Below are 51,505 nucleotides of genomic sequence, written 5' to 3'. Positions count from 1 at the left end.
TTTGGTTTGTTTTTGCTATGATATTTTAAGCAAAAGTTAATTCTTGCTCCTTACCAGCCACATGGGCCTTTATAGCTTCATGTAAACGAAAACATATTCCAGGAGGGGAAGTTATGCCAACACCTGCAGAAGACACGATTCAGGCAGGCGAGCACTCCTGGGCTGTCCATGTAACCTTTATTTGGTCCATGTCACAGGGCCACTGCACTGGTGTCCTGGATGACCAAAATAGCTCACTTGCTATTTTTTCTGGGCAGGAATCTGATTAACACCATGGTGACAGCCTCAGTTTCCTCCCACGGAGGCCTGGGAGCTCACATCACCCCACACACTAGCAAGGGGTTCAGGTGCTTGACCCCATCAGGGTCTCTCCAGTTTACCAATGTTATTCCCTGATGAGAAAGAAGTCCTGAGCTTACAAGACCTCAGGAACTTCAGTAGGAGCTGTGCAGGTCAGAGTCTCACCTCACCACTGCTCCCTGCTGCCCTGGGGCCCCAGAGGCCATGCTGGGAGAGCAGTGTCCTTAGTACTCATCGGAGGAGATCCGGATTAGGGGAGTGAAGGGTACGTGCTTGTTTTCCTGCTGCCTCTCCCACACGGATGCAGGATGTTGGTCTCAGTTGTCAGCAAGCAGCACCCCATGGATGCCTCTGTTTTGCAGACATACAGGACATGTCCCCCACCCATGGGAGAGGCATTGCTGGACTGTATGTGCCGAGATCCATCATCTTCTCCCAGTCAGCATGAGGGAAGAGGCCAGTGCTGGAGCTGCTAACATGACACGGCTGCAGACGGACAGGTGACATTTTGGTACTTGGATCTCTTGCTCCCATGGCTGCCAGAAACTCAATTGCCTCAGTCCAAGTGTCTCATTTAAGAGTTCAATGTTAACAACTGCTCACTGCATCCTACACTCACCACAGCTCTTCTACTGATGGTGTTACAAGATTCCAGTGTTGGCTTCCATGGTATTCAGCACCCTTCACCCCACAGGACTGCAGGGAAACTGCAAACCACTCTGGAATGTCACCAGCAGGGAGAAACACACCCTGAACACTGAATTTCTTTGATTTAGGAACAAACAATAAAAAAAAAATTATTCAATCCACAGTGAAAAAAATACTGTATCATGACAACTTCATAACAAGAAGATACATTTGTGTTGCAGTCTCTCAAAGTTGCATCAGTTGCCTGAGGTTTTTCTGTTTATTTTTCCCTGATGAAATGGGCTAACATAACACTCTCCATATCATTACTACTTATTGCTGGGATATTTGCATAGCACTGACAGCCATAAATTATGCCAGAAGAAATAAGAAAACAGTATTGTTGATGTATCCCAGGATATGAACAAAATAAGGTTTTTAGCCAGACCTACATTATTAAACCCACTAGGTCTAGCTGGAAAAAATCAATAAGCTTTCAACTACATCAGTCCTTCCCCAGGTCCAAAATAGAAGCAGCAGCCTTGAAAAAATAAAAAGCTACTGAGAACAACTGATCTAAAATTTTGTTAGATTTGTATCAGTAAGACCACCCAAGAGAAAACAGATGGTATCTGTGATACTGAAGGAGATGCTAAAGGGAAATGAGAAGGCAGATAATTATAGTTTGTGGAGTAAGTAGGACAGTCAGTGAAAGAAAAGGTTAAAAATTGTCACAGAATCTCTCTCTTTTATTGATGACCTAGAGAAGGTGAATTTATCACGAGGCTTGCTGCCCATCCCTACATCAACTCTATTCCTTTCAGTCCCTATGATCCAGGCCCTTGGGATGACAGCAATGCAAAGACATCTTCTGAAAGAGCCTGGAGATGACACTCTTACTTCCACAACCAGAAATTTTTCTGGTGTCAAGATCTTCTGCATTTTGCTTTAAGGCATCAGTGAATCCAGAAAACTGAACCTGTAAAGCTGTTCCAGAAGAACTCATTAATGCTGATTTCTAATCAAAGGGTATCTTGTCCTGTACCCAGCTGAGAAAGTCCTGAATTCTCTCTCCCATCACAAACCACACATAATTCAATAAATCCAACATGGAAATGTCTTCTGTTCCCAGACAGATTGTGGTTTCTCACCTTCCTCAACCTCACAGGTTGGCCCAGATTTCCAGAAAGACTGGGAAAACATTTTGTCACACTCGGCTAAACTTCTGGACCTGCAATCAGAGCCATCTGCTCTCCCACACTGCTGAAGGGCCTGTGCAGACACATGTCCCGCAGCCCCTCGCTTGGAGGAAGGAAAGGGGATCCTGCTTTCCCAAGGGCTGGGGCAGGCACCAATGCCATTGCTTCAGCCCCCTCTTGGTGTCCCTCCAGCTGGCACACAGCCTCCCTGCCAGGCCCGGGGGAGCAAAGCTCGTGAACCACATCTGGCACAATTCCGCTGCTCCTCAGAGAAATGTGCGATGAGTACTAAAATAACCACAGCAGCCAGATTTGTAGGGATGCAGTCCCTAGAGATCCCAAATAGGCCAGTAGCTTGTCAGGGGAATGCCAGCAAACACTCCAAAGACAGAGGGAGAGAGAGAGAAGTAGCAACCCCAAGAGAAATATAGGACATGAAAAAGAGGACAGAAAGATAATTCAGAATACCCGATCATTCAAGGTCATGTGTTGTCCCTTCTTGCACCAAACTGCACTTACGTAACTCTCATGTGTTGCCCCTCTTACAGTCTCACCAGATCCCTGTTACTGATGAGCAGAGACTGCTTTAATTCAATTTTTTTTCTTCTATTTCAGCTTTTAAGTGCATTTTGTGCATAATCACATCCACAGTTCTCTACATGTTTTTCAGTTTTGTGGGGGTGAGTTTTAGTATTTTTATAATAACTGGCTATAATTTAATGATTTTTGTAGCATCTGTGTCATATTTATGTTATAATTTAGTGGTTGTTACAGCAACTATTTTTTTTCTTTTAAAGAAACCTTCTTGAAACAGCAGCTCATGGTGATCTTCTAAACTGAAGGATTCTTGAGGCAAAATGCAGCTCAGATGATACAGGCACGCATCTGGATGATTTATTTAAACTGAATAAAACTGTCCTCCCTTCAAGCACTAAAAAAGCAAACAGACACATGTTTATGCTCTGCTTGTGTGCAACTTCACCTTTATGCATTACTAAACTTGAGTAGGATGGATGAAATGCAAGAATCAGATGTAGGTAAGAAGAATCAGCATGGATAAATCAAAGACATGGATATATTTACTGAAGAAGTCCTAAAGCAGCTGGTTCTCATGACCCTAAACTCCAAATGGCTTCAACAGGGTGTGGGAGAGGTCTGAGAGCTGCATGGGCAACTGACTGAAGAGAAACACATGGTGGTGCTGATGCTGCAAAGCAGCCCTGGAGTTTTAACATGAAAAAAGCACAGAGGAAAAGTGTGGTTTTCTGGGGCATATTAATCCTCAGGAAGCAAAAGGACAGCTTCTTCCCATATCAAAGGAAGAATCCACTAGGGACAATTTTAATAGTATAGATGGGAACCTAAATGTAAGCTAGATGAAAAGCACAAAAGCATGGCCTTCTACAGACAACAAAGCAACAACCTGCCAGTCCTGCATCAGTGGGAGGTCTGAACCATGCTGTAGATGACATTTAAGCTGGAATTTTGTTTCCATACTGCAGTTCATGTTAACTTTTCTCACCAGAACTCACTTAAAATATCAGGAACCCAGAGATATTTTGAATTCCCAAGGGGTTTTAGTCCATCCCATAAAATGGAAGAATCCAGATAAACCCCCAAGATGAACAAGATTCTCTCATCACAGCTGGAGACACCTTCCTGTTTGGAGAAGGTGTTTGGAGACAGTATCATTATGTTACTGAACCACCTCTCACCAACCACTTTTTGCTGCTGTGCTAGTCTGTAATGGACAGAAATACATTCTTCTTCAGAGGCAAACAAAAACGAGAAATCACCCAGCTCAGGAAAATAATATTAAACAGATAAAGTGATACAGCACTGTGAAAAACACCTGACTGCTGAATAAAAATATCAAGTGTGCTCTACTCCCCAAATGCAGAGGTGGCTTCGTTAGTGCAGCATTTGCTTAGTGAAGGGCACATGCCTTTGACACAAGAGTGCCAAATAAAACAATGAAATGAAGAACTGTCTTAGTACTTAAGGATTTACCCAACATTTGGAGTAAACCCTTTGAGGGATCTTCTTCTTTGTTCTGTCAGACCTATGACCTTACTGTCCTTTGACTCAGAAACAGAGATGACACTTAAGGAAGACATTAAGATGCCTGAATATGCTGGATGAGTTCTGACAGCAGGGACTTAGTAGGGTGAAGTGGTGCTGTCTCAGCCCCGACATAGGTATAGCAATGAGAAGCAGGTAAAAGAGATCTGAGGTCCATTCCTTTCTTTCTTAACAAAAAACTTCTTTGCACCAATAGCCAGAATTGAGACTAGAAACAAACCCTGGCCTGCTGCTGATAAGAAGAGGACAGGAGAGTCTGTCTGACTTTGTCAGCCTGCTTCTATCATCACTTGTAATAGTTGATAGCAATCTTTTATCCCTCATGCCAGCAATCCCACTGAACAGTGCAAGGCAGCATCACAGTGCACCCACAGTTGCCAATGCTCCAGATCTGTCCACTCCTAACATGACTTATGGCCTGCTCTCTCTAAATCATGTGGAGAAATATTTCCTGGGGAAAAGCAGCCTTCAAGAACACTTTATTCAGCATGCATATTTAAGACTGGATCCTCTAAAAGATTGGTTCATATTTAAAATGGTTTCCTACTGCTGAAGCAGCCTTGTTCTCCATCAGCACTGCAATTATTGCTCTGTCAGCTGCTGTGTCTCTCGCTGTGGCATCAACAAGGAAGCAGCACCAAGCACACTGCCAGCTGCTATGACTTGGGCTGCTCTAGAGAAACTGTGCCATCAAGTTTCAATACACCTCTAGGAGAAAAGCCACTCCTGTGGCAACAGGCTGGCAGCTTCCCGAGCTGCCATCTCTCACTCATACATAGAAGGTGGAAATAAAACACAAGATGGTGCCAAAAACACTTTCCAGCTGATACTGGGAAGTAAACAAATTATTTTAAACTTGAAAATCTACCATCATTTAAAATTCTCTGCAGAATTAAGTTTAGATTTACTTTTATGTTTGCTTAGAATTCAGCATACATTCTGTAAAGCAGAGTAACTGCAAATAGTCTATTTTAGGATTCTTCACTTACTCTCTTTCTTAAAATAAAAAAATAAAACAGAACAGTATAAAACCCGCTCTATCCTCATTCCTAACTGTTTGCTTCTCTTACCCTCTTGCAGAAGGGTTCTTGACCTATGTGAAGTACACAGTTAAAAGGAAACTATTAGCACACTGGCAGAACATTTCTCTTTGTGTAAACTGTATAGTAAAAAACAGGTGCAAATAAAAAAAAAAAGAACAAACCAAAGCTAATACCTGGCCAATAATATAACACCATTTTCAACTGATGGCTGTCTTGATCAGCACCAACAGAAACCCACAATTTCAAAAGGGCAAACCCTGAATTCAGATTGCAGGCTGGGAAGCCAGATGATAAAAAGAGACAAATCTTGTGACTCCAAGAAGAAACTTTGGTGAAAGATAAGCTGTGATCTATCAGCTTTATCTTTCTTTTAGAGAAACTGTACCAAGCCAATTCGACTGACAGAAAATTCCTGTGTGCTTAAGGGATTAATTACTTATTGCAAATACCAGTATCTGACTGTCAGCCTGTGCAATGTCCCTAATGCAGATGTTTGGGCACTGATAGCAAAAAGCACTGACAGTAGACTCCATAAGCAGCTACTTTGTAGGATAAAATAGGAAGCTAACTTTAAATGTGTAAGCCTACATACTGCTTAGCTTACATAAAGTCAGAAATGCACTCCACACCAATACAAATGGGCTGATTTTCACAGTGATATATCTGCCACTGTACTGGAGCTGGATTTATATAGCTCAAGAGCAAAGCAGAAAATTCAGACTAAGCATGAGACTTCAGGGCTTCACCCTCAAACTCTGGGTTATCATCTGACACTTCAAGTAACAAACAAGGTTTGTTTCTTCTATTTCCAGTTTACTAGACACCCATTCTGCTGTTAGTGTCATTTGCTTGCAAGAAGACTACTGGAAAATAAAGAGCTGTTCCTATAGATGAACATACTCCTGAGCACCCTTGTTGCTTTAAATTTTTATGCGAGGGCCTGGTATGCATTTAGTGCCATCAAGGGAGAAGATCAGACGATGAAATTGCTTCCCAGCTTGTCCCCACCCTGTGCACAGATGATGCTGGTGATGCAGCAGAACTGGCTGGCAGCAGCAGGTTGTTTTCCCAGCTAAAGAATCATAGCTTTTTCTATGCATTCCTCATGCACGTGCAGAAGTGCTGAATTCACATTACTGGCAACTCAGGGCTGTAGGTCTTCTCTTTGCAAGAAAAGAAGCTAGGCTATTCTAATAAGGAGATATTTTGAAGAAAGATGACTTGCTAGAGGCACATAGCATTATCACCGAACCAACTGCTTCAATATGTATGTCAGGTGTCTAAAGAAGTTATGACACTGGTTTAAGATTTTATATTAGGAAAGAAGTTAGGTTCTTTAAATTTAACTTCTGAATTTTTAGCCACTTACTGTTCATGCTTTCAAGGTTTTGCTCATAATCAAATCATCTATTTCTGAAAGATTCTTACTTCACCACAGCAGCTAACTTTACCACAGCTGAGCCACGCTAATAGAGCAGGGTGAGAACACTGACTGTGCTTTACAGAAACCACAGAAAGAAATAACAGATACATCAAAACTTGGCATTCTGTCTTTCTCTTTGTCCTGTGAATTTGTTTCACCAGGAGATTGCTGATTTGGATGAAATGTCTCCATCTCTTCCTCTCTCTCTCTCCCCTGTTCTTTAGCAGGATATCAAAGGAAAGTACCAGCTCATGATATCTCAAGGAAAAAAATGACTGTTCTGGCTCCTGGACAAATGATGTAGGAATGACAATGGAACTGTGTTTATTTAGTCTACATAAAAGGCTGGGGGTGGATCTGACTGCAGTCTTGCACTCTCAGAAAGAAGTTAGAATGAAGACAGAGCCAAACTTCTCATTTGACACAGCAAAAGAACAAGACAATGACCACAAGTTGCTACAAGGTTAATTCTGGTAATGGAAAGGTTTTCCCAGTGAGAGTACTCAAGCACTGGAATCAAGTTGGTGTGGCCCTTCATCCTTAGAGACATTCAAAATTTGACGGAATGTCTATCTGGGAAAACTGCTTTGGCTTTCAAGCTGAAGGTTGGATCAGATGACCCCCAGGAGTCCCCTCCAGCCTGTGTCCTCCATGTTTCTGTGACAGGCAGAACACAGCTCGTCACACAGCTCACAAGCACAGGAGGAACAGTGACACAGCCAACACATAGACCTGGTGATGATCACTTAGCAAATCGACTTACATCAGAACCTTTGTGTGCAAATTTCCTTTGTGATGCCCAGCTTTTCTCCCCACCCTTACACTTCCACCATACAAGGTCTTGGTCAAACCATCCTTTACTGTTCTGCTATGTGTTTATAAAGACTTAGGATTTCTGCTTCTTAGAATTTCTTGGAACTCTCCCAGGGAATCACCTGGGAGGGCATTCAGCAGATGGTATCCATTTTCCCCTCAAGAGGTGATGGTTTCCACCTGGATGTGATAAATAGAAACTCTTCGGGATGCGATGGTAATGAGAACCCACAGCAGACATAACATAAACCCAATAAAACCTGCAATTAATCTGAAAGCTATTTACTCTCCCACTGCTTACACCCCAGTGTTAGTCCACAAGCGTTAACATGTCCCATTAATCACAGAGTTATTAACTTATATTTGCTGTTGAAGTTTGCTGGGTTTATTTCAGACTGAAGAACAGACGTGGCAGTGGGTCAGGTACCAGCACATTGCCATGATCCCCTTCCCATGGAAACAAAGTATAATACACACAGTCTCCAAGAGGCTGCTTTCCTGCTAGTTATCCACCTCTCCAGAGAGACACGCAGGTGCCTTATACATAACAGGACAAGTAAGCTTGGATTTGTCTGAAGGAAGCCTTAGACCACTTCACTTCCAGGATCTAGAATTCTCCCTTTTTCTCTTCCAGGCTTAACTAAAAGCAGCCCAATTTCAGACCATTTCTGAATCCTGGTCCTGAATAGAAAGACTAGGCTTTTGATCAAGCCTTTCATGTACTACTATTCAAAATATCATTACCCTGCTATTTTCAGCTTCCAGTTGTTTCTTTAATACATTAGATGTAACAAACTCTCCTTATCCTAATCCTCTATCAGGCTTAATTCAGAATGGATTTTAAATGTGACGAAAGGCAATTCTTACAGTTAAGATCTTTAGAAATCCCAAGACATAGCTTTTGAACTTAGAAGTATTTGCCTCTTTTACTATTTTTAACAGGCTGTCCTCTGAAATGCACTTTCCTTTTAAATTTTGTGTCCTGGGGCTATTTTAGTTCTTTGTTTTGTTGTTTTGGGTTTTTTCCCCTCACCTGTCTACAAACTTTAGAGGGACAAACTTCACCAAGCCTATCTTCTCTGGCAAGCACTATTCGTGAGACAATTCAAAAGACATGGACATCAACTGAGTTAACAAGGGGACATGCTATTGTAACACTCCAATGTTATTTTCCACTACTGCATGGTATATCTGGTGGGAATCATAAAGAATGGCTCAAAAAGCAAGGCTGGACATAGAGCCACTCCACCCAGGACAACAGCTTTGCACTTGCCTGTAGCTGCTTTTGCTTGAGTAAGTCTCCCTTCTAGGTAGTTTCCAAATAGAAATTTAACTTCCTAGGCTCAATCCAAGAGCTTTATGCCATTTGGATTTTTGGTCGGAAGGTTTGTCAAAGAATACATTCATTATCTGTCTCTCCACAAGGAAAGATGAACAAACCGTTATTTGCTTTGTAACCACTTGTTAGATTTATTAAACTGAACATGAGCTATGTCTTTGTGCTTTTGCAGGAGCTAATTTCTGACCTAGTTGTGGGTTGCTCTAGACACAGTACTTAAACGGCCTATTTTCCTGTCCTAATTTCCCTTTCTCTATCTACAATGCTCCACTTCACTAAAGAAATAAATAAAAATGCCAAACAGTTTCGTACATTTTTTCTTCTCTGCAGAGAAGACTCTCCGATCCATAGACAAGTTCATTTTGTATGCCAGACTTGCATCTCCACCGTGTCTGGCTCGTAATGATCAGTGACAAGAAACACCACCAACAACACCTTGTGTGTCAACCTGTAAGACAGCAAAGATCCACGCAACAGCTACACCTACTCATGCTATTCCTCACTGCCTGGTGCCAGAAAGGGCATCTTTAAGGTTGGGGATGGAGTGGCACAAGTGCAATAGCACTGCTGGGAACTGGTTTTGTTCCAGGAAGCAGGGAGAATTTCATGACTGTAAGCAAACATCACAGCACAGCCAATTCATTACTAACACGTCAGGGAATAACTGGGGTATGTCCACAGGACATTTGTGCTGAATTTGAGGAAAAAAAATCTCGATTGTTACAGCAGATAACATTTTAAGTGTATGTTTAATTGACTCTGTGTGTTCAGGCATAGGTTACTGACAACTAAGGTGACGAACTGACAGGACTCAATAACTGAGGCAGTTCAGGTGACTGAGATGACTCAGATTTTCCTACCCAGTGACACAAGAAATGACTGGACATTGGAAACTCTACATCCATGGAGAAACGTGATTGATGATAAACAGCATTTTACTTCACAGACTTTGTTGACAGATTCTATGGTTGTCACCAAACTTCAGACATACTTAAGTGGGACAGGAACATGCTTGTACCGGTTTGGCTTTAATGGTCAACTGCCATGGAAGGATAAGCACTTTATTTACTCCAAGTAAAGCCAGCTGAAACCCTGTCCTGTTGTGCATATACACTATTCACCTCAAGACTAACACCTAAATAGGTCAACTGTACACAATAAATACTACTCCTGGAAACACCTGGCTATCTTTAACCCTATTTTCCCCCTCCCTGGTTTTGATGTGCATGAGAGACTTTATATAAATGAAGGGAAGAAAAATTACTTTACAAGACAAAGAGTGAAATGAAATACCTTAAGTGGTGTCAACAATGTATTGTAAACCTGGGAAAAATAAAGTGATAAAAATCAATTTCTGCAAACAATGTTTTACTCACAACATTTTAGACACCATAATAGTAGAGAATAACAAAAAAGATCAACTGTCTTCATTTTAAGACAATACTATATATATTAGGAGAACTTTGTGCATACTTGAGCCTTCACTTTTCAAATTTGTGCCTCAGAAGTGACACAGACCTTTAGATTTCAGACACAGAAAACAGAAACCAGCAGTACCCATGTGGGGTCACAGCCTACAGAAACAGAAGAGATTTGCCTGTAAGCTGAGTTTTCATTTAGTCTGTTACACTAAAAGGGTTCATGCAGTTATCCTCTGGAAAACAATCCAGCTGATGGAGTTTACTGGGAAATGAAGAGTAAACTACTCAAACAGCTTCATTTTAAGCTTTTCAGACTAGTAAGAAGTGTGCCAGAATTGAGCCCCAGTAACTCTGTGCTTCCATTCCCCTCTGCCTTTGCAGAAGCTTTTTTTTGTACTGTCTCGTAAGTGCACGTCAGCAGCATTACAAGTGCCCAGTGTACTCTCCCCCCACGGCAGTTTCCCATGAAAGCAAAACTAATTCACACTGTAGCTCCTCCTGTCGCCAGCAATGCCATTGAAACACTCCACAGAAGGGCAGGAGAACAAAGACTGTGCAAGGAAGCGGAGAATAAGCACCAGAAAGACAAAAAGTGAGGAAAGAAAAGCAAAAGGCGTACTCTGCTCTCGGTTATGTCCGGCAGCTCTGGATCTGTGTAACAGATGGAAGTGCAGAATTTATCCCCTATAGAGACAAAGGCTCAGAAGATAAATACCCAGGATCCTCACTCGGACCAGCTACTTAAGAAATCTTTCAAAAAATTAAAGTATCACTATCTATGTTTTCCTTACAAAGAGGGACAGATTTCCCTCCAACTGCAGGAGAGTCTTTTCATAACTAGCAAGTTATAATTAACCAGTTAAAAGAATTGAGCCAGTTTAGTGCTGAAGCCTGATGAGAACTGGGAGACACACTCTTGACCACCACCAGAAATTACAGACGTCAGCACAGCTGACTGCTGTATCAGCAAAAGTGTCATTTTAAATCCAAACCATATTATTCCAAGTTTCTACTATAGCTTGTGAACAAAATTGGAAAGGGGATGGGGGAAGGACCCCTGCTACATTTCTCATAGATCTATTTAGTTAATTGGAGCCTTTGAGTGCTTACATCAGCTGAACTCTGCCCCAGAGTTTATGGTCAGGGCTGGGTATGAACCAAGTTGCATCAGACGTGGCTAGATGCCTACCTGAACATGAAGCAGTGAACATGTAAAAGGTACTTCCCACCCACAACAGGCTATAGGAGCTGGGTCTTTTAGTAAGAAACACCAGCATTAATTAAGAAAGTGGAGGTACTGCTTTTAATAATTAATAGTGAAAGAGATCTTCTAAAAAGAAGGGCAGTGGATGATCATATTGAATAATTCAGCACTATAGCCAAAGCAACAACGGCACAGTAACTTTAGATGTTAGCATTTGCAACAAAATCCAACAAAAACATTTGATATGCTGACGGCTGCTTATGTTCAGGAAAGGGCATACATCCAAAATACACTTTCATATCAAGTGGACAATTTCTGAAACCGGTCTTTACAATAAAATTATAAATGCTAGTAAAATTGCACTGAACCAAGTGACTTTATACTGGGTTTATGCTCTGCCAGAGCTGGGCCCAAAAGATCAGAACCATGGCTCAGAAAAGGAAGTAGCTCCCGTCAGTAAATCTGCATTCCCAATAGGCCAAATTAGCCACAACATTACGTCAGTTTAATTACCATGGAAAAAAATCTCAATAGATTTTTAACTCTTCCTGTCATTTCTCAAAACTCCAGCAGCAGGGATGTCAAGTTTAGAAACAAACAAACATAAAGCTTCAGCACATGTTGAGCATTCAGATTTAATTTGTGGTCACAAATATTGGAGAATTTTAATTTGTTGCCTGTCTAGCAGCTGAAAGATAGAGATATACATCAGTAGAAAAGCAATGAGCTTTTGTTATTGCATGAGAAAAAAAATGTGTATTATATTTAATTGGAGAAGTCTAGCAAAATACCAAAGAGCATGGAAAAAAGATGTTTAAAAAGAAAAGATCTGAGTGACAGACTAGGAAAGACAAAGCGTACTGCTGTTCAACGTCTCACTGCTGGCAAGGAATTCGCCTGCTGGGGCTTCCCTTAGCAGATGAAGGCCAGCCAAATTACAGAAAACAAAATGCTTTCGGAATTTCCTCCCTGAACTGTTTTGATGACAAGTTCCTATTAAGAATTGTCGTGAATTCATCAGAAAGTAGATGCAGCTTCCTTTGCTTACTAGAAACTGATCGTCACAACTTCTCCAGCATCAAACCCTGATAAAATAAAACTACTGTGCCATGTACCCTTACAGACATCCTGAGGGAGGAACAAGTGTGTCCTTGTCTCTTTGTGAAGCCCAGCAAAAAAGATAAGAAACTACCTTGGACACTAATCCCACAACACATGTTCACACTGGAATAGCTGGCAGTTATTAGATCTGTTGTATTTATTATAAAGCATCATTCAGCAGACTGCAGCCCATGGGGACTGTGAAGACAGGATTTTGGATGGTTCTAGTGAACCAGGACACCATTCAAGCTAAATATGAACATTTAATAAAAACTAGGTACTGAATAGCAGGAAATTATCGATACAGGTGAAGGGTTTTGTAAAGTAAAATAATTGTAATTAAAAATATTTAACCCTCAGGAAACTAAGGAAATATACAGATACGCAAGGAGGCACAGTAGAAATGCGATTTAGTAAAGAAAAAAAAAATGTTAAAAATAGAAGAGCGGCAGTGCTGGGTTGACGGCAGGACTTGATGGTCTCTTCCAACCTTGACGATTCTATGAAGCGCCGGTAAAACTACCAGCACTCCGAATACTTTCACGCTCTGTACAAGTAAATCCCTGGATGTTTCCTTGGGATTACACAGGCTACGGATTACAGGGATGCGCCGTCACCGGCGCGGCACCGCTCGTGAGGGGAACAGAACGGTCTCACGGCGGGTCCCGGCGGGCGGGGGCGAGGCCCGGGCTCGTGTCGTCACAGCAGCAGGGAACGGGGAGCGGGGAAGGGAGCTCGTTTGTCACAAGAGCGGGGAACGGGCAATGGGGAACTGGGGCCGGGGAGCGGGACCCGCCCGCCCAGCGCGAGCCGCCGAACGCGGCCCGGCCCGGCGCCAACCGCCGGATAGCGGCTGCCGGCGCCGACGTCACCGCCCTCATTTGCATACATTTACCTTTGCGCCCCGCGGCGGCCAATCAGCGGGCGCCGCTCACCTGCTGCGGCCGCACCGCGCGCGGCCGGGGGCGGGGCCGCGGCCTCCTGGCGGAGCGGCTGCCGCGCGGGGCGGCGGTGGCGGAGCGATGGCGTGCGGGGGCTTCGCCTGCTCCAAGAACTGCCTGTGCGCCCTCAACCTGCTCTACACGGTGCGTGCCCGCCGCGCTCGGCCCGGCCGCGGCCGCTTCCTCGCCCCGCTGGTCCCGCCGCCGGGTGGGGTGGGGTGGGGTGGGGTGGGGAGGTGGCGTGGTTCGCTGCGCTTCGCTGCGCTTCTCCTGGCGGGCTGTGGCTGCGGGCGTGGGGGGGCTCCGCGCTGCGGCCGCCGGGCGGTCGCGGCTTCCGGCTCGGGAGGATGGGGTGGGAGCGGTGAGGAGGTGACAGCGCTTAGGCCGAGCTTTGTCACCGCGCGGACGTGGCTCCTCGGGATCAAAATCCAGGGCGGCCCGGGAGCGCTGCCCGCCCGGGGCGGCGGCGAGTGTCTCATCTCCTGGAAGGAGCGGCCCCAGGGCCTGGCCCGCTGGTGCCCTTTCTCTCCGTCTGGAAAGGGCGCTGCACCAACCCAGGCGTGAAGCGGGGAAGGGTTTGTTTTGTTATTTCTCAGCCAGGGATCAGCACCCAAATAAGTGCAGTTCAGTCAGTAACGAGGCCCCCGGCAACCGCCGGTGTTCCCTGGGATGGACCAGGGCGTTACAAAGTAGGGCTGCCTCGGGTGGTGGGAACCTACATGAGGGGGGAAAAAACGTAGGATGTTAAGCTGAAAGAGATGACTTTGCTGGGGAGCTCCAGGCAGGTGCTTGATTTTGTTCCAGCATGTTGGAGGGCTTGTTTTCAACAGAGAACAATAAAATCTCCAATTGTGGTGCAGCTATGGGGGTTTTTCCTTGCTATCTATTTTTAAAGGGCGTAGAAATAGCAAGAAGCGGGAGTAAGTGTAATGGCTTCCTTTCACAGCACATCTGGAGAGGTAGAATGTCCTCTAATGTTTCAAGTTAACAACTGTGCTTGGGAATGACTTTCAGCAGACTGAAATTGCGGTCAGCCAGTGCTTGTGGGCAGTTGTATCCGTGCTTTTCCGAAAGCACTGCCCGATCTCGGCTGAAGGCAAGATAGGAGAACGAGCAGGTCTAACGCTGTTCGTCAGAACAAACAGTTCCCGTAGCTGGCAGTTCCTGGACCTGCTGGTGCTCACCAGGATGGAGCACGAAGGGATGTGGAAGTGCCTGTGCTGAAGCCAGAGTTGATTGTTGTTATATTCTTTGGTGTACGAGGTGACCCGCCCCCCTCCTCCCCCCACTTTCCTCAGAGCAGAAGAGAAACTTTTTTACAGGAGAGGCTGTACTATTACTTGGTCTCCTTCCCTGGAGGAGCTTGAGGAGTGAAATATGTCCCTGAAAAAGTCTGGAGCATGCCTAGGCAGCCCAGCCTACCCACTGTCCTAGTCAGCCTGGATCTCTGTGATGCCTAGTAGTGTTGGGCTGCACCGAGCCAGAACAGAGGGGAGCAGATAGGCGTTGCCTCCTTTGGTGTCTGTAGTTGAAGGTAAGTTTAGTGTATGTAGAATGTCATGATGCAGCTAAGTTAGAATCATAAAATAGCTCAGGCTGAAAGGGACCCCAAAAGATCATCATGGCCAACTTTTGGTGGGATTTTCCTGTCCCAGAAGGTGGGTTTTGGGTGCGTTATCCCATCCCAATTTCACTTTTCAGTTAATGCAATACTTCTTTTGTTATTTTTGCTATTATTCCTTGAGTGACAGAAGAGTGAGAGAAATCTGGATCTTTCTCAGATAATACGTGCACAGATCTTATTGTAATGTCACGTGGACAGCAGGTGGTTTTTTTTCTAAAGACTCCATCATTTATTTCTACAGCCAAATAGCCATATATTAACCAGGTGAAATGAGTCTGGTAGGTCTTTTGGGCATATCTAGCCTCAGCAAGGGTGGGCTGAACTTTTGGACTTTTGTAGTTCTGTCTGTGGTACCTGTACAGTGTACTTATGACCTTAATTTCTGCTCTGATGTCTCCTTGAGTAGAATTTACTTTGTGGGTGTCACTTGGTGTTCTGTCATTTGACCTATACAGAACATATGTTTTTGCTGAAGGGAAGGAATAACTTCTTTAAATGATAGTTACAAGAATATCCAATTGTCATTGCTAGTATTGTTTATTAATTATAGACAAGTTACAAGAATTAACGCTTTTAAATTCATAGTTGGAAAAATAACACTTAAGGTGCTTAGTTGGCCTGGTAGAATTGATCTAGTAAAATGTGTGGGCTTCTCTGTTCCTTGGTTAGACAGAAACCTGAAATACAAGGGTTGTAGCAGCACAGTGAATGATGGACTTATTTTCTCCCAGCTGGAAAAAAAAATACAGAATACAATCAGAGCAATAACCTAATAATTATATTTTCAAAATAGTGTTGATTCACTAATAAGTGGTGAGAAGGGAGTAGTAGAGGTAAGAAGAGATAGGTAACGCTTCTTGGATGGTTTTGTAACCAGCATTGATGTGTCTATGTGACATACTTGGAATGAATTAACCCTGAGAACTCTATATTGGAGGTTTCAGTTTATATTCTGCCTTTCTTTAAAACACTCAAAGATAGAATATTATATTGGAGCTTATTTTTTTTTTTTTTTTTAGTACTGCCTTCTTTTAGCTTTTTAGTAGTACACTAAGAAAAATATATCTCCTGGTAGTAATAAATCAGTTACTGGTTTAAGGCAAAAAACCAGATACCCAGTAACCTAATTGCTCACTTAATGTTCTTTTCAGATGTTACTTTGCTGATGACTTCTGGTTCTTTTCTGGACTAATGTCCTTAGGCCGTGATTCTGTTTTAAAATCTATTTTATATGAGTAATTCTGGCATCTATGCTGAGTCTTGCTGACTTCAGTATTGTTCATTATGGGTAGAGGAAGAGTAGAAAAAAAAAATTGAGACTATTGACTCTGGGTATGTAATGACGTATATTATCAGAATAAAGTCTTACATGGAAGAACTGAATACAAGGACCTTTAAAATACTAATTTTGGGTATCTGGCCTATTTAGTTTTTATTTAGTCAGTCATATTTACATTTCCCATCAAATGGCAAACCCATACAAACTGTTTAAAGTGCCTGTCTGCAGAATTAATCAAAATTCAGGGATGTGCTTGTAACTTAAGCGTTCCTTCCAAGGAATTCTTCAGTAATTGTGTTGAGGTGCAAACAGTCAATATTTTGGTTCAAATGTGATTTTCAGAGAGGAAAGGGAAGTTCCTAACTAGTGGTGAGAGGCTGAAGTGGTAGGTGAGCCACAAGATTAAATATTCAAATTATAAAAAATACTGACCGTTCATTTGGGTGGTGTGTGCTGTTTTTGTTACCCAAGCAGCTACTTAATTATTGCTGCAGCAGGAAACATGTAACGTTTATTGGCAGCATGTAAATAGCTCACATTTGTTTTGATGAGCAGGCTTTGTTTTTCTTACACCTAGAGCAGCCATTTGATTTCAAGTAAAACATAAAGTACCTTTTCCATTAGAAGTGTGTATTTTTTAATAGCACAAAGTTTATTCCATATAAAAGCATCCACATTAACTTGTAACACTAGAAAGTACCTTATCAAAATAATTTGCTTTTCATATTACTTTGTTCTCGGAACCTCTTTTTTTTGGTTGCCTATTAAGTGCCCTGGTTTTTGCATCCATTTTCAAAGCATTGTGTTGAAAAGAGTTTTTTGGGCTTGTTTTATTTTATTTTTCCTATCACTGTTTCTTGTTCTCTGGGTGCTGTAGTTACTGAAAGTGCATTTGTGCTTTATGCCCTTTTTTTCAAACTTGCTTTCCCTGTACTATGGAAATATGCAAAGATAAGTATAGAAATTCTCAGATTTGGACAATGTGTGCTAATAGAATGGTTTGGTTTGGAAGGGACTTTAAAAATCATGTAGGTCCAATCCCTCTGGCATGGACAGGGATACCTACCACTAGACCAGTTTGTTTAAAGCCTCCTCCAACCTAGCCTTGAAGGTTTTAAGAGGGTTTTTAATTCATAAGTTATTTTGTAATAATGTTTGTCTTAGTTTCAGAGTTGCTGATGAAGAGGAGTGACCATGTTGCATCTTCCATGCAAATCTGTCTGCTTCACTTTTTTGCTGCATGGGGGAAGATTGGTGTTAGGGGCAGGGTGAACATCTGGATTTTCCTAGGGAAAGGGAATGTATCTTCTGTGTTCTGTGATATTTCCTGACTGGCATAGTGCCTACCCAGAGCCAGGTACAAGCAGACAGGAGTTAGAGAAGCACAGTTCTTGCCTCAAGTGGCAATTTCTTTCACATTGATGAGTGAGCCTGTGATCTCTGAGTGCAACTTCATTTTGGTATGTCCTAAGTTTGGTTTCAGCTGTAAGATATAAATAACCTGCTGTTTGCCCTGTCTGACAGGCTCTGGTCAGCATTAAGCTGTGCAGCATGAAGAGTTTGCCCCAGCACCTGCCTGTGCTGTGCTGGTCTACCTCATCTGTCACACCTGGATGCTCAGCAAATGGGGCGGGTTGCCTTGCAGCCATTTCTGTTGTTCTCAAGGACATTTTGAAGATGGCAGTATAAGCTGGGCTATCTAGTCTTTATATGTAAATAAAACTGGTAAAACAGAAGCTCCCAGGTATTAGTCAAGGAAGGTAATGTTGGTCATGTCAGTCTTGTGGCTTTTTTGTTTTCGTTGGCATTTTGGGAAGGTTTCTATGCTCATGCTTGAGAACACAGAAGAGAACAGCAAAAGTACAGATAGGTATTTGAAGGTGTTTTGCCAGGGCTTGGGAAGGCCCTCAGCTATACTGTGTGTCAGTTTATAGCCAAAGTGACAGCAGTTTGTGGTGGTGGGTCCGTAGACCAGCTGGGAGTGGGTTTTGGTTCTTCACTGTCTTGTGCAGAGTGCACAGTGGCATTTGGAGCTAAGAAGGCAGCTTGTCCTTAGGAAAAGAGCAGGAGAACAACACGGCACAGAGGAGGAGGGTGTATGGAACATGGTGTGTTTTGATACTGCTGATCTTTTCAGCCATCCTGGTGGTGCAGATGGGCACTTTAAAACCAGCACAATTACTGAGAACCCCTTTGAATGCCCTGTAGAAGCCTTGTAGCTTACATCATTAGTTGTGGGTTATTGTACTCTTGTTTTTGTGTTGAAGGAGATGCAGTGTGTGGAAGAAGGATCTGTGGGCTCACCAGGTTTTGTGAAAACATTTCACAACCTCTTAAAAAACAATGAACAAACACACAAGTAAAAGTAAACATTTTAGAACATAATTGTTCCTGCTGCACAGCAGAAAGCTTCCATTTGCAAAGACCAGAGAGTAGTAGGGGTTAAATCTCACTGACAATGTAGTGTGTAAGTAGTTTGTTACATGGCCAATAACATGAATAACTCTTTACAAGGCCTGAAACAGAAAGAACAGGCTTTTGTGGTAAGAGGCAGGAATGCTGCCTTTCACGTAAATCGCTTGTTCCACATTCAAAGGCTGTTCGATAATCAGACTACTGATCACTCTTCATTTAAGTAAGTCATGTAAGAGTGGAAGATTTTGCTTTGGAGGTACCCAGAGCTTTCCTTTGCCCTCCATAAAGCTGAAGTAGTACTGTAAGGGAATAAAGGTGCTTACAGGTTGAGTAGCTTACAGCTGTGATAGAAACCAATTTAGTTTCATTTCAACTTGCTAAAGGTGCACCACTATGTACTGCCTGTTGTTTTAATGTAGTGCTTTTAAATGAATTACCAGGACTCAAAATTGTCTTCTAGACTCTCTATGGCTGTACAGAAATGGTTGGCCAAGTTGAAGGGGAGAGTGGTGGAAACCTCTACCTTCAGTATATATGCCATTTGACATTTAAATTTTAAAGCACCCTTAAAAGTAGTAGAATATGAACTTAATGCAGAGAGAGAGGTTAGGGAGGATGTATTTCATCATTTGTGTAATCTCTCTGGTTTTAGTTCCTGTTCCATATCTACCCTGACAGCTCTTCTGTAAATATTTCCCATGCTGATACAAGTATAAATGCTATATAATCTCTTTACCTGGGAATGGTGAATCGGTAGTTCTTGAAATTTAAATTCTGAAATGTAGTTTTTACCAATTCCTGTTTGTACGGAGATGGTAAGGAAGCAGCGGGAATACCAACTTCTGCATATGACTTCCTTCCTAGTAAGCAGTCCAAGCTAGTTGAAATACCAAAAAGTTGCCAGTTAATCAAGACAGCAGATTTGCTGGTGGCCTGCTGTTATAGGAAGGAGGAAGTGGTTTTAGCATTTGAACTGTTTCTCAGTGGCATTGTATAGAGAAATAGTTTGTCAGTATTTGTTTCTTTTTTGTAATGTAGACTATAAGCTTGCACATAAGTACAGAAGGGGTACTTGTGGAGAGAGATATGTTTTTTCCAGTACAGGAATGAGGGAAATGAGCAGCTATGTGCACAAGAGAACTTGGATTTAAAGAAGAGAGCAAATTAAGAGATTTGTTAGAGAAACTGTTATTTTTGGAACATCTCTGAAATTCAGATGTGTGTATGTGTGTATAAAAAAAAGAGAAGGTGCCTAAACTGGTGTCTGATCTGTTCCACTGATCTTGAATTTAAATCTTACCTAAAATTGTCCCTATACAGATACTGACATTGGAGTAATGTTTCATCTACTGACAATGTGCTTGATTTTTTTTTTTTCCCATTTCTTTTACTCCAAAGTAGAAATACCCTTATCTCATAGGGATAACCACTGATCTTCATTTAGGGTTTGTGCTACCTAAATGTTTGTTCTGGTAAAGTATTTACTTAATTTCAAAGTTATGAGTTTATCTATTGAATTATGCTAAGCCTTTTGTGCATGTGCATGTGCCTTTTGTGCATGTGCCTTTTAAGTAAGGTGGCTAGGGTTTGAATTGATGGAGAAGATAATATATAGTAAATGAAGATATTAAATACAAAATACTGTCACCCCTCCACATGTATACACCTTCCATGGCTTGGTATTGTTTTTCTGGTATTTGGACAGTGTGTGCTTGTAGCATCATTCTGTACACAAATAACTCCAGTTTGAGGTTATTATAGATTCTTTGCTCTTAATGCTTGTTGGCTTTTATGTGAACACGCCTTAAGTGAATGTGACCTTTTAAATCGCTTCTGAGAACAAGACTTGTACTCGTGTTTTTTGAAGCCGTGTAAGTACTTCTGAAGAATCATTTATTGCTCTTTTATTGTGAGACTTTCTTACTGCTTATAAGAAGGTGCTTTGTTGATAGTTTAGAAACTGTGTAGTGAGCTAGATGGTGCAGAAAAGTCCTTGGTCAGTGCTAAATCCATCTCCTTTCTGCCTGGTAAAACTTTGATTTTTGGTGTGGAGAGAGTGGCATGGTGAAAGTGCTGGCTGTGGTGTGTGGCAGTGTTGGTTGGAAGGCATTTTTGGGGCTCATCAGTCCAGGCGCCTGCTCAGAGCAGGATTATGAATATCAGTGACTTGCCATCTGTGGCTTAGTCTGTGGAGTCTTGTAAACTCCTGAGAACACAGATCATCACCTCTCTGAGTAAGGCACCAAACCACCTTACAGATGTGTTTTCTAATGTCCGGTCTGAACCTTCCAAGCTGTTACTTGTGATACCCAGAAGAGTTCGCCTCCATGTTCATGTAATACGCCTTCAGCTTTAGTTACTATGTGATTATCCCTAGGCAGCCTCTTTGTCATACTAAACAAACCCAGATCCATCACCTCTTCTCAAACCTCTCATCCTCAAGGCTCCAGGCTGTTTTACCGACTCATTACCGGGTTCTCAAATTCCTTTTCCACTTGAAATAGAACACAGTATTTGAGCTTCAGTCTTACCAGCATTGTGTTTCCTCTGATTGCACTCTGCTTGGCTTTCCCTGTTTGCAATGAGAGCTGACTCCTGGCTTGTATTCAACCTGATGAACAGTTTGATCTCCCTGTCTATCTCAGTAACGCTGTTGTTCAGCTGGTCCGATCCCAGGCTCCACAAACACCCAGGAGCACAATTTTTCACTTTGCAAGGTTCCTAAGGTTGGCTTAGGCCTCAAGTTTAAGAAGGTATATCTGAGTTAAATCTCTATTTGCAGTCAACCACTCTTCCTTGTTTGGTATCATCCACAAATTTTCTAGGGATTAATTTTGTGTTGTATTCAGGTTGTTGATGAAGATACTGTGTGATATTGGCTCCAGTATCAGCCTTTGTGGTGGTGCTTACCTTCTACCAGCTGGATGCTGAGCCATCAGTTACTGCCCTTCAAGTTCAGCAGTCCGGCCTGGGGCCATTCAGTCCCACAGGCCATTTCTCCAACCCTCCCATGAGAAACTGGATTAGCCCTAATCACTAAAAACTGGACTGTGATTTCAGATATATCTGGCAGATACATTAAGCAAATATTTGAAGTGTTATTAACCAAAGCTAGCTTTGTGTAAGTAAATTCATATAGGTAAAATGAAGTTTCACAGGTAATTCCGTCTTCCATGGATGATACTGTTTACTTTGGGAGACTTCTGCTGCTGTGAAATGTGGTCTCTCAGTAAAATAAAACGCGACATCCAGAAGCTGCGTAGAGAGTCCTTCTTCCTTTATTTAACGGAAATACATGGCCTTTTTGCATGTAGGTAAAGCTCGTATGTTTAGAATGTACGATACTCATTTGAAGTGGTTGGGGTCACTAATTTTGTTTCATTATACTATAAAGTCATAGCAGCTCCAGTTTTAGAAATACTGCATTTAAATCCTTTCATCTCAAAACACTGGAATAAGCACTGTTGAGCAGTCATTTCTGGTGGCTAAACAGTGCATAACACTATGAGCCTTGCATTCAGTTGTTTTACAGACTTGTAAAACCTCTTCTCAAAACAGCTTAAGTTATTTTTCCTTTTGTAGTCATGTGCTTTTACTTTAGTTTTTTGCATTATGGCACTAAAAAACTATATAGAGAGAGTATTCCTCTCATTCAGATAGTCTATGCCAAATCTGAGTATGAAGGAATAACCATAATTTCCTCTTTCTGTAAACATGTGGAGGAGACAGAAACTTAATACTAAATCAGTTTCTGGAATGGTTTATAAATCTATAGTCTCCATTCGAAACAGTGTCAATTTTCCACAATTTCAAGTGGCAAGATAGGAGTAGCCAGTATGATTTTGATCCAAGTGATGGATCTGCCTGACTGGATACAGCATTTTCACATAGTTTGTCAGCCAGAGCCCAGTAGCATGGATCTGTGGTCACACTGAATTTCCAGATGTTTTAAGGAATTGGACAATGGACAACTTGGTCAAGTGAAAGAAAATAGAGCCTTGGTATTATGGAGGTAACACTTGAAAATGAGATTGATGGCTCTAAAACTTGAATGTGATTGAATGTGAAACTGAACTATTTTGTGTTATTTCCTGAATGTCTGGAATTCACTAATGGGATTAAAATCCAGAGAAGCTTTTTTTTCCCCACTTGATTGAAAACCAGAGCTGTTCTAGATTCAACATGTGGCTGTTTCTACCAGAAAACAGGTACATCTGGTTTTTTGTGCCAGGGTGTCAGGACAGTTCTAATGTCATGCAACTAATTTTATGCATATATAATCAGATTAATGTAAGATGAGATCAGTAATGCCAGCAAGAAGCAACTGGTACTCTGCGGCTCACAGACTGGGTGTTAGAGGCACAGAGTTTGTCTCTTGTTTTGATTTCAATATTTTAAGAACAAAACTAATTTCATCTAATGCTTTTGGACCTCTTATGAAATGAACAAAGAGCTGAACAAATACACATATTGGTATCTTGGAGGCAGATTGGTGAAAGTCAAGATTTGCCCTCAGACAGAAGAGTATTGGTGAAAAAATCATTAGGAGCAAAGTTTCATCTGCTCTTCTTTGTGAAATAAATTGAAATTTGGTGTTGCCTGTGAGATTTGTTTTTTAAAGACCTATGTAGTGACAGTGTGAGTTCAGCGCTTAGAAGCGGATGCAGAGCATGGGATATCAGACACCACTTTTTGATTGGAAATTGGGCTGTGGGGTTTCTTGTTACTTGCTTCTGATACTTACGTGGAAAAATAAATCTTTCCAGTGGAATGAGACTGTGAAATAAAGTGAGTGGACATAGATCAGAAAAGATAGGTCTTGCACTTAACTGTCTAATCTGATTAGCAAGGCTAATTTTTAATGCTTTAATTATTTTAAAGCATGGATTCAGAAAATTTGTCTGTGTTAGAGCCAAGGCATTTTGCTTTATTTTTTTATTCAGTCCTCTCTGTAATTTTGATTCATGACACCTTGGCCTGTTGTTTTGGTTTTAAATAAATGTGGTAATTTAGGCTTTTTGTGTAAGGGAAACAAAGACAAATGTGAAATCATCCTAAAACTCTGCTGGTATTGAACAATTCCTTTGAATTTTATATCTTTTTTTGTCTCTTTGTGTGTTAAGAGAGACGTGTAGGTATGACAAATATCCTGCTTTTGTTCTTGCAGGCTCTTAAATTTCTTTTGTGGATTATTGGCTTTTGGTAAAAAGTTTTTTAAGATGTATTCCTGTGTGAACACAAAAAAAAATCCACCGGCTGTGTTTCGATCTTGATGAGCATCTCTAGTTGTTTTACTAGCTTTCTTGATGTTACCTTAGATTTCCATGTTTCAAAAGCAGCATTATGTAGGTTAGTCCTCTAAAATGTACTTAAATGGAAAAAGTATACACATGTATTTGGCATTAAAACCAACAAGAATGCCCAGCTGTAGGGTAAGTATACTGAAGTGGTAAGTTGGAAATTACTTTTTTTTTTTAATATGTCCTCCCTGCCTCTGGGTAAACAGTAAAATGTCATGAGAATGGGCCTTGTTTGAATGGAAACTGGTGAGCAAGTGTAAGTGCTTGCTCTACACCTGTTGTTAAATGAAGCCGAGTATTTGGACTAGACTAAGTGCTTACTGTTTTATGTCGTTGGTTTCAGGTTTTTTTAAAATAGCGATACAGCTGGGTATTTTTTGGTGAGATCAGAGTTTTGGAAAGTTAAAAATTGCATGTTGAATTGGTGTCATTTAACAGAGAATATAATGAGTGATATGTTGCACATAGGTCTGTTTGAAACCAGAGTCTTGGGCATCTTGTGCATTGGACATCTGGGTTGGTTTTGTCTGCTGCTTCCCTCCTGCTGGATTTCATTACAGATTTCTCTGCAGCTTTTCATGTTGGAATTTGTTTTTTCTTGGGGTCGTGGTTTCTTTGTATGGAAACAGGAAAGGCTGAAGCTTCCTGCCCATATAAACAATAAATCTCTGTGAACTAACTGGAACAGATTCTGCCTGCCTTCCCTGAATACCATGTTTAAAAGGAAGGAAACACCATAAGTGTTTTGGGTATTGAAATAGGATTGACTTAATAGTAGAGCTATTTTCTTGAAGAAATATGCAGAGGAGAAAGGATGCCTTTATTGTTTTACTGCATAGTCCTTGAAATTCAGATCTGAAATGTATTTTTGTGTGACCGTGTTAAATGTTGCATTACATCATCAAGTATGTAGAAACTTTTCTTATTAATTAATACAGCTGATTCCAGTAAGTTTTGGCAAAGTGCACTTTTTTACACGTTCAGAGCTGTGCAGATGTATATTCTATTTTTTTTAAATATACTGCCATAGTTTCACAAAACATCCAAAATTTTCGTCCTTATTCCACTCTGAATTAAAGCTGATGATTTTTAGCTTATTTGTCAATTACGTTATGGTCTACAGTTTAGTTTCTCTAGTCAGTCACAGATAGTACAACATGGCTTGACTTATAGGTAGACTGAGTTGTAACAGTGCCACGTCGACAGTGTGGAAGAATATGTATGCCTTAAAACATCTGGAACTGAAATTACCTATACAATGATGTGGATGATTGGTTTGTTTAGGGTTGTGCTTCTTCTCTTTGCACCAGAAAGACAAATTGCACCTTTCTAAAAACAACTTTAATGTAAAAAAATTATCTGTGTGTGGGATATGCAGTCTAACTTTGTGTTTTCTTTTCCCTCCAGCTGGTGAGCCTGCTGCTGATCGGAATTGCAGCATGGGGAATTGGCTTCGGCCTCATCTCTAGTTTCAGAGTCGTTGGAGTGGTAATTGCAGTAGGAGTCTTCCTCTTCTTTATTGCCTTAGTTGGATTGATTGGTGCAGTGAAACATCATCAAGTATTGCTATTCTTCGTATCCTTCTGATGCATTGCATTGATTGCAGCTTTGTTGAAGCCATGTAAACAACCTGCTCTGTCAGCTGAGACTGCTGGGGGAAGTACTTCAGAAACAGAACTGAAATTCACAATCTTACTTTGGTCAAGTGCAGTCTAAATTAGACTTCCTTTCCATTTAACTTTGTTTCAGTTTCCTTTTTTTTCTCCATTGTTGTCTCCATTGCTCTGAAGATAGAAGTATTCACATCTCTTTTTAAAAATAAGACTATTTTAATTCTTTGAGAGCTTTTTATGGTGGCTCACTGTGTAACAGGTGCCTCTTATGTGTGCTCACCCCTACACGAAGCTAAAGTAGGTGAACTATTAATATTTAACTTTTTTGGTCTGTGGATAAGAGCTGACCTCCACTTTACAAACAGCTTAATTGTGTGAAGTGTCTGCCTCTGAACACAGCAGACAAATTTTGAAAGTACTCCCCAACTTTCAAAACATGATCTTTAGTATCAAAGTTTATTGTTTTTGTTTTATACCATTTTCAGATGCATTAGTCTGAAAGTGTGTGAGGCTGTGTTCCAAGAGCAACTCTTACCTTTTTTTATTTTTAATCTGCTAGAGTTATTTTTTTGTAATTAATTACAAGACTATGTCATTGAAAAAAGATAATCTGAATATGCAATACCCAGAAAAATATTTTTGTAACTACTTTATTTAAGTGAAATATATTGAAATGACATGAGTCCCTAAAACTGGAGAAATTGGCTGGAGATTTTTCTCTGAAAGCTCCTTTTATTAACCTCTCTGCTCATGTTTTCTTGCTAGGCAAGAAATACCTAACCTGGAAATACTAGCTATGTATAGTAGTAGCCAAAAAGAGATAATATATGGTGATTGGATTTTGGGAACATTATTTAGGTCATCTTTTCCACAGTCAGTCAGAATTTGCTTCCATAGTTCTTTTGTTTTAAAGGACTTACTGTTATCCAGTGAAATAAGGAATACCATTAGGAGGCTATGTTATAAAAACAAAATTAATTTGAGAGTATATCCTTAACTATTGTTTCCAGTACATGATTATTCTTCTGCTAGTCTTTATTGTTCAGTTTTCTGTCTCATGTGCGTGTTTGGCACTAAATGAGGAGCAGCAGGTAAGAAAAGTTTCCTGACTTCTCAGTTAATCTATAGCATAACACTATAAATATATATGTACATGGGCACATGTATTTGTATATAGTCCTCCATAAAATGGGGAGAGCATATTTTAAGAAAATCAGCATTACGCTATTTATTAAAGACTAGGTTTTGGTCAGTGCTTGGCTTTGGTAGCTAGAAAGAAATACATTTGGGTCCTAAAATGACTTTCATATGTCTTTTGGTTTTTTTAATTGATATGGTTTTGAGCTTCCTTTCTAGGTTTATGGTCACAGGTATAGCAGCACGATTTCTTGGCTCTATCTCGTGTTCAGCGATTTCAGATAAACTGATGAAATACACAGTAATCATGGTGTAAATTTGATAAAGTCACTGAATTGTTCTTGTGTAACTGGAGAGGTCATAACTACGTTAGGCATTTACATGTGAAAGTAAAACAATCTTCCATGTGGTATGGAGACCAATTCTTACTGCATAAGAAGTGGGTAAGGCTGCAGTGACTGAACAATCAGCTTTTGCATATGAGCATGCTTTTTGTGTAAAGCCTGGGCAGTCCCAGCTAGATTAGTTGCATGTCCCATTACTAGGGATCTTGTTGGGATTAGCAAAAACAAAGGAAGAAAATGAATTATACCCATGAATGTCCTGCTGTTAGGTGCTGTTCTTTCATTAGCTACACAGCCTGTTTGGACACTCCAGTCATTCTTTAATATATTTATATTCTCCCGTTGAGCATCAAGATCTGAAGGCTTTAGTTAGGGCATTATCAAGTTGATTTTGTATATTGGTTTGCAGTGTAAAACAGTTCAATTAATGTAATATGTATTTACTTATGGCTTCTAGAGTGAACTTCTAGAGGTGGGATGGAGTAACACCAACAGCGCAAGAACAGATATTGAGAGAAATCTGAATTGTTGTGGATTCAGAGTTTTTTATGCGAATGAAACCTGCGCCGCTGTAAGTTCTTCAAGCGTGAAAAACCATTACTTTTTCACACTGTTCAAAAATGTACAACTGTTTTCATAGTTACAGAAAGCAGCATTTTAACAAGTGTGTAATGTAGTTCTTACAGTGATACTAAGCTCTTCTCTTACTGGAAAGACAATTACAGGGCACCCTGCAAAGCTTGTGCTCCACTGTCATTTATATACTTGCTCTCTTGGAGTCTTTTAAAACTGCTGGAGTTTTGTCCATGGGTAGCAGTCTCTTCTAGAGCAAGCTAGATGCTTTCAAACAACAAAGTGTCATCAGAAAATGGAAAGCAATTCTCTGTATCTGCTACAGGATTGTCTTAGAACTCTCCACTGTAGACCATGTGCACCGATAATGGAAGAATATTCTGGAATGGTGCTGAGATTTGTCGGAGGGATTGGGCTCTTCTTCAGTTTCACAGAGGTGAGTGGGTGGTTAGAAAGTTGAGTGCTTTTTCCCCACTTTTAAAGCTTTGTTTTATGAAACACAATTTTAGGGGGTTTCTTTCAGGAAACCTTAGTCCAATCTCAGGAATCAAATAATTAATTAGGCCAAATTTTTCAAAGCTACGAGCTTGCTTAAGTCTGTCAGAGGGAAAGCTTTTCTTGCAACTTTGTTATTTAGACAACAAACCTCAGCATTAAAATGTGGTGCTGTAAAGTTTAAGCTTTTCAGAAAGTTAGCTGTTCAAGTGTACCATTCTCCAACAGTAATAAAAAGAGTGTTGTTGCTTTACCTTGGTCCCTCTTCTTCCCACCTATTCCCTACTCTAGCACACATAAGGTCTTTGAGGATTTTTTTTTTTTTTGGTGCCACCTGTAGTGCAAATGTAGGCTTGCATGAGGAGTAAACTGTATTTTAAACAGTAGGTTAAAATTAAAAAGGTCTTTTGACTCTTTGCTTTAGTACCATGATGATACATAACTTGCTTTATTGATTGGAGTATAAAAATCCTCAGAGCACGTCTTTTCTAAGCCCAGAACAGGGCATGTGAAAATGTTCTTCCTGCTGCTTAGTGCAGTTTTTAGAAGGCTTGTCCATACGACAGCAACAAGAGAGATATGGCAACTTAAACAGAATCACTCTGACCTCAGCCATCTCTACTAAAAATGTGAAGGTGCTGGGATGTGGGAAGGTAGTTGGGGGGATGGCAATATTTGAAAAGGCACAAGAATAGCCATATAGTTAAGTGGTAAAATGAAACAATTTGGAGGATTTTTTTATCATTATACTAAAAGCAGGTTTATAGGTAGTTATCATTTGGGAAGGGGGGAAGAATAATTTAACTTTCATTATAACAGTGGGAAATTTTTTATTGCATTGTGAGTATGGGTTTGGATTTTTTTTGTTTATAGTTTTGGCTTTTTTGTTTTGTTTTTCTCTCTGTTGCTAGGTATGATTTTTCTCTGAGAGAAGAGAGGGTGCATTGTTTTTTCTAATTAAGAAAGATGGAGTGTGGTTGTACAATTTTAGCAACAGTCAAATATCCTAAACTTGTATACTGGAAATTCATTGTCCTGATTTAATGTTTAAAACAAATTTTGTAAAACTAGAGGATGGGATGGAGACCCTCTGTTTAATAATGTCTTTGGTTTTTATTTTCAGATTCTGGGAGTCTGGCTGACTTACAGATACAGGAACCAAAAGGATCCCCGTGCAAATCCTAGTGCATTTATTTGATAAGTTTATAGAGGACTGAATCTTCTCTCTGCACCCTCTACTTAAAAATACTGATTCTCCATAGTTTGGTATTTCTCCATAACAGGTAGTCTACACGTTCCCAAAATAAAACTCAAGTTCTATAAGAAATGTGTAGTTTTCATATTTAATTTCCACTATTTTTCTTCTAAGAATCTCTATCTTAAAGTAGATGGGTGCATTCAGTAGCTGGGCAGAGTTGAACTGCTGGTTAAGACTTTGTTAATCTGATATGGTGAACTCTATACAGTGAGTTTTATACCACTACTGGGTTATCTGGTGTAAAAAAAACCCCAGAGGTATTTTCTGCTGTATTCATTGATTATAAAAATTCACATGAATTCTCATTAAGATGATAAAAATTTACGGTGGATGGTTGGGTATGGTTTACTTAGGTTTTAGGATGTACTCTAGTAAACTTTTTTGTCTCCCACTTTCCTGTTAAGGTAAAAGTAGAAGCTAAAGATGTTATTTTCTATAGTGCACATTAAGTGTATGTTAATGACTACTGTAGTTCTTCACCCCTCCTCTTCCCTGTTTGTTTTGGTTTTCTGGTAGCTTTAGCATTTTGTTGAGAATAAAAACAATGTTAATGGATATTGTCATTATGAGAACAATGAGTGAAGAAAGTCAGGAGAATGTAATCTGCAGCTGATTAACTTGAAACTTTTTTTCCTTGACAAGTGAATGAAGTTTGGTATTTGCACAATCATTGTCTGTCATCTCTGATGTAAGAAACTTGATGTCTGGAAAGTTGCTGTACAGCTTTTTTAGATGGTGTAAAGTCATTGTTGTAATAAGTCAGCAGTGTATATTTCTCTGTCATCCAGATAACAGTCTTGATTTCATGAGAGATTGAATGACATGTAAAAAAAAGAAAGAAAAACAGCAACAAAATAAAATGGTTTCCAGTAGTTTGTTTTCTGAAAACAAAGAATTCGATTTAAAATTCAAGTTACCCATGTAGCAAGTACTGTCTGAGCTGAAGGAAAGCATGATCCCTCTTGCTGCCTGTAACAGAAGTGGTGCCTCAGCTGAAACAGCAGACATCTGAACACCCAAGGTGCACAATGTTCCATTTGTTTCTGATCACACTGAATTGCAGATCTGCACTACACATTTTCTTCATTCATTCTTCACTCAGTTGCTGCTGCTGGCAGGGTAGGTAGTTGCTGTAGCCTGAAAGACAGCTCTACAGGAAGAAAAGGGGAAGAGATTAAGGCCCTCTGCCAAGGAATATAGCACCTGAGCAAGGTGGAAAGGAAGTCTGGAGGCAGACAGAAGTAGATTCTCTTACAGTCTCTCTTTAGTAGGGAGATCCCTCCTTACTCCTGCAGAGGAGGCAAAAAGAGGTTGAAACACGTGCCCATCAAAGCACTTTCAGACTTTCACAGCCAAGTGCTCCTGAAGAAGGAATTATCTTGAGGTTTTGAAGGGGAAGAGCAGAAACTGAAAGCAGCAGGATGTCAAGAACTTGCCATAGAACTGCTTCTCTCCAGGTGTAGCTGAGTTTTCAGCATCCGTGGTCAGCACCTTCTCCTGCAGCTGCTCTGGGAGCTGCTGCTGCACCTGCCCAGCTGCTGTGTCTAGCTTGAGCACGTACCTGGAGATCCGGGGTAAGAGAGCTCACTCCTGTGCTGAAACACCTTAAGAGCCTTCAGGCCTGCTGAAGTCTAATAAAATGGACGCAGCACTTTTTTTCTCCCAGTTGCTGTCCTGTTTCCCTCAATTGCTCCCTAGCCATTCCCAATACATATCAAGAGAACAGTGATCTCATGGCCACCTTTAGGAACAGTTCATTTTCCTAGTTTAGACAGGCTCTGTGTTTTGTACATTACAGTAAAAAATCCAAGGAGCTGTCATATGGAGTGGGTTACTGAAGCTTAAAATAATACCACATTGCTACTTCAATTTTGACTTTTTTCCGAATTGTTTTTGTAGTGCTTAGTTTTGGGTGGATCTGGTTTCATAAATATGATGGATTATACTGGAGTATAAATGTGCACTAATGCAAAAATACTGAAAATATTACCACTTCCTAAACTCTCATGTCTCATAATGTGAATTTGTTTTAGTAGTCAAAAGACAGATCAGTGGCTTGTATGGAATGATTAAAGTTTTTCTATCATATTAAAAATACATAGTCTCTTGGGGATTGTGGTTAAACAAACCCATCCACGCACACAAACATTGAAATTCCCAGTCAGAGGTGTGGATTTGCTTTCCAAACCTGATTCTGAAAGGGACGATAGAACACTGACTTGGTTTTTGGGAGGTGAAGAATGTTGCCTCTCACGGAAAGTCTGACTTGTGTGAGTATACAAGAAATGCTGTACTGTTCTGGCATGCCAAACTAGAGCACTTTAAAAAGTTAGTTATACCTATTCTTGGTGGGTTTTGTCATTGAACTTTGTTGCTTTCTCCTTAAAAAACGTTTTCACCACACAAAGTTTTTTTTGTTGTTGTTTTCTAAAGATGCATTTTAATTTTCACCTGACTGCTTGAGATTTGGACTTGATTGTAACCAGATTTTCTAGAAGCTATTTACACCACCACAGTGTCAAAGTAGCAGAGCGATTTAGCTTGAAGCATTCTTGCTGCTTGTATTAGATGTCTTTTAGCCTTAGTTGTGTTGAAATGCTTTCTTCAAGTTGGTTATTCTGCAAAAATGTAGAAAGATGTCTTTCTTCAAAACACATACACGTTTTTATCATATAAAAATAATTGGGTATAAAACAATAAAATCCAATTTTTCTCCATCAACGTGAGAAAGTGAATCCAGATATTGACTAAGATCCTGATACTACTGCACAGTATCTGCCACCTTTCACATGAAAGTAATTATTAGGGAAAGCTTGTATGTATGACTTGAAGTGATATCTGTAAAAATGTACCTTAAAAGCTATAGCTGACAAGTGAATAGGAATGTGTTAGTGCTCTTAACTTGCGTTATTATTTTTAGACCTAATTGTTTAGAAGACTGACTGAATGCTAGTGGAATTCTTGAAATCCCCATATCCATCCTGTGTACTTCAGGTTATCTAACGATCATATGTAGTTCAGCAATGATTTCCCAGGTTTTCCAAAGAAATCGAAAGAGGCTTTCTTAGTATCTCAGCTTGGCTTGGTGCCTCCATAAACCTAGAAAAAATCTTCATTTAGAGGAAAGGATTAAAAGAGCAGGATTAAGTTGACCGTTTATGTATTAAGATTCTTGAAAATTTAGTTAAGGTGAAAACAAGAAAAGCATAGCCTTGAGTGCAAAAAAAAATTAGTTTTTTTCAGTTTCAGAAGCTAATTTCTTGATACTTGCAGACTGGACTAACTTGGGTATTTGCATCTAGGCATGTAGATTAGTAGACCCTTGTAGTTACACTTTATATCCATTTACTGGATGTTATACATAGCATCAGTACATCTGCTTAAGAAAACGAAGCTACTTCAATAGTGTTATAAAAACAGCTTTGTAAAGCATGATGGCACAGGCAGCCTTTGTTTTATGTCACATACAGAGCTCTAGCAAGTGTACTTTGGGTTGAGTAGATAAAGATGATTCTGATGACCAGCTGCTCCAGCATCCCTCTGTGCTGTCCCTCTGCTAAGTGATGTGACCACATTGTTTGCTTTTTGTAACCGATACATGGTTCTAGAGAATATTTCTGCCCCCCACTGCATCTCTTTTTCCTCTTATCTTCTGGATGCTACAGTAGAGAGTAACATCTTACTGAAGTGCTGAAAGAATGCTGAATTGCATGTCTGGGACCCTTTCCAGGTACCTCTTGAGGTCTTCTGGTAGGTAGGGTTCACATAGCTTGCCAAAGATATATTAACAAGTACCTTCCTTCTGATGTTGCTGAGAGATTCCCTTGAGCTGAAACCCTTGCTTCTCTCGCCTGTCCTGCCCTCCCAAGTGTTTTCCTCTTTTGTAGTCCTCATCATGACTGGTAGTGGCAGTAATGGTAATAGAAGTGGTAAGAACACTGTCATTGCCAAAGAGCTGAGAAAATAATGAAGGCATGGTCCTGGTCGAAGTGTGTCTCACTGATGCTGCTGCTGAGTTCAGAGACAGCAGATACTTGGGGATGGAAAGTCTCCTTTTCGTGTAAGTCTGTAGGTAGTGTCTACTCTCATGGTGTTCATCTGCAGCATTTATTTTAGTTCTGACTTCTATTGTCCCTTTTGGGCTTGTAAATAATTATAAGCTGTAACACAGTCATGAAACCAGCCACATAGTCAGTGTGGTATCACTCTATTAATCATCTCAGGGCTTTACTGAAATCTGGTGTAAGCAGGGACCCTTTAAGGGAAGCAGTTACATCTTAAATCACTTCAGAATGCAGCCAGGTCAAAAGAAAAACAAGCCCCATATGCAAACAGCCCCATTCTCTAGTCTAAGTATTTTCTGTGAAAGATTTGCACTTCTTGTTAGCTGTAAAGAAAGGGCTGATAATGAAAGCTCCACATAGGCTGGTGCAACTAGAAAATAATTTGAGATAAAGTAGGGTGAGTAATAGCTTAGCTAGCTGCTGAAAGTGGAGATAAAAAGCTGCTTTCCTCTACTGGATTTGGCTGGGTGAAGTTGATTCTCTTCACAGTAGCTTTGTGTGGTGCTGTGCTTTGGATTTACAGCCACAACGGTGCTGATAACACAAGGTTGTTTTCTGTGATTGCTGACACACAGAGAAGAGGTCGCTGCTGCTGCCTTACACTGCCCTGTCAGCAAGTAGACCTGGGCTGCAGGAGAAGTCGCGAGGGGACAGAGCTGAGACAGCTGACTCCAGCTGAGTAAGGGGATAGGCCATATTCACCATGCAAACTGGGAGACACGTTTAGAGTGATGGTGTTTATCTTCGCAAGTCACCATTACATGTTATGGGGCCCTGCTCTTCTGGAGGCAGCTGAACACCTGCCTGCCTATGGGAAGCAGTGAATTAATCCTGTGTTTCGCTCTGCTTGTGCACACAGCTTTTGCTTTACCTATTAAACTGTCTTTGTCCGAACCCATGAGTTTTCTCACTCTTCTGATTCTCTCTCCCCTCCCACTGGAGTGGAGTGAGTGGCTGTGTGGAGTAGGGCTCCTGGCTGGTATTGATCCACAACAGCCCTTTTCCTTCCAAAGTGCTGGAATGTAAAATGCAAGCTGTGGTCTCAAGCAACACAGTGATTTTACTATTTCTAATAATGGTAGATGAAGATAAGGAAAAAAACAGAAAACACAGCAGTGTTTTGTATGTAAACACTTGAAAGGGATTTATTTTAAAAAAAATCATTTTTACAGTTGAATCATACAGTATTCTTCTGTACGCCTTAAAATAAAAGCCTCCAGCTTTTAAAAATGCTGCCCAGTACAAAAGTGCTAATGTAAAACTGTAGTGTTTATGTATAGAAACCATCACTACACATCACTAAATATCACTCTAAATAGTCTCTTCACCAGTATCAAGGTGTAGAGAAGAGATGGAAGATAAGACTTCATAATATTTAAGGGCTTTCTTCTTCAGTTCAGTCTTCTTCAGTTCTCCTTACAGTTCAGTCTTCAGGAGCTTCAGCGCTTTCTGCATATTTGAATACACTAGAAATGAAATATTCATGCATGTTATTTTTGCTGCAACTTCCTCTGCCAGCAACCAAAAATGCTGCAGAGATAACGTCATTACTATTAAAGCTTTTAATCACATGCCTATTGCTATAGGGATTCAGATGCACTTACTCTTCCAAGCAACTTGTGAATGTCATGGTTTAATTTTGACTGGTGAAAACTTTCATTAATGCAAACGCATGGGCAGAGACTGGAGCTGTGCAGCAGGGAGGGAGGGCTGTAGCAAGCATCTTTCCCTGCTCCCAGAAGGTTTCCTGACCTGGCCTGTTAGAACTCGTGTGTGAGGGTTCTCACCGTTGCTTGCAGTGAGCACTGCTGAATTATGCAAGCTCCTACTGATGTACGCTTGCTTTTAAAACAGATGGATGCTTAAGGCTCCAGGGCTCTGCCATAATTTTCTTCATCTCACTGAGTTTAAGTCTAGCATCTTGTTTAATTTTAATCCTGGTTAAATGTCTTTCAGCAAGTACGGATTGTGAGAATCTGTAATGCCTGGTGTTATTCCTTATCACATGAAAAATGTGACTGCTTTCAGAATATTTTCAGAATGTGTCAGAACACTCTACTTACACAGTGAAATGTCAGAGGGCTCATATGCATAGAGACGGTTTGAGTATCTTCCAGTAATATCTGCTCTCACAGTCAGGGAAGGGTCTGGGGAAAAAAGGGTGAGAAAATTTGTAGAGGTTAATCTTCAAGCGGAAGGAAATAAAAAGAAATAAACCTTTCTGTACTCCTGCTTGCTTCCTAAGTGTTTCTGTGAGACATGTCTGCTTCTGCTGACTAAGAGATTGTTCTAGGGTTACTGACATTTCAGTTTTAAGTGTTGTGTTTGCGGGTTTATTAGGAACGGGATGAGCTACCCATTCCAGCGACTGTGGCATCTTGCCATTGAGAGGAATGCTGGACCTGTGAAGGTGGCTGGGATTGATTCAATATTTGATTCACAAAACCAACTAGAACCTTTGTATTTCTTGTGGAATAAATTCCTGTTAATCAGCCTGAGGATTTGAGAGGCATGGCAGCAGGGGCTCTGTTCTGAGATCATCTTTGATGCTTGAGGTACTCACCTATGAACAAAACCCGAGGGACATACTGGCCATCAGGTGCAAGATTCTTGTCTGTGGTTTCATACTTAAAGAAAACAGAGAAGGTTCCTAGTCAAGGAGGGCATGTTACATAAATAGTTTTTTCCTTCACTGTACTTTGGGTTATGAAATCCAGCTCAAATAATACTTCTTGCAGTTTAAGAAATTCACTGGGATGCAGTTTTTTAACAGCTGGAATTGCAAATTGGTAACAAACATTCATGTTATTATCGAACTTTACATTCCCTCACATTTTGAGTTTATGATAGCTACAAATGAAAAAGACCTACTATCAAATCTTTTATGCTTCAGCAGTGGCCATTTTCCTAGCCAACCCTAGCTATTAAGTTAGAAAAACCGTAACTAAAAGCAGAACTTTGTCTCTTTCATTTCATTAAGTGTAACTGGGGAACTTACCACAAGGTTCAGGAGAATGAACTTTTCAGCCAGTTTCTGTATATCTTTGTGTTCAGCAAAGACCTTCTTGAGGGCTAGAGTAGAAATAAATGGGAAAGAAAATTGAAAAGATGCCCCTGAAGTATATTGTCCTCCAAAAATAAATTGAAACAAGCTGATGAAACAAAATGAGAATTTCCAGTTTACAACTGCAGCAAACAAAGATTTTCAGTTCATTCCACTGGAACATGATCCACTCATTTATATTCTGCATTAAAGAGTAATTATAATAGTGCAAAATGTCCCATCTTCCTTCAGACAGTGCAGTTGGCTCAAATTTGTTTGCTTAGGTTTGAATTTGAGCATCTGACCCTTCAAACCTCCTGTTCTCCTATTGTGGTTTCTGGCCCCAGTTCTTAAGGCACTCGATAATACAGCATGTAGGGCTTCAGACTGAAATGTTTGGAAGGGTTTAAATGCTTGTACAAAGACCCTTCTGGAGTTACTGGAGCTATGGATGGATGCAAAGGTCTTGCCATGTGGATTGACTTGCAGGAAGGAGGGCCCTCAGATAAATTCAAAGACCCTGGGAAAAGAGCAGTCCCAGTTACCAGAAATCCTGCAAGATCTCAGTTTCAGCCTGGGTTGATTTAGTCCCTGGCTGGATTCAGTCTCAATCACTGATAATATTGAGAGCTGAATATGTCCTTTCCAACAAATTATTTCTCACTACTAGTCTTGCTGTTGGTTTTGCTGATCTGTCAGAGGTCAAACCCTACTGACATGTGCTCATTTCTCTATCTATTCTATATCATGCAATACTGAGTTACCATTTTTATTTTATTCCTACACATTGGAAAACACCTTCGTGGTACAGTAACTTGAAGAACACTCCCCATGCTCATGCAGGCTAGTACTTCACTAAGGTTTAATCAGAACAGTGGCTGATTTTAGATATTTGGGGGTTTTTTCCCCAGTGCAAAAGGATTACCTTGGCTGTGTGGGCAGTCTTCCAAGTGGTGGATAATCATCAGGGGTTTCTGGCTGGAAAAGAAGAGCCCTCGTTAGGACCGGGGGAGGCACGGGGGACTCAGGGTGGACACTGTGGGGCTCAGGGTGGGCGCTGTGGGGCGGGGCGGGTACCTGTGCTTTGCCCGGAAAAGCGCCTCCTCGTAGGTCTGCGTCCAGATGAGCTGGTCCCCCATCCTGCGGGAGGGACAGGGGACACACACACCCTCAGACAGCGCCCTACAGGCGGGGCCGGGGACCCCGGGTCTGAGCCCTGCCCCTGCCCACCTCTGCCAGGAGGGGCTTGGAACAAACCCGCTGCCAGAGGGCTTTAAATCAGGAATGAAGGAGGAGAGGGTGCTAGGAAATACTAGAAAAGGTTTTGCAGAATGAGTTGCAAGAAAATGAATTTTTTAAAACAGCATAGTAGCTGAAATATTCACAATATTGCACTTTAAAAAAAAAATTGGTGGGGAGGTGGTTCAGTTATTTGTTTTTTACCTCTGGAGAGTGTCTGAGGCAGTTTTGGCTTAACAGTAGTGTCCTTTGTATCCTTCTTGCCTGCATCCTTTGCCAGAGCACAGGAGATGACAATGAGCAGCAAGAACATGGACACGTAACTCTTCTCCATGGCTGCTCCTGGAACAGGTGAGAGAAACTCCCCGTCATTGTGGTGCTGCGGTGAGGCACGCAGCAGATAAGGGCAGGGTAGGTAAAGCAGCAGGTCAAGTCACAAATATGCGGCGGGGTGAGTCAGGGCTGAAAGGAACAGCTCCAGGCAGGGGCCTGGGCTTGGGGGCACGGGAGCGTGAGGTTTGCCTAGCGAACCGCCCTGAAGGACCCGGCTGCTTCCCACTCCCCTGTTTGTGCCGTTGTGCTGTGGCCCTTTTAGGATGTTCATGTTTGTTAGTTTCTCTCTCTTCTTTTTACATATATTGAATATGCTCAGTAAAATAACTTGAGTTACGGTAGTTCCAAAAGTCCTTGCAAGTCCTAATAAGTTCACTGTTCTACCTTGATCTCCCAGTGCTAGAGTAACTCAGCAGCAGGTGCTGAAAAATTAATTTGTCTCAGCTCTTCCCCCATTTTGCTGTGGGAGCAACCCAAATGAGAAGTTAGAATGTTAAGCTAGGCTTTACAGTGAACATTAGCATAGACACAGCTTAATGGTGTTGTTGAAGCTTCCAATCCTGTCTTTTCCCTTAAAAATATCATTTAATCATCAAACCCAGCAGAATCTATAATAAAAAGAGTGGAGAGGAGTTGCTGTGTGACAGAGCGAGAACTGAAATGGAGTTTGAGGGTGGAAGCAGCACAAAGCAGAGAGCTTTTCCTGAGCCAGACTAGGGCATGGAGACCAGACACATCTGATGGAAAGCTCCTCAGCATTTCAGCTGAGTTGTTTCTATGAAGGGGAAAAGCACTTCAGCAACATGACCCTATGTTTTCTCATTATGTTTCCTCCTAGAAACAATATAATGGGTACAAAAAGCAAATTTAAGATATTCTAAAATCAGTACAGAACATTGAAAAGATTCATAAAAGAACCAAAACCAGACCAAAACAAAAACAACCCAAGAAAAAAGGAAAAACAAGCCTACAAAAAACCCCCCACCACAGCAGTCTGGCTGATTTTAAAGGTCAGACAATGAAAACTAAACTCCAGGGAAACAGAAGTGTTTTTCCAGATAGGAACTGCAGGAGGAGACATTAGCTGAGTTTCCATGAGCAATACAGTGCTCTTTGCTACTGGTGTGTCCAGTAGAGCTCAAACATCCATAGAGTCCCTGTTTTAAGGGTATGAAATACAACTTTTGCAGCAGACTGCTTTTCTGCCCTAAGGAAAGTCTCCTTGGCAAAGAAGAAAATTGCATGAAGTTCAATTAAACTCTGTGGATTGTCAGGGTTGCTTCAAGAATTGTTTTGGCTAGAGTTGTATGGCAGAAGTAATGCTTCTTTAAAAAGAAAAAAAATAAAATAAAAAGGGATGGGACAACCAGGAAACTGAAGATCAGGCACATTTTAGGCTGTTGTGGAGGCAGCATGCAGAAAGCAAAGACAGAGGAACATTAAACCTGCTCCTTAAAAACTGCGCCTCTGGAAGACTATGTGCACTTTTGAAAAGCTTTCCAAAATAACCCCTCTTCTCCTGTTTTTTTAACCTGCAAAGCCAGTATTTCTCTAGATGTTTTCCTTCATAGCAAGCCGTGCTGGACTGTGCCTGCTTTGCTGCAGTCTTTTCTTTCCACTGATCAGATTCCCCATCCCCAGGTAGCTCTGGCTCACGGCTCCCCCTTCTGAAGCAGGGAGTGTGCAGTGCCTTACCTTGTTTACTCTCCCAGACGCCTGCCAGGATGTGAAGGTGTTCCTGGTTTCAGCGTGAATGCTGCTGCTCCTACTGCCTATTTATGCACCTTCACACCCCAACTCCACCCACAAGCTTTGAATTTGAATACTACTTTCGGAGAGCTAAACTTTCCAGTTTTTCCCCACCGAAACATTCAGAGTTAATTTTGTAATTAAATAACATTACCATTTCCTGTCAGACGCTGTATCTAAAGTTCAGAGACATTTCTGTAGGCTTTTGGGATATTTCTTGAAAGGTGATTTTAAAAGACTGGCAAGGATCCAAGTCCAGGTAAGCTTAAGTCAAGACTCCTGATTTGCCTGAAGAGTGATTTGTCTTTTTTTGATTGGTTGGAAAATCAGTATGGGTTGCTGTTCTTTTAATCCTTAGAAAAAGTTAAATTGATGACTCAGAACTGTGGATGTTAATTAAATCAATAACTATGCACATTATACAGCTATGTGTGCACAATTGCACATATAACAGCACATAGAATTGTAATCAAACCTAAAAAATTTTGTAAAGGTCTCCAGAAAAATGTGTTTGGAAGCTAAACCAAGAAACTGTGCTCATAAGCAGAGATCTAAGCCAACATTTTTAATTCAAATTCCACAATTAATTAGTTGTGGAGACATTTATTTTTACCTACAACATGAACACCAATCTTAGGTTTCAGATACACATTTAATACAGTGCAATGCTCAGGAAAATGAAACCTGGATGGTCATTCCCACTGCTGCACTGACCACACACGGTCCTTCCGCAGAGGTCAGTGCAAGCCTGTCCTCAGCAATATATGTTGAAACTACGACATGTTCTCCTTAGTGCATGCCTCATATATTTCAGTGAGATTAAAATCACATGTTCATGGGCAGTGAATACTTAACATTACTCAGCTGGGTAGATGAAATCCATCAGATATGGATTTTCCTGTTTGAAATTCACTGTGCTCTCTGATGGCTGCTAAAAGCACCCTTTTGTTACAAATATACTTGAGAGAATTAAGAGCTTTGGATCTTAGTGTGGATTTGCTTTGGTTTCTGTTTTTATTTTTTATCACGAATAGTAATTAGGAAAACAAAGTGCAGAAGCAAGATGGTGAACTCAAGCAAAAAATAATTATTGAGTTCTACCATGCTTTGTTTAGCTGCTTAATGTATTAGGAGGGTGAAACCAAAGCTCCCAGGCATATCAGTCATTTTAGCTGCCCTTTCTGTATGTTTCATGAAATAAGTGTGTTTTCCTGAGAGAATTTGCATATACATTTCTTCTTCTCCAGCACTTGTCCCTGAAGATTTACAGATGTAATGTTATCTTCTATATTGTCTATCCAAACCACATCCACTCAGGTTTTGTTCCGAAACATATACCAAAAGTTTCCAAGGTCCATATTTTGACCTGGGACCACTCACTTTGGACAATTTAGGTACATTCTTAATCCACTTTAGTCTAGATGCAGAAGTAAACCTTGGGTTACCCATTTTGGTCTCAGCTTACAATTCATAATTGTAATGTAACGCACTCTTCGCTGACTCTCTTCTCAGGTCACACCTAAGAGCATTTGGTAGTTTTAAAGCCTGTAAAAGAAGTTCTAGCTGCTCTCTGGTGATGTGAAGAGATAATGAGTAGGTGGGTTCTCGCTCACACACCGTATAAAAAAATTGGATTTTGTCTAAAAATGCATCCTCAAAGCTACGCCTCTACCTGCTCCTGGCTCCAGCCTTAGATATATCTCCATTTCATTTGCACCTTTGCTTTCTCCTGTTTTCAGGAGATGCATTTACCTTAGCCTGTTTCCACTTAGCCTAGTTCTGCTCTGACAGAATTGTTTCCTATAGGAAACTCAATAATTCAAGTACAACTACTCACAGGGGCTTTCCTGTCAGCTCAAACCCAGTGACCCCAATGCAGATAGTTTGACTTGTCTCTAAACCAGCCTTGTGCCTTGTTAATGAAGAGAAAGGCGAGCTCAGTCTTTCCCACAGCTCCTGCTCGAGACACTGAGACTGTACCCAGCCACTAAGTTTCTTCTGGCCTTTTATAATGGGTTACTTTCTCTGCCTCAGTGACTAAATCCTGCAGGAACTCCAGAGAGCTTTGAACAAAATAGGACTATTCCAGAACGTTTTCTTATTTTGCTATAAAGATCTGGTAGACCCTATTACTGTTAATATTTAACATCTTTACAAAACTAGTCATCAGATTTTTAAGATGATTTTGGTTCCCCTGCTCTGAGATGCCTTTGTTCATTGTATTATACAGAAATTTGCACAGCTTCAAATGGCTGATGTTACATCTGTTCTGAAGGCATTCTCTGAAGTGCTTTGTTTGTCCTTGTTTTTTGTAATACACAAGTTTCAGAATTCAGGCATTTCTCCTAATTTCATAATAAACACATGTTTCCAAGTCTTATGATCTACTGCTTAGAATAAATATTGGAAATTTACATGGGAGGAATGAGAAGTAATGAAAGAGATGTGTAGTCAGACCCACACTAGCAATGCTCTGAGTCAAAGCCAGAGACAGACAGATCTGGAAACCATCAATCTTCCAGTGCTCTTAAAGTAGTAGTATATTGTAAGACATTGTGGTTGAAAGCAGACAAAATTTATTTGAGCACTGGTCAAATTTCTGTTGTCAGTGCTTTAACCACATGCAGGTTTTTATCACCTGAAAGCTCTTTGGATGAAATTTGACTCAAATTTCTGGAAAGCCTTATACCCCAAAATTTAGGAACGGAGACACCCTTTGACAGCTATGAGAGATGCAGGTCCCATTTTGTTTCCTTCTTGCCCTGAAATAGTTCAAGTCCTTATCATGAGTATTAGAGGTAGGTGCTGTCCGGATTGGGAAATGCCGTGGTGATTGATGTCCCCGGTCACACAGGCCAAGACTGTTTATTTGTATAACAGTCACTTGTGCTGGAGCAGGCACTGGATCCCAGGCCTGCTCAGCTGTGATCTGTTAGGTAAGAAAGTGATTTTTCTCACACTGGCTCAGGAAATATTTGCTAACACTTGCAAATGGAAAGCACTACTAAAGGAGAAACTGGTATCTTATAAGTGGTCCAGACATTCTCCTGAGAGTTGGAAGGCCATGGTTCAACCATCCCTTGTCTACTTTGTTTTCATTATTACAAAGCCACATTTCAATACATGGGTGGAAAGACAAAAATTCAGCAGATTTCTTTGGCTGAATATTTAAAGCTGGTAACTGTAGCTCAGGTAAATTTTTGCTAGGAATCTGATGATTTGTCCTGAAGGATGATGGTTTTCCAAAATATCCCAACATTTTCCTCTTTTTAGCTGAATAAATTACTCAATTAACTTGCAATACCTACAGTTTACTGGTAATATTTTTCAAATCGGCTAGCAGAAGAGATTCTAAGGATTTAAAATATGATAATCTGATTCTTTAATTACTGCTTGCAAAACAAAAGAGCAATCCATGAGGATTTTGATATGTCTGGAGGCATTTTTTTCCACTTACACGTGGATGTTTATATTACAAATCACCACCATTTGATACGGGCTGTTGTGAAAAGCATGGAGCATCCCTTATATAGTTTTAGATAAAGATGTGGGTTTGTCATGTAGCGAGTTCTTACACCATACTCCGTTTTGAGTTGTGATGCACTGAGATGTCTGGAAGGCATTGCTGAATGACATGTTTTAAAATCACTAAGTCATTTGAAGACCCATATTAAATATATTTGCTCTTGTATTGTTTAATGCCCTTTTCACAACAATAAGGAAACTGTCATGGTCTATTACACCAAGGAGTTTCAAGGATTTCAGCATATGTGGAACTTAATTGCTCAGTTGTGTTTGGTAAGAGAAAGCCTGGTCCTGGTAGCATTTAGGTTTAACTTTGAAATATTTTTTTCAGTTCCACAGGCAGGCAGCAAATGAGTGAAGAGGGATTCTGTGATGAGAGAGATTGGGAAGCTGGGAGTGTTCCCCAACCTGTGAAGAAGACTATTTATCCGGTCTTCTTAACTGGGCGAGTCAGTTAGGATCAGCAATGCCTCATGTCTGAAATTCTTATACTGAAGTAAATGCATTTTAATAAATTTAATAAATTAAAATAACTAGCTGTGTCTAAGGCCAGAGAATTCGCTGTACTACAAAAATAAATGACTCCTTCCCTGTCTGAGCAACTGATACTCAATTTTCAGTATTGCTTGAAATCTGTAAGCCAGCACTTTCCTATGTTGTTATACCTCAATATATGAGAACAGTGGGGAAAATATTTACGTTTTGAATAGCTTCTTTTTGTACTTAGTATCACACAGGCAATTTTTAACTAGCCCCTTTCTGTTAATTAAGCTGCCTTCTGTTTCTGGCCTAGCTTGGTCCTTGAATGATAAACTCTATTACAGGCAAGTAGCTGAGCCCCAATGTTCATAATTCAACAAGTCTCCCAGAGCTGCCACCTTGCTGTGGTCTTTCTGTAGGCCTCCTTTGTGTTTTTTGTTCTTATTTTAAATTTATGTTTGTTTATCTGTAACCCAGACCCTCTCAGTTCTCCTCGTGCTTTGCCTCAAAGATCAGAAACCTCTGGCTTCTAGAGAGGATCAGTGACGTGATGTCCCAGATCTGACTCTAGAATTAATGGTCCTTAAGTAATAAGTGATGGGATTCTCTTTATTCTCTTAATTCTTGCTTACTTACCCGAAAGTTTGCAAAGATAAAGATAAAGGATTCCATCCTGTTCTTTTAAATTTTTTTTTTCAATGAGCAGTAAACACATCTCAGTGAAATTCCAGCTGAAACCACTGACACAACTGCTTTCTTAGCCCCACTGTGGCTTATGTGCTAATATATTTTTTTAAAAAACATTTCTTTTGCTTTGGGGCCAATATCCCAATCATCATGACCTCTGCAATGAAGTGTATGCATTCATTCTGCTGATTTTCTCTCTCTCCTAGTATTGTTGGTCTTTTTCTCCAAGCTGTGAAGACTCTGGTGGTGTTGATACTCTCTGGCCTGCATGATGTGCTCCACAGAACCCTCCATCTTCTCCCAAATTCTTGACATTGCCTTGGTTTCTGTATTCATCACAAAATGTGCAGCTTTAGTCAGCCACACAGACTGCACAGTTTTAGTGGACTCCAGTGCTGAGTCCTTTCTGCAGCAGGTCTCACAGCTGCCATGCCTTAGATGTTCCACCACATCCTCACTGTGTCCATGCCATGGTACCATTTTTCTCTCTCTGCTTCAGTCTGAACCGGGTAGGGATCTTTGCTTGGACAGTTCTAGTTGCCTTGTCAAGCTTAAATCTGGGATTTAGCGGCCTCATTTCTGAGCTGGATTTTCCAGATCCTGCATATTGTATTTTTATCTGTGTCTAAGCCACAAAGTTGTAAAACTCACTCTCCACCTTTAGACCAGGTATAAAAATCCTTGATGTTTTCACCGTCTTATTTTACCTTTTTTTTCCCCTTACTTTTTCTTTTTTTGTGGGGGGGGGGGAGTGTGGGGAATATTTTTTTCATCTTTATGAGGAGGATAGTGTACCACTGGCACAACTTACCCAGAGAGGTGGTGAAATAACTCTTCTGTCAGGTTTCAAGGAGTTATTCAACAAAATTTGATTATTAATGCCATTATTCAGTGGTCATGCAGGGGGACAGGGTTGGAAAGAGTACTTTTATCCAGCCTGACCTTTGACTGTTTGTAACATGAACTTTGAAATAACACAGCGCCCTGTTCAGCTGCTTCATGCTGAGAGGTGCTTCCTAATGCAGAATGTTGAACGCACTTCTGAAAGCTTCTCACTACAGTCCTTGTCTGCAAATATTGACCTAATTTAATTCCTTTTGTTATATAGTATGCTAATGACGTGTTGCAGACCACTGCATTACCAGCAGGACAAAGAAAGTGAGGGCACATTCACAGTTCTGGGTCCAGTTCCGAGCTCCCCCGTGCAGGAGATATGCACATACTGGAACAAGTCCAGCAAAAGGGTTCAAAGGTGGTGAAAAGATGGAACATCTGTCATTTGAGGAGGGGCTGAGAGAGCTAGGACTGTTCAGCTGCAGAAGAGATGGCTCAGGGGGATCTCATCAATGTGTATCAATACCTGATCATGGGGACCTCCTTGTCCAGAGGAAGGCCACAGAAATGATCAGAAGGCTGGATCACATCTTCAACAGACTGATTTGGGGTTTTAGCCTTGAGAAAGGGAGACCTTACAGCATCTTCCAATACCTAAAGGGAGCCTACAAAAAGGCTGGAGAGGGACTTTTTTCAAGAGGGTGTAGGAATAGGACAAGGGGTAATGGCCTTAAAATGAATGAGAGTAGGTTCAGATTAGATATTAAAAATAAATCCTTTACTGCGAGGGTGGTAAAGCTGTGGGACAAGTTGCCCAGAGAAGCTATAGATGCCTCATCCCTGGGAGTGTTCAAGGCCAGGTTGGATGGGGCTTTAAACAGCCTGGTCTAGTGGAAGGTGTCCCTGCCCACGTCAGGAGGGTTGGAACTAGAAGGTCTTCAAGATTCCTTCCAACCCAAACCATTCTATAATTCTTTGATTCTAAGTAAAGAAGAAAAAGCCAGACTCTTCTCTGACATTGAGTGACAGGATGAGAGTCAATGGAAATTCAGGAAATTACATGCAAATATAAAGTAGAATTTTTTTCCTTTTGTAATGTGAGGATGATTGAAGACTGGAACAGGCTGTCCAGAAAAGTTGTGGAGTCTCCATCCTTGGACATATTCGAAACTCAACTGGGTATAGCCCTGAGCAACCTGCTATAGGTGACCTTGCTTTCAGCAGGGGACTTGGACAAGACAATCTCCAGAGGTGCCTGCCAAATTCAACAATTCTGTTGTTTGGTGAATCTACACATGTAGTATATATGAAAGAAAGGTTAAATAGTACAAAGATGAACTTATAATTGGACCCACACATATCCTGCTCTCAGCTACACCTGATCTGTTGCCCAATATAAGGTAAATTAATGGAAAAATGCCATACTATGGTCACAGATTAGAATATTGTTGCTTCAACAGTAATGAATGGTTATTAACTTTTACCCGTGAAGTGCTCATGTTTCACAATGCTGTGGGTCATACACTGTACAAATACAGTTGTAATGTCCCTATCAGGATAGCTACCTGGCTGTTCAAGCCAATTAGAGTGACTTAAGGCAACGTGTACTTAAAGTTTTGTTTAAAAGTTACGGCCTGGAAATGGTAAGCTCCCGCAGGTGGTGACACTAAACAAGCAGTATCAGTCACAGGGAGCTGATAGAGGATGGGTGTTCCCATTCTCCTGCTGGCACAGTTCCAGCTGATGGCTTGATGATAACGTGGCTCTATCTTGGAATTCAAATGCAAAATGCTCATTTTAAATTGCTCTTTTTAAAATTCTTTTTGGAGGTGGCATAAACAGTGCTATCCCAAATCTTGTGAAATGCTTAGTTAATAGTGGTCAAAAGGCTGATAGCACAGGAACTGGGACAGAGCAGCCATCTCTCATTTGCCCTCCCTCTCCACAAGGTCATTCCAGCAGCTGACAATGACTGAAATAGAAGCGAGCTTAAGCAGTGTGGTCTTTTTGCATCCAGCTGTTCCCTGTATCTAGTTCTATCACTTGAAGATTCCCTAGGAGACAGGGAATTCCCATATAGTCAAGTCAAAGGTAGTCTGTATGCCAAAAAATTGTGTGGAAAAAGATGGAGATGGGAGTATGATCTGAAAGCAGACCACTTAAAAGTTGACCACTTCATAAGGAGCCATACATATGTAAAAATGCATATACTAGAGTTCCTGTGTCAGTTATTTGTCAGGAGTCATTTCTGCTTTTAACATGTCCTAATGAGAATAAAAAATAAGGTGTAATTTCTTGTTTTCTGTTGAAAGACAAACTGCTTTAGCTAGCTAGGTTTTCAGAGTTGAATGCGTTGAGTCATTACAAACACCAGCAGGCTGGGATTTCAGTTCCTGCACTCCTATTTCATATCATGCAGCTGCTGGAGCTGCAGAGCAAACAGGCAGCTGGTGGAGAGCTGCCTGCAACCAGCAGCCTCCTACATTTTGCAGGTGTTGCTGGGCAGAAGTAACTGGGGACCAGCTGGTAGCACCCACCTCCTTTCTGGCATGAGTGGAGGGGATATAAATCAGCAGCGCAGGAAGAATGGAGGAAATGCCTGTCTTTGCTTGACTATTGTGGAGCTCTGCTGTTTGCTGCTTCGGTGGGTTGGTTAGCAGTGCTGAATCCAAGCTGCTAATTCAGGACACAGTGCTGATCCCTCCAGTGAATCTAAGTTTTAAATGTCAAATATCTTATCAAAAAGTTTAAAAACAAACTGAAGGTAATGGATAGCAGTCATGTAGATGATGTCAGTTATTTGGAGAGAAGCAATTATTCAAGGCTATATTCATGTGGGTGACACATGCCAAAAGACCACAGGCATGGGAGCCAGTAAGTATTGCTATTATTTTCATTACATGTTTATATGGTAGGTGCTACTTTCACCTGAGTAAATAATAAACTGTCAACAGCTTACAGGCTTCACTATCTATTCTAGCTCCCTGTACTTTCTAACTGAAAATCCTAAAAAGCTAAAACTTATTTGCAGTTTTGGATGAGATTTGTGTGGACACTTGGATATTGCAAATGTCACGTTGTGTTTGTGCAGAGCTGCCCTCTATGGTTAGGAGCTGAGACCTTTGGCATGATCTCCAATAAAATCTTCCTTTTTTCCTCCTCTTTTAGAAGAAAAGGTATCTCTCAGACAGTGGGTCCAACTAAGGATAGTTTTGAGGGGTGTTCCTTATACTTGTATTTCTTCTTTCTATTGACCAATAAGATTGTCACACCTGTACTTCCTTGCCAACTTCCTGGTTGATGTGTGCAAGAGATCAGCATCTAGCTTGCTTGAATTTGTTTCTCATGTAGTTGCTATGCAGAACCGGTCCTACGTTTTTGTCTTAACTGTCCTGGCTCAGCCCAAAAAACAAATAACATTCTTATAGCTTGTTAATTAAAGTAGAGTCATCATAAAAGCCAAAGAATTACTGTAAGCAGTAGCAAGCTGCGTCTTGAACTTTGAGACCATCCTTTTGTTGATTGACACTGCTATGTCAATGAAACTTAAGCATGAACACATCATAAGATTTTTCCAATTGTCTCCTTGAGTCAGTCAGATTCGTTTTGAAATAAAAACACCCCATTTTTTCCTGTTAAATACAGAAAATGTAGGCATATAAAAGTCCTGATACGAGTAGCTCTACCTTTTAACTATTTCAGTTGCAGGCTGTAAGAGATTCTGGGAGATACCTTAACATTATGAGGCACTCCAGCAAAGTCAGTGGGGCCATTTGTCATTGCATGTGCATTTGTCCAGTAGAGCTTGGGTCTACATTACTCACAGGCTTTTTAGTTCCTTTGGATTTGGGAAATGAGGAAAAAGAGTTTAATTTAACAAATCTTTTTCAGATAATTGACACATGACTTGGCAAGACTAAAGATGCTTAAAAGGGCACATGGTGCGATTCTTCCTATTCTTCTCCTGTTCAGGGCCAGAAGTTGAACTTTGATGAACTTTGTGGGTCCCTTCCAACTCAGCATATTCTATGTTTCTATGGTGAGGTTAGAAGAATAAAGATGTTAATTTAAAAGAAGAGGTGTTAAATTCACAAAAGTCTGGGGAAAATGAAACTGGTGCTTTTTGTTTACAGGCAATTTAAATTGAAAAGAAAAATTGTTCCAGGGGTATTATTTTTACTGCACAATCATAGGGTTTTCTTCCTGTCACTAACATTGCTCACATAAAGAATGACTCCTTTTGCTCGGCAGCACCTGATTCTATTAGCAAAGACTCCTCCAGGAAAGTCTTAAGAGTTTTGCCTTCATGAGAGTGCACCATGTTGCCATGTTTCTTTCCTGTTGCTTGTTTGGTGAGCAAACAAACCTTCTGTGACTTCATTCAGTGATCTGGTTCGCACTAAGCAGAGAGACCTCAGCTTCCAAATTCTATATGCATCTGTCTTACTGCTATTTCTACAAATTTTAAAGTCAAGCTCTGCTCTTGGCCACTTGTCAAAAGGCCATTTTTTGGTTTTTGTAGAGGAATGCTAATGTACAAGTCAGGCCTCAAGTGAATCTCAGACTGAACACCCTTTGCTTTTTCTGCTTTTACTGCATCAGCTGGTATGATAAATTCAGCTCTCCTTGCAAACTGCTTTATATAGAAACCTTGCTTGATAAAATGCTTTGGTTCAAGTGGAAGGTACATTGTGGTGGAACTGAATTCTGTAAAGCCTTCTAACTAGTTCCAGAACAGTGCTACTCTCCAATTTGCTTGGTTTCACTGAAATCTGCCTTGTGTATGAGTCTCACCCAGGATGACTCGAAGACCTGGCGAGCAGGAATCTCTAATAGCAGTAGCCCTGGGCGTTGGTTCTCTGCTCTGTGGCACCATAGCAATTTGGGAGTGGCTTTGTTTAATTAATAATCAAAATATCCTACTTACTACCTTTAGTTTGACTAGGGAAGTGGAAAGAGGGGGAGAGAGAGCGAGAGAGAGCGAGCAAGCCTACCTGTAGCATGTAACAGTAAAGAGGTTTAAATATTATGGCAGATAAATGGCAAAGGCTTTATTCTATCCATGAAGGGAGATGCCCTTTTACTTTCTCTCTGTGTGTTCTATGCAAGATGGTATTGCATTCTGAATGTGTTGGAGAGGGCATCCTAAGGCAGGAACGCAGCTCTCAGTCAGCAAATCTGAGATGGATGAAAGTTAGTGCTGGGTTGACTCTTCTGGTTGAACAGTAGCTTGCAGCTAAGTTGTACCAAAAATATTGCTGCAATTCTTCTAACAGGAAATGAATTGGATTTAAAACTAAAAGCATATAAAAGCTCCACCCTAAAGTTTTGGGGGTTTTGTTATCCTATTCTATATTTTAAAGATTGTGTTATTGTCCAGTTCACACTAAGTCATAAACTTAGCAAAGATATTAATGAAAAACCCACCAGCATCTCTTTGCCCATTTGCTACAGGTGCCAGGGTTGATATTTTGGAAAAATTAATGCACATTTGGAGGCTGGAGTAATAACACTAGTTCTTTTTTCAGTGGAGCTATCCCTGCCTTTGGGCCTATTCGTAGGTTCTGCACCATGCAACTTCAAAATAACAGTGGAGTCAGATTCAGGCCACTTTTTTTTCATTCATTCATTTTATATTTTTTTTTCAGACTTCTGCAGAAGAATGAAAACTATGATTTAGGCAAGCTTTTTAGAAGGGGAGGCTGGGGATCCAGAGAGTTATTTGTTGTCAACCAAACATTTTAAACAAAAAAAGTAATTTTAAAAACACATGCTTGATCAAAGACTTGGATTTTTCTGTGTCAAATTGTCATTTTGCAAAAAAAAAAAAATCTGTTCGGATATGAAAAATAAGATTTTTTGCAAAATTTCTCATTGAAGTAAAAATTGGTTTAGAAAAAGTAATTTTTTTGGCTTCACTTCCCAAAATGAGACTGTCACAGAGGATTGCTTGTGCTGTTTCTGCTTGTGGAGATCCAGTAAGAACTGGCAGTGTGAAGAATTCTCCAAGTGAAAGCATG

General features: G+C 40.7%; 2 protein-coding genes across 2 annotated transcripts; one reads left to right on the top strand and one right to left on the bottom strand.

Moving 5' to 3' along the window:
* The first annotated feature begins 13,514 nt into the window (after nucleotides 1-13,514).
* TSPAN13 (tetraspanin 13) lies at nucleotides 13,515-31,630 on the top strand. The gene is made up of 6 exons (XM_039549076.1): nucleotides 13,515-13,637; nucleotides 25,519-25,686; nucleotides 26,735-26,815; nucleotides 27,663-27,776; nucleotides 28,104-28,214; nucleotides 29,397-31,630. Exons 1-6 carry the CDS (start codon nucleotides 13,575-13,577, stop codon nucleotides 29,469-29,471), a joined length of 612 nt encoding a protein of 203 aa, XP_039405010.1. The 5' UTR covers nucleotides 13,515-13,574; the 3' UTR covers nucleotides 29,472-31,630.
* A 3,083-nt stretch (nucleotides 31,631-34,713) lies between these two features.
* AGR2 (anterior gradient 2, protein disulphide isomerase family member) lies at nucleotides 34,714-39,979 on the bottom strand. Its single transcript, XM_039549077.1, has 8 exons — nucleotides 39,906-39,979; nucleotides 38,082-38,219; nucleotides 37,716-37,779; nucleotides 37,564-37,616; nucleotides 36,594-36,667; nucleotides 36,159-36,222; nucleotides 35,659-35,742; nucleotides 34,714-35,061 (listed from the first exon to the last, which is right to left on the bottom strand). Exons 2-8 carry the CDS (start codon nucleotides 38,209-38,211, stop codon nucleotides 35,012-35,014), a joined length of 519 nt encoding a protein of 172 aa, XP_039405011.1. The 5' UTR covers nucleotides 38,212-38,219; nucleotides 39,906-39,979; the 3' UTR covers nucleotides 34,714-35,011.
* Between the last annotated feature and the right edge of the window lie 11,526 nt (nucleotides 39,980-51,505).

This window comes from Corvus cornix, chromosome 2 (genome assembly GCF_000738735.6).
Source record: "Corvus cornix cornix isolate S_Up_H32 chromosome 2, ASM73873v5, whole genome shotgun sequence".
NCBI lineage: Eukaryota > Metazoa > Chordata > Aves > Passeriformes > Corvidae > Corvus > Corvus cornix.
Note: the sequence above shows the minus strand (reverse complement) of the source record. Positions and strands in the feature narration are given on the sequence as shown.

Bases quoted from the DNA above. Each gene is read 5' to 3' on its own strand.
- TSPAN13 (XM_039549076.1), top strand. From the start codon at position 13,575: ATGGCGTGCGGGGGCTTCGCCTGCTCCAAGAACTGCCTGTGCGCCCTC. The intron at 26,816-27,662 runs GTAAGAAAAGTT...TATGGCTTCTAG, and splicing joins CACTAAATGAGGAGCAGCAG to AGTGAACTTCTAGAGGTGGG. The intron at 28,215-29,396 runs GTGAGTGGGTGG...TTTTATTTTCAG, and splicing joins TCTTCTTCAGTTTCACAGAG to ATTCTGGGAGTCTGGCTGAC.
- AGR2 (XM_039549077.1), bottom strand. From the start codon at position 38,211: ATGGAGAAGAGTTACGTGTCCATGTTCTTGCTGCTCATTGTCATCTCC. The intron at 36,668-37,563 runs GTAATCCTTTTG...TTTCTACTCTAG, and splicing joins AGACTGCCCACACAGCCAAG to CCCTCAAGAAGGTCTTTGCT. The intron at 36,223-36,593 runs GTAAGTTCCCCA...GTTTTCTTTAAG, and splicing joins TCATTCTCCTGAACCTTGTG to TATGAAACCACAGACAAGAA.